General features: G+C 34.3%; 4 protein-coding genes across 4 annotated transcripts; 2 read left to right on the plus strand and 2 right to left on the minus strand.

The window, feature by feature from the left end:
• The first annotated feature begins 34394 nt into the window (after positions 1 to 34394).
• LOC18425916 (protein MAIN-LIKE 1) lies at positions 34395 to 35381 on the plus strand. Its single transcript, XM_088874692.1, has 3 exons — positions 34395 to 34829; positions 34920 to 35084; positions 35187 to 35381. The coding sequence occupies exons 1-3, from the start codon at positions 34395 to 34397 to the stop codon at positions 35379 to 35381; spliced, it is 795 nt and encodes a 264-aa protein (XP_088730818.1).
• Positions 35382 to 37653: 2272 nt separating this feature from the next.
• Positions 37654 to 41043, minus strand: LOC148781028 (uncharacterized). The gene is made up of 2 exons (XM_088874693.1): positions 40946 to 41043; positions 37654 to 38002 (listed from the first exon to the last, which is right to left on the minus strand). The coding sequence occupies exons 1-2, from the start codon at positions 41041 to 41043 to the stop codon at positions 37654 to 37656; spliced, it is 447 nt and encodes a 148-aa protein (XP_088730819.1).
• Positions 41044 to 44548: 3505 nt separating this feature from the next.
• LOC148781029 (protein FAR1-RELATED SEQUENCE 5-like) lies at positions 44549 to 54506 on the minus strand. Its single transcript, XM_088874694.1, has 3 exons — positions 54283 to 54506; positions 46294 to 47326; positions 44549 to 44680 (listed from the first exon to the last, which is right to left on the minus strand). The coding sequence occupies exons 1-3, from the start codon at positions 54504 to 54506 to the stop codon at positions 44549 to 44551; spliced, it is 1389 nt and encodes a 462-aa protein (XP_088730820.1).
• A 1784-nt stretch (positions 54507 to 56290) lies between these two features.
• LOC18423542 (uncharacterized) lies at positions 56291 to 56977 on the plus strand. Its single transcript, XM_020674038.1, has one exon. It carries the CDS (start codon positions 56291 to 56293, stop codon positions 56975 to 56977), a length of 687 nt encoding a protein of 228 aa, XP_020529697.1.
• The last annotated feature ends 15112 nt before the right edge of the window (positions 56978 to 72089 follow it).

Raw genomic sequence — 72089 nt, forward strand, 5'->3', positions numbered from 1 at the left:
GTGCTCAACCTGATTTTATGCTGAGAAAATTGTATTGTGACGTAAATGTCACTTAAACAAAGACTCACTTAATAGTGTGATTTTTGAGTCACACTATTAAGTGAGTCTTTGTTTTATTTTTGAGTCAATTTCAATAGTGAAAAGGATTCGGAGATAAACTCTTTATGAGTTGAGAGATCATATTTTTAGCATGGGATGCTCATGTTCGATTCTGCAGTAAATTAAAAGATGTGACATGTTAAGGTACATCTTTGGATTGCTTATAATGAAGACCTTTTTAAGGCTTCTTTAAAAAATTTTATAGTGTGCTATGAGTATGGTTTAATGTAGCAAAACCGCAGAGAGATGTAAAATAGAGTTGGAGAGATATGACATTCAATATAAAGAGTTTTCGATATGGAAATAACAAAAAAAAAAGAAGAAACATATTACCTATAACAACATATTGGTTTCTTCAAGATGAAGGGATACATATATAGACTTGGTGGTAGCAAAAAAACATTAAGATCAGTGGGAGAATCAATTTATGATATTTGAAATAATGGGATGAAGAATAGAATTTCTTCACAGTGTGAGACAGGGAGAATCCAAGTGCCAAAAAGATGGACAATTCATGACATGTGAAAATGATGACCAATATATTATCAATCAGTTGCGTGGTCTTCCAAGATCACAAAATCTTGTCAAACAAGTAAAAAAATGAATCAAGAAAGCCTCAGGTATCGTACTACATGGTTTTGAGATATGAAATATATCCCATATTACATGGTAACGTCATATAGGAAAAGAGGATTAAATAAATTTTTATTTTATATTTAATATGCTTTAGTCATATTTTGGCTAATTATTTTATGAATATGTATGAAGTGTATGAACATTAAGTGATACGTACTAACAAACTTAAAAGAGCCAATTTTTGAACACCCAGTATTTTAGTCCCTCATTGTGCTAGAGTATGAACTGCTTAAGGTAGTAACACACATAGAGATATGATTTGATCAAAGGCTTTGAGCCCTAAGGATGAAACACGAGAGATGGGTTGTGGCTCATTCAAATATGTAAGCACGAAGGGAGTGTTCTGATGAAACTTGGTATTAGTGACCATCTTCCCAATAATGTCTATAATATGATGTGTTGCATATGATTATGATCTCTTGATAAATTCTCCATATTTGTCAAAAATGGAGCATTTTGTTAAGGCTTTAATAACCATTCTTTAGTAATGCTCTATTTTGGATAAAATTATAATATAATATATATAATTTGTTTTTGTGGCCATTAATTTGACTTGATAGGAAATTAAAGTGAATGCGGTAAAGGAAATTAAAAGTGAATGCGGTAAAACGATTTATGAAGGCTAAGCATGTACTTTAAAATTAAAATTGGATGATTTGAGAAAAACCTAAGTCTATATGAATATGGTTTTGAGAAAACAACATAGTCTAGCCAGGTCCACTAAGTCTTTATGAAAATCATTTTAAACTGTCATACTATTTTATAACTATTGCTTGTGAATGCATATATATATATATATATATATATATATATATATATATACCAAGTCAATTTTTTTTTATTAAATAGAAAGATATTGTGTCTTGATGGTATTTATAAATGTATGAGAAAAACTATAATGCACTATTTTCTTGAATACCCATATACCTTGACCCATATTTCTAGTTATTTAAAATCCTCGATGACCTATGACCTTGAACCATAAGGAATATTGAAGGAAGACCATCATGCTAGGCTTCCTTGATACATGTTATGTTAATTAGATAACTTGGTTTGTATGGATTTACGACCAAGATGACCGGTGTGGTTGAACCTTTGTAGTTTATAAATATTCTGCATATTGTGAAATCAACGGGTATTGAATTACTTATTGCAAAATAATGCGAAAAATGTATATGTTGTGTGCAATAATTGAGTGGGCACTGCTACAGTCTCATATTTCATTTTGCTGCTTGGATATTCAGATATACAGATGCAAGCTATCTCACAGATCCAGATGATGTGAAGTCTACATCTAGATATGTGTTTATGCTTGAACGGGGTACAGTTTCTCGAAAATCAAAGAAACATGATGTGGTGGAATTGTCCACCATGGAGGAAGAGTACGTAGCGTGCTGTTTGACAGCCAAAGAGGCCGTATAGATTAAGAATTTTCTTAATCGACTTGACTTTCACCCCATGTGTTGTGAGGTAGTACAGATTTTTTACGACAGCATGAAAGCGATATGCATGTCAAAAGAGCCACGATTCCATAAGAACTCCAAGCATATAATACTATATTTCTATCATATGAAAAATGACGTGAGATTGAGAAAGTTTTAGATAAACTAAATATTCCAGTAGGAGTACCTACTAATAGTTGACAGGCCAGCTGGAACAATAAACTAGAATGTTGTTCACCCATGAAACTCGGATGTGTGGTGCTGGTTGTATGGCTATAGATGGGAGCTACTTGTTTAAAGAACTCTTTTGAGCCCATGAATATACAACCCCAAGCGATGAGGGTACTTAATTATCTTCTACGACAACAGGTTTGTGATTCTCGATGCGATATAAAAGATAAACTACGACCATTTTTTTGATGAGATCCGAGCAATTAAGAGAAAAAGGCATTACTTCTATAAGTTCTTTTGTAAAAGGATTGATGACAAAAGCCATGATTAATGTATTGAGATAGATTAAGTGAATAATGCTTAAGAGCGAGATTGTAATTTGGAGAGAGAGATGATGATCGAGAAAGTGAGAAAGAGAGAATGTAAGGCCTTCAAATCCCAAGAAGGAGATGTTGGGTGAGTGTAGCCATTAAAAGCTTTATGAATGCTTGTAAAATGAAATGATATAGTGGAACATGAACTCAGTGGGAGTGTGATCCCTCGTGGACCATACTAAGCAAATGATGTTTGCTGATACCGGACTGTGCTTGACGGTCTAGAGCAATCGGTTGAGAGAAACCTATGTTACCTGGGCATAGAGTATAAACCTTTATGAGGTCGGAGTTTGCCTGGATGAGTGAGCCGAGAGACTATGTGATCTTTGTGTGTGATGATGGCCTTCAGAGACTGGGGCTAAAGCCTCATATATGTACCACCACAAGTCATGCCTATTGATAGACCGTTTTAAGAAGGCAAGTCACCTTTTAGGGTGAAGCGCAGGCATGTGCGAAAGATTCCCCTATGCGGCATAAAAGTTGTGGTCGTATCATGTCTAGGTAATCTAGCCAATCTCTAGGGGAAAACCTGAAATCCACACACTAAAATTGTGACCCCTTGGCTCATTAGCTAGACTTTAGTGACCCATTAATGGGCTCCTGAATGGACTGTGGGTCATGGAAAACCCTGGGTTGGTTTGATAAAGCGAGCATGTTATGTAGTCCACATTTGAAGGTGGAGTGCCCCAATGTTTGATTGATTTAATTCTTAGACTATATGGATCATTTTTCCATCTAATAAATTTAATTATGTTTATTTTATAATATATATGATTTTAGAAATAGTATTTGAATTTTTCTAGATATCAGGATATTTTATTTATCACATTTGGATTTATAAAATTGGAGATATTGAATTTACATTGATATAAATTTTCAAATAAATTCTAAAATTATTTTATTGAGTTTTTAAAAAAAATTAAAATTGCATGGGAGCCCATTGTGCACATGGGCACATGAGATCCTCTCATGAGTGGCACGTCGCTCCCATTTAAAAGCTTTATATTTTTGTGATAAGTGATTTTGGCTTGTAGGCCAAGTTGCTATATGTTTTGGAAAGGTATAAACTTAAAGAAGCTTTGAATGAATTTTTGGAAAGCATGAGAAGGCATGTGCATTATTTTAGTATGCATAATATTATATTTAGAATTATTTTATTTGATTTCTATTGATGGGAAAATGATTTAAGAAATGGGGATAAATGTTCTAACACCTTCCATAATGTTGATGGCATATCTATGGAATGGATGGATCAAATCTCTCACCCCAGAAGTCATCAAAGATCAATGGTTTATATTTAATCTCACAAGAATAGGTAAGCAAAGGAAAACCCTAAGAATCCCTAATCTTATTCAAAGCCTATACAAAAAGAGATTGTCTCTACCCAAAATCTCTACACTTTATCTTTTTATCTCTCTCCTAAGAATGTTTCTCTCTCTCATGAAAGCTCAAAGGGGGCACGCCCTACTCTCTTATCTTTGATCTCTCTCTCCCATATTGTGAAAGAGCCTAAGGGTTTAGGCTATACAGTTTTTCTCTCTCCCATCTCTCAACTATGGATTTATGACTAAGGGTTTTAAGGTATAGCAAAAAGAGAATCTATCTCTCTCAAACTAGGTTGCTAAGGGAATTCACCTAGGATTTGAGTTTGTGATCAAAGGGGTTCATATTTGACTTGGCCTAAACTTGCTTTCACGGTTGAGATTGAAGGCTGTTCATTGATCTCGTATTATCGGATGGTGATGACTCGATATGGGGTGTAATAAGCCCGATTGAGGTAATCTTTCGAACTCTCTTTTTGTTTATTGCTATAGTTAATTATATTGGCTTTATATTCCCCAGCATAAGAATTGTGGATATTTTCTTTGTTTAAAAGAAATTGGTTTAATGATATCAAGGTTTAATTATAAGTGATCTTTGTTAGAAAAAAAACAAGAAAAGATATGGGGTGGAAAAAAAATAAAATCTTCGAGAAGATCATATTAGTATTTCTTTCAGTTTTAGCACTAATATGTTTGTTTTTGAGTTCTCAAAAAATTGGTGTAGATTACTTGTCATTAGTTAAAGTGCGTGTTCAGTTGATTACATATATGAGAATGCCAAGATAGCAAGTTTTTATGGAAATCAAGGAAAATTAAAACATTTTTAAGTTATTTGCAAGCACCAAGAGATTCTCTGCAAGAGCACAGAACATACTGACACTACTCAAGGTTGTGGTTAAAATTCAACTAAAATGTGCTAATAAATAGGACCTATGATAATCTGCGCTTGCTATCGACAAAAATAGAGGGACAAAATGCTGGTTTGACCCTATTCATTGGAACTTGATGCTAAAAAAAATGGTGGATGTAATGTTTTACTATTTACTTCCCGATGAATTGTTAATTCCATTTAATTGGGTGGGCCACAATTTTTTAAAACTGAATTGTTGAAGAAGGTCTCAATAAAAGATGGTTACCTTAATATCGTTGTTCCAAGGTTGTCTATATCTGCATATTTGTGAAAGCCGGCAGTGATAAGCCTAGCAAATTACCAAATAAGTAAGCATAGAATTAATTATATTTAAGAGGACAAATATTTGAACATATCCAACTGAAAATTATTCGTAGATGATAAGTAAACACAAAAGGAGCTCTAGAGATTGCAAATTTCATCATAATCTGAATATTGTAAGTAGCTAAGTGAAAACCATGAATTAGACTTACCCAAAAAATAAAAGAATTAGAGAGAGGTAATATCAAATCACTTTAAACCAAAAGAGTTAGTTGCAGTAACATGAATCTAATGAAATGAAAATAAAGAATACAATATTGGTGTACGCGATTGTTGAGGTGCTGCGTCTTGTTGAATAGATGTTTGTGGAGGGAGTTTTTTGATTTTGGTTTCTTTGTAATAGACTATGGTGAGCATGAGCTCTTAGGTACACTTTTATACGCATAACCAGCTTCACAAAATGATATTTACATATATGTTGAAAATCTCTTTGTTGATGCAAAAGGGAATTTTTCCAAAAGGTAACATATGCACATGTATTGACTAAGAAGTCAGTCTTTTTGGGCGCGTGTTAGCCCCACGGCTAAAATATGAGGTCGAAGCTATCATTTTTTGTAACAAAAAACAAAATAGTACATTGAGTTAGCAACGTAGAAGTATTAGACAGCAGATTTTTGTGTAATAACAGTCAACATATTCCAAATTTGTTTCTTCATACATATTTTAGGATTTTTAATACATATTCCCCAAGACAATTTATATAACAAAATCACATATAACTAAGAGGCATTCTAGACGAGTGCGGGTAAAGAAGCTAGTCCAAGAGAATAGGATTCGTTTTGCTATATTAGATTAGGATTGTTGTTATAATTTTTTTTCGTAACAAGACTTTATACAGGTTCGGTTTCAATAAAACATAACGAACATAGTATAGTTCATTTTCTTTATCCAGGGGTACATACCGAAAGATTTTTCTTGCACTCCCTTTTCTTTGTATTATCCGTCATGATGTCTTTAATATATTTAATATATTATTTTGCCATCTGTATTCTTCAAAAGAAAATAATAAAGGATATTGTAGGAGATCGTAACACCCATAGTAATCAGGTATGGTTTCTAGTTAGTTTGATCGTGAATGGATTGACACGCTTCATATGCCAACTTCTTCATCCTCATTTCCAGCAATCCAAATTGCTACTACTTAGGATTCTATAGGTTTATTATATATGCTCCTTGATCTAAGCTATTATGTTATTGTAAAACTACTTTCTATTCTTTCAAGTTCTTTATTTCATTTAGACATTTAAAGACTTCAATAAAACGATTGTACATTCTCAATATTGTTTGAATTTATTCAACATTCTTTGGTTCTAAATTATTAATTTTATGTAATCTATCTAATATTTGTTTCATAATAATACAATTGTATGAATTTTGGTTTATTATTTTCAGTTATTAGTTTTCGAGCATAATGACACACTTGACCTCTAATCTTGAATGTATAAACGTCTTCATTTATAATGGTGTTCAATTGTGCCAGGCGCTAAACCTATTTTAAACTGAAATGAAGAATTGTATTTACGAATATTTGCTTGGAAGGCCTTGCAATAGTCATTTCTTGATGTAAATAATTCCTATATTTCTAAAGGGGGTTTTGTATATGATAATAAAATTTGTCCAGTAGAAGAACAAAACTAGGAGGTTCATATTGTAATCGTAGATCAATACACTAATAGTAATTTGGAAGTAATTCTAAATGGTTATCCACAATAACAACAGGTGCGTCAAATTATTGGTAGGTAAACAACATGTTGTCTTTTACAACTTCTTATCTTTGTTATGGGAAATGTTTCTATGCTTCCTCTACAACATAGAAGTTCTATCATCCCCGTAGCATCCAGCTGTCCAATTTTGATCAAGAGAGCCACTCACCGTTTGATATTGATCCAAAATCTCAAAGTATTTTATTTTTAATTATTTTTATACAAATTGTATGAATGTGAATTTTGGTACAAGCCATCTTCTCATTGGGGCGCACCTATAAAAAAATATTAAAAATAATTTTTCAATAAAATATAATGACCAAAATACCTCATGAATCTTTCAAGGGTATTTTAGTTTTTTTATTTTATTGAAAATATATATTTGCTTTTATATTTTTCGCTTGTGCAAGTTTAATAGAAGAATGGACATCCAAAATTTGGTCTAAAATAGTTTATAAAAAAAATTAAAAATTAAATAGTGTAGAGACATCACATTGTGAATGGGGCAATCATAATCCTCCATTCAGAATGGACAATTGGATAAGTGGGGAGGATAGAACTTCTATGTTGTAGGGGAAGAATAGAAAGCTTGCCCTTTTGTTATTGATTGTTCTATTTCTTGCCCACATTTGCCCTGCGCACGATCTTCTCGAGATTGTTTATGGATTTGGGTATGATATTTCTTATTATAGGTGGCATTATTATGCCTTTAAAAGAAATGGATAAGATATTGTCAATTAAAAGATGACACTGAGAGTTAATTCTACCAAAAAAAGTTATAATGAGAAAATAAGACGGTTTTGTGTATATTTCATATGAGATAACGATAAGTAGCTCTAAGTAAGACGAAAATTTCCAATCATCATAATGTAAAATAGAGATTCTACAAGTACACATTTGTAAGTGTAGCGTTTCAAATAAGTAAGCAGGAACTGTTGTTAGTGTGAATTATAAAATTTAAGCCTTAAAGGCCAAAACTGTAGATATAGAGTTACTTGAAAGTTGTTGGAGTTTGCATGCTTGTACACAAAAATGACCGAATTTCACCTTGATATTTTATTAATTTAAGGTCACTTTCTCTCTTATTGTTACCTTCGTTTGGAGGTATAAATATTAAAATAGAGAAGTTCAAAGATTGTGAGTTAGTGAATAAAGTAATTCACAACAATAAATCAAGCAAAAGGACCATTGAAAGTTTTATGTGCTAAAAACTCAAACAAAATATCCATAGAGGAGTAACATCTTCATTTTTAAGATGATCCTCATAATTGAGTTAAAAAGTAACTCAAGAAACTTATAGAAAATCCAATGAAAGTTTTCTAGAAAATGCCATAAGATAGAGAGAAGCCAATGACTTCAAAAATGGTAGAAGTGAAAAAGAAAAGGAATTTGATCCAACATAATGAGAGGTAGAAAGAGAAATTTATTCTCCCTAAAATCACCTAAAAACCTCAACTATAAAATAAATCAACTCATAAAAATTCTAAGATGCCTTTGTGAAAATTGGGGATAAAGAAAATCAAGCACCTTGTATATGTTCCACAATCATTAACATAACCCATATAGGTGTTAGAAGTCGTGAGAGCATGAGCGGAGAATGAAGAGAGAAGAAGAGAGAATACAACATTTACGTGGTTCAGACTGAAGCTTTATGTCCACAGATCCAAGGCTCAATAGGCTACATCTTCATTATTTTGGATGAATGTTTACATCAATAAGTACCTTTATATATAGAGGACAATCACACAATTACAGAAATGAAATATGGTTTGATTTTTGGAGATAGAACTAAATAATAAGAGCCCTTATCACCAAATTAACTTGACGACCAAGTAATTTTGACTTGGTATCTTCTTATCTTCTAGATACCTACTCTTATTGAGAGATATATACCCATATATCCATAATGATGTATATCAATATGAACCCGAGATATCCATCTCCTAACACTCCCCTTCAAACTCAAGATACTTTGACACAAAGCAGCTGTAGTTTGAACAATACTAAGTTGTAAAAACGAATAGTGATCTTCAGATTACTTGAACAACATGCACAAGAAGCGGCCAACCTCAGCAACAGGCAAAAAAACTCCATCAACAACAAACAAACAGGCCTTCAAAACATTTGGGATCGAATAAAGTAAAACTCAATCAATAATAGACAAACAGGCTTTCAGAATTTCTAGGATCGAGTAATGAAAAACTAGATCGATAGACAGGATCGAATAACAAAAAGAAATTCAATCATCTCACTTGATGGAGCAACAAAAAACTCCATCATCCAACAAGACTGAGTAAGAAAAACGCAATCGCTAAACATAGGCATTAAGAGCAAACATGATCGTGTAAACTCAATCATCATGCAGGATTGAGTAACTCGATTATCACACAGGATGGAGTAACGAAAAATTCCATCATCAAACATGACCAAGTAATAAAAAACTTGATCATCAACCAGGATCGAAAGATTCGATCATCGAATAGGATGCATTTGGAACTCTCTTTATACGACGATCACTGGGACGCTGCAACTCTCTATCTAAAATATCTCTCTCTCAATGCAGTGCCTTGTCCATGCCTATTAAACCCTCACTCTCACATATCCGAAAGGGAAACCCTAATGCTCCAAGTCTACCATCTCTAATTCCATTCTCTCTCATGAGATGGGGGAACTGCTCTTATGCAACGGGGAAGTCCGTGGTTCTTGCTATTTTGCCCGCAAAGAAGCCTTTTTTACCTAGGTTGCGTCTTTTTCTCTCACTAGGCAATGCTTTCTGTTTCTTCCGTTTCTTTAGGGTTTTGCAGTGGCTCCTGGTCAGAGGAAAGGGGTGGGCAAGTCTTTTAAGGTAGATAAGCATCAATGAAATCTTGGAGATCTCGTTCTCGCAAAGGTCAAGGGTTATCTTGCCTGGCTTGCAACGGTTAAAGAACCTGAAAAGTGAGAATATTCAGCTGATTGGAGAAAAGTACTTTTTTACTTCTTCGAAACAAATCAAATTGCCTTCTGCAATCCTTTTGATGTCAAAGCATTCACAGAAGATAAAAAGAATGCTTTGCTGATCAAAAGTCAGGGTAAAGGTGCTGATTTTGTTCATGTCGTAAAATAACCTTCAAAAGCCTGGAGATCTCTCACTTTCTTCTCTTTATCTTGTTCTCCAAGTAATATTTCTTTTCTCTAAAAAAACATAGCATCGATTGATATTTTGAGAGCCAAATAACCTTTCTGACCCATTTGGGGGCGTCTTTGGAACCTTCTAGTTGACTATTAACCAGAAAGAAACTCTCTTTTCTTCTCTATCATCCAACAAGGACTGACTCTTTTTCTCTCTTTATTTCTTGTTATAACAATTGCTTCATAGCAAAGCTCTGATACCCTGTTAGAATTTGTTGGAGCATACATGCATAGACAATGAATGGAGAATGGAGAGTGAATAACAGAGAACACAACGTTTACAAGGAGAATGAAGAGAGAACACAACATTTACTCGGAGAATGGAGAGAGAATAAAAAAGAACACAACATTTACGTGGTTCAGGCCGAAGCCTTAAGTCCACTGATCCAAAGCCTAACAGGCTACATCTTCACTATTTTAAATGAATATTTACATCAATAAGTAGGACAATCACACAATTACAGGAAATAAATATGGTATGATTCTTGGAGATAGAGGTAAATAGTAGGAGGCCTTAACACCAAACTAACTTGATGATCAAGTAACTTTGACTTGGTCTCTTCTTATCTTCTAGATACCTAATCTTATCAACAGATATATATCCATACATCCATAATGATTTATATCAATATGAACCCGAGATATCCATATCCTAACAATAGGGTTATATATATATATATATATATATATATATATATATATATATATATATATATATATATATATATATATGAAAAAAACTGAGAATAGACCACTAGCTCATATGAAAATATGAGCCCAACGGCTCAGATTGAATCTGGGCGGATCTGACAATCATAGATGTCTAGTAGTACTTGAATTTTATTTATTTTTTTACAAATCTAAATCATTTAAAATTTTAGGTGTGTATTCTTCTCATCAAGGCATACCTAATAAAAATATTAAAAATATTATTCACAAAAATAAAACGACCAAAATAGCCCCCAAATCTTTTCAGGGGTATTTTGTTCATTTTATTTCATGTAAATTTTTTTATATATATTTTTTTAAGATTCACCTATTTTTATTGAACACACACATAAAATTTCAAGTAATTTAAATTTTTAAAACAAATAATAAAATTCAAACACTACCAGACATCTATGATTGTCAGATCGGTTCAGATTCGATCTGGGCCGTTGGGCTCATATATTCATATGAGCTAATCCCTGATTTTTTCACATATATATATATATATATATATATATATATATATATATATATATATATATATATATATATATATATATATATATATATATATATATATATATATGAGTGCAGTTGACATACGGATGCATCGGTAGCTTTTAGAGGTAAGGTGCACCTTCAAAGTTTATCATGGTTTCTCAAAATTAGAGATACAATGTAGAACAATTATGTTGTGCAGGATTCCATGCTATTGACGTGATAGCAAGTTTGTCAAGGGCATTTTAGAAAAACATGTGGAAAGCTTAGCTTCAAAACAAATTTTTGTTTAAACACTGGTTCTTAGTATGGGGATAAAATCCCGATATTTTTCCAAACAAGGTGCGAATAGTCCATCAAAAATTTGTAGATTATAACAAACATGTTTCTAAAAGGGACTGCCATATTTATTTTATGTCGTCACATGAGGTTTCTAGGATTATAAAATGGTCTATATGATTAACCCTGATACTGACAGATGGGATTATATTATCGAATTACAAAGACAAATTTATTCAAGTTTTTCTTAAAGGGGTGATTAGAGAATGTTTTCCATTTGGGTGATGTCACACCCTGTGTGGATGATGTCACAACCTTCTTAATGACAAAAAATACCTTTATTAACAAAATATTAAACAAAAGTACATTAATGACCACAATTTGTTTACAATTATAAGATGCTCTATAGTGTGAGGACCCTAACATAACCGCTTGTTATTGTTAGAATCCAAATATTTATCATAAAATATTATTAACATTATTAATATTGGTATTATAATATTATAACATAAATATATTATAATGTAATCATAACATATAATATCATTATATTTATATAATATTATAATTTATTAGAATACTATTTTATTGTAATTATATTAATCTTGTAATATGTGAATATTAAAATACTACATATTTTATTCTAGCAATTTATTAGTAACGTAATATTAAATTAATGTAATAAAATTGAATTAAATAATTATATTATAACTATGGTATTATAATATGGCTAATTTATTTATGCGTACTATTACTATTATGGATGTGGTTTTCATGCAACCAGCCCACATATTGTAGAAATGCAGGCTTGGAAATAAATATATATTTTAAATATAATTTGATTGTAATTTTAGATAGTATATAATCTTTAACATAGAGATCATGAATATGAAAAACAAAAAAAAAAAAATGAAAACTTAAACTAATAATTATATCAAGAAAACATTTGGACCGTTAGTTACAACGGTTTTTAGATGGACCACCTATTTGCATCCATCTTTAAGATGGATGCTTTATATCTCTGGACCGGATATTATAGAAATTCAGTCCAGCCGGGATGAAATAATTTTCCTATTGTTATTATTGTTGTTGTTGTTGTTATTATTGTTTTAAATATATATCATTGAAATAGTTTTTTATTCAAATATACTTTATTATAATGCTATGTTATCATCTTATTATAATAATATCATATTATATTACCATATAATTATCATTAATTATAATATTTATATGTATTATTATTTTTGCACTATTGATTATGAAATATCATCGACGTTATGAATATTAGTATTATTATATTTTTATATTATTATTGAAATATATTAACACTATAATATAATAATACTAATAAAAGGACATTTTACTTTTGCATAATTATTACAATTATGATGATGATGATTGTTGTTGTTGTCGTTGTCATCGTTGGTATTATTATTATTATTATTAATATTAATAATAATAATAATAATAATAATAATAATAATAATAATAATAATATTATTATTATTATTATTATTATTATTATTATTATTATTATTATTATTATTATTATTATTATTATTATTATTATTATTATTATTATTATTATTATTATTATTATTATTATTATTATTATTATTATTACTATTATTATTATTACTATTATTATTATTACTATTATTACTATTATTATTATTACTATTATTATTATTACTATTATTATTATTATTATTATTATTATTGTCAAAACCTAGTTTTACATTTAGATGAGCCAAACAAGAGATTTGTTACAAACGATATTGATCCTTAAACCATGTATTAAAAATACTGAAAACTGTATACCCAGGTTTTGAAGAGAAACCAGGATTCGCAAATACTAGGCTCCAATTAGCCCATGAGTGATCAAGGCAACATGTTAAAAAAGTGCATAAAAACAACCTCTATTAATCTCCAAGGGAACATGGGATGCATGGAGGAGGAATCAGTAACATGCTTTCAGCCAAAGCAATATCAGATGATCAATTCAATAGCTCTAAGGTCACTCCATCTATAATTAGACATTCTAGAACAAGAGATAAAAAATAATCACCACAGATGAAGGACAAGTAAATCACCATCCTATGGAAATGGATAGAAAATTTTTTTTCCACAAATGAAATCAATCAAAGAAGTTCAGTTAAATCACAGGGCAAAAAGAATTTCGAAAAAAAAATCCAAATCTTGATTGTTCACAAATTACTATATTAATTGTTTGTTCCATCCCAAACTTTCTTTATATCCCAAACTTTCTTTATAATCATACATATTATATGGTGCCTTTGAGAGCAACATGTGTAGTTCCTCTTTGTGTCCTTTTGGATATTGTATCGCTCCATTTTATAAGTTGTTATTCAAGATTATTGATTATTTCACTTAGTATATGGTCTCCTTTTTGGCTTTGGGTGACCAAATGAACAGAGCAATTCAAATATGAAGCAGTCAAATCCGTAACTCTCAAATACTTTAAGGGCGGCCCGTTCACATAAGAGGAAATTAGGAGTCCAAGATATTTGAAATCCTAGGAAAACTATGGATTTTCAATATCAAGGATTTTTGTCATATATTCCTAAAATCTCTTGTTTGGATAAACTATATAAAATTCATGGATTTCTTGCTATCACTTCCATGTCTTTGGTAACAAAACTTGATACAATTTTTCTCCCTAAAATTTTTATATACTTTCTCTCTCTAAAACTCAAAATTTGAGATTATGTATCTATAAAAAATTTGTGATAGTTTCTCTTTCTAAAGTTTTATATGGTTTGTCTCCCTACAATTTAATATACTTTTTATTCAAAATTTTAAATTTTAAATGTCTATCTAAAAATTTTGAGATAATTTCTCTCTAAAATTTTTAGGTGCTTTACTCTCTCTAAAATTTAATATAGTTTATATTTCTAAAATTTTAAGATACTCTCTCTCTAAAACTTACAACTTGATATAGTTTCCCTCTTCAATAATTTGGGATAGTTTCTCTCTCTAAACATTTTTAAGTACTTTCTCTCTCTAAAATATGATATAGTTTCTCTTATATTTTAAGATACATTCTCTTTCTAAAAGCTAAATTTTGAGATAATTTCTCTCTAAAAACTTTGCAATAGTTTCTCTTTCTAAAAAATTTTATGTACTTTCTTTCTCTAAAATTTGATATAGTTACTCTATTAAATTTTAAGATGCTTTATCTCTCTAAAACTTCAAGTGTGAGTTAGTTTTTCTATCTAAAATTTTGAAATAGTTTCTCTATTTAAAATTTGATAGAGTATCTCTCTAAACTTTGATATACTCTCTCTAAAATTTAGAATTTGATAAACCCTCTCTTTAAAATTTAAATTTTGAGATAGTTTCTCTCTCTACAATTGTTTGAGATAGTTTCTCATACTAAAAATTTCATGTACTTTCTCTATTTAAAATTTGATATAGTTTATCCCTCTAAAATTTTAATGTACTTGGTTAGGGTTTGATGAATATGGGATTGTACGATTTAGATGGACTATGAAGATAACCCAAATTTCAATAGTATAATGCCCATTTTTAGTTTTTGGTAAAAATTCAGGGGGAAGACTGGTTTTCGGATATGGGAACAGGCTCAGGAAGATGAAGTATTCGGAGTACAGAGCCATGGAGAGAAAGACCGTAAAAATTTCATCACTAATCTCGCAACTAAAAAGCATATGGTGAGAGAAAAAAAAAAAAAAAATCTCGGAATTCTGTTCTTGAGCTTGATTGTTTCTTCTTGTAGGTTTGAAGGTAGATTTTCACTCTTCTCTAAATATTTCGGTGAACTTCTTTCTCGGCGGTCTTTCTTCTCTTTCTCTTCGCTCTCCTCACGTTAAGATTATGTCGGTACCATTTTACTTTAGGGTTTTAGCTAAGACGGAAAAAAAATATGAGATATTTATATGGAAGGACTAAACCCCTTGTACATTTTTTATTTTTCCTATTTTTTTTTCGATCTAATGTTTCAAACATCGGACCACCTATTAATTTTTATTTTTGTTACTTTTTGATATGTATAAGGCCATCTCATGTCAAAAACATAGAACAAGAAAATTTGTAGGGCAGTCCGATGGACCATAATATAATTTTAAAGGTAACACAAGCGATTACGTGTTGTTATAAATAAATTTGAACAAACAACGGTTCGATATTTCAAACATTGGACCGCCCTATAAATTATCCCGTTCCATTTTTTGACATTGGATGGCCTTATGAATATAAAAATAATAATAAAAATGAACATGAACAAGCTGTCTGATGTTTACAATATCGGACTGAAAGTAAACTTGGGAAAAAATAAAGAAACAAGAGGGTTAGTCTTTCCTCGTAAATACTACATATTTTTGGGGTTTTTTTTAAAACGCTAAAATAAAATAGATATTCTCTCTCTTATAGCAACGATTCATTTTCTCCTCAAGCCATTTGTACCACTACTCTCTGAATGTATTCTCTCTCTCTTGTTCCTTAAGGAAAGGCTTGTGCTTCTCTTTCTCTTGTTCCTTGTAGGAACACAATGTCTATATTCCTCCTTCTCTTGTTCTTTATGGCAACGCTTCGCCTTCCACAAAACCCAGGTCAATGTGTTCAAAGCAGCAACAAATGGTGTACTTCATTGTCACTTTAAGAGGTCCTTGACTTCTAAAGTGAGATTCACCCCAAGGATGGATAGGGTACCCATCAAAGTTTTGACGGCTGAATTACAAAATCAATTGGAAGATGACGTTTCATTAGATGAAACTAAGAAGATTGTTTTTGCCTTACTGAGAGACTAGGCACTTGGACTAGATGGATTTTCCTTACATTATTTTTGCAAAAATTTTGGGAAATGATTAAGGGGGAACTGTTGGAGATTATTAAAGGTTTCTTGGCTAGGGGAGAGATCTTTATGGGGGTTAACTCCGTGTATATACCTTTAATTCCCAATAAATCAATCATTACTGAGTTGTCAGATATTAGACTCATTAGCTTGCTCACTAGCCTATACAAAATTGTTGCTAAAATTGTTGCTAAAATTTTGGCATCATAAGTGGATTGGAGATAAACCGCTAAAATTTGTTTTCCTGGCGATCTTTGACAAGAAGACTAATCCCAATGCTACGGTCGCTGATATCTTTAAGGTGAGAGGTAGTCAGGTTACATGAAATGTGAACTTTCACGCAGTAGGATAAATGATAGTTTTTTTCTCAATTAAACGCGCTTTTGGAAGCATTTGATGAAGTATATATCCCACAGAGGTCGGTAGATGAGCGTGTCTAGGAGCTTAAAAGTAATGGGCTATTTTCGGAGAAATCCTGTTATGGGATGCTTTTTCATGATCGATTCAAGTGGCTCAAATTTGGAAGTAGCTGATACCTCATAAATTTGAAGTCGTTCTTTAGCTTGCATCTCAGGATAAGATCCTAACTACTGATAACTTGATTAAAAGGGGTAAATTATGCCAAACATTTGTCTTTTGTGTAAGGAAGATGGTGAATATGGGGGCACATTTATTCTTACACTGCCCATTTGCCACAAGGATTTGGCGTTGGTGTTTTGGGCACTTGGGGATAAGTTTGATTTTTCATCAAAATGCATTGGGGGTTATTATGCACCTTGCTATCCTGTACCTACCAAAGACTAGCAGTGTGATTTGGAAGGTTGATGGAGGTGTAGTTATGTGGGAAGTATGGAAGGAATGGAATCGGAGAACCTTTATTAGGGATTGTCTATCCTTTGATAGAGTTCTAAAAAATATTAAACATTGCATATGGTGTTGATTGTATGTTGTGAAGAAGGTATGGGTCATTTAGAGGTGGATGTGCTGATTAATCTACATAATTTGTTTTCTATGGTTGTTCTTAGGAGTAGACTAAGAAGTATTTGGATACCACTTGTTCAAGGGAGGCTCAAACTTATCTTTGATGGTAGCTCTTTAGGAAATCTAGTTGTGATCGGAATTAGTGGACTTGTTCGGAATTCGAATGGGCATGGCATTTTCACCTATGTTGGGCCAATAGGTGTAATTACTGCCAATCATGTTGAAATGCTTGCTCTTTTATAGGGATTGAAGATCTTTATTAGTAGAAGTTTGGGTAGTTGTTGTGTTGTTGAAGATGACTCGATGAATGTCAATAAATGGTGTAATAAAAAAGTTCATTGGGAGCTCAAAGCAGTTTGGCTGCAAATCCGAGACATGGTGGAATTTATAAATACTTTTTTTTATTCATTGTATAGGGAGGCAAATGCCTTGGCTGATTCTCTAGCCAAGGGTGGAGCTTCTCGGACTTCATTTATAGTTTCTGATGATGTAATCTCATTTCCGTAATTCTTGCATCATTAAAATAGATATTATTCGTAAAAAATGGTATATCTTCATCCCGACCGTATTTACTAGGCCTAAAACCAAACCTTAATATCCTTTCTTCCTAACCAGGTTGTGTATAAATTTTATGTCCACCACATGGCATCCAAACCATGTGGCATTTTATATAAAACAGATTACAGTACAATACAATATATTATGTAATAATATTATTGTTTTCCTTATATAATACGGATTGTTTATAAAGAGACCATTTATCTTTTAGACATGGAGGTCACAATTATTCCTACTCATTAGATGTCAAATTGGATGACTTGAGGCAAGTCACGAAGTCTAAGAATTTTTTTTGGGAACTTTGTGTCTATTCAATGACACTCTTACAACCATCAATTTTGAAATTTATGGGACAAGAATGATTGTGATTTCCATGTACAAAAGATAAATGACTTATTTGTAGACAATCTCTATATAATATTATATTACAATAGCATACTTTATAATATAAAATATAATTAACAATATATTTAGAAGGAAAACGTTTATATAAGGTCGCAGCTTTAAAGTGTAGAACTAAGGTGCACATCAAAAATCCATTGTAAAAGGTTGTCTTGATGGTTCTCTATTGAATAATCTTGACATTGAGATGTATGAATATGTGAAAAGATAAATATTTCGAGTCCTAAAATAGTGTATCTTGTAACACACCGTTCATTTTCAAGATTTTCATGTGTTTATAGATCTACTTGATTCAAACCATTTTTGGAGATTAAAACTCATAATTAGAGATGAAAATGGATTGTAAGGTCATCCTGAAATATTTGATACCAATGACACCAATATTACTATCTTATGATAAAATATGGAGCTTCACCTTATTTGGATTTTTAATGATCGCAACCTTATGCAAACCACACCCTATTTAAAATCAATGTTAAAATAGCCTCATATAAAACATAAAATTAAAAATTAACCATGAAGGAAAAATATTTTTCTATTAAGTTAATATATTATTTCTAATATAAAATTTTGGAAGTATTTGTAAAGAAATTTTTTATAGGAGAGTACACCAACCTGTGAGACTGTTTTAAAACATGTTACTTCCAACCAACCAGATGTAAGGAAAATAATGTCTATCTTTGCATCAAAATATCTCGCGATACAGGTGTCCGCATTTGCTTTCTCTCTCCTCTAAGAAGAATATAGGATGTTTAGGTTTTGAATAGCATACGGCAAAGCCCGCAAATGTACAAATGCAATAAATATATATTTTTAATATTCTTTGATCTGAATTTTTTGAGAATATATAATATTTAACATGAAGAACATGAATATAAAAAAATAAATAAATTTTTAAAATTAAAAATAATAATTATACTAAAAAAACATTTGGAAAGTTAACTACAATTTTTAGATGGAACACCTATTTGCATTTATCTATAAGATGAATGCTTTGTACTTCCAGACGGCATATTGTACAAGTGCACGCATGAAACTATTGTTCTTAGGTTTTTGATATGTTGTACGGGGAACATGGTGATAGAAACAGCGTATTTGGACAGCTGTGAGCGTAGGGATATAGCTCCCGTCTATATCATTGCCATGGGTATTTGCTCCATATATCTCTACAACATATATTGCGTCTTCTTCTCAATAGGGAGAGATTTTCATTGTGCTGCTGCACAGCAGGAAACATAGAGGCAATCACAAAATTAGGAGAAGAAAGAAAACGAGTGTTTTTCTACATGAAACATTCAATATTTAGAATATTTTGTTTGAAAAGAAAATATTGATTTTTCCGATATGTATTCACAATGATTTAGCGTCAGCAAGTAACAAACGTAGTAATTATGAAACCCTTGAATCATTAGTATTCGAACTTATTGAAATAGATCTTAATTACTTTTTATTAGTATATTATAGTATTAACTTAAGGTTATTTCAAGAATTTTCCAGGTATAATCCAGCAATACTTATTTTCTTTGATTGAAAGACATTATGCTACGATGTATTCTTGCATTTTTTAATGTTCAATTAAATTTATCAATGGCTCTTGCTCATCTAATGCTCTATTGGTTGGAACCAAATATATATACAATTAGACCTGTTTTTATCTTGTGATGTAATAATTGTATGAATAAAAAAATAATAATTATGTCTACCGGCATGAAATTGGATTGATTTAAAAAAATAAATAGAAAATATCAAAAGATTTATACTTTTCATTTACTTTTTAATTATTATTTTTTAATATTCGTTAGAATAATTCTACTGTTATTTCTTAAAGGATACCAAAAAAAAAGGTAATTCTTAAAAATGATAAAATCATTGGGGATTTGGGCCCCTACCAATTGGTGAGAATAGAGTCAAAGACCTCATCATAAGGCTCAACAATACTACAGCGAAGACTCCATGCCATTCCTTCTTAAATAATTCCAGTGCAAAGCAATATTGGAAAACCCAGAACAACGACGTGAACTGCCAATCTGGGAGACCAATAGAGGTCAATGGGCTGCCAATTGGTCATTTAAAAAGATAAAAGAAATTACAATCCAAAACTAGGCCAATTATGACATAATTCAATGGATCCCTAGGAATCAGACAAATTGTTGATTCAGATCAGTGATTTGTCCAATGTCGAAGGAAAGTGTGTACTCCCTATATGCACAATAAAACTCTTTTTTATTTGTAAAAGAATAATATCCAACAGAAGTTAACTATTTCAATAAAAACAAAAACAAAAACAAAACAGAGAAAAAATCCTCATAAATAGCATTCTCATACATGCAAAGCATGCGCCCTTGGCTAGTTTTTTAAAAAAAATTGCATTTTTATTTATTAAACAAAGGTTAATTTTTTTATTGGGCTTTATCTTCAAATTAGCCCCAAATTTGGCACTAAGTGTCCTACCTAAGGTATTTTTTCATTTGTGGGAGAAAGGTTTAAAGAATGGGGTCTGTACTATGCCACTCATGTTTAGGTGCTCCCACTTTCAAAATCACATGTGGGTGGGTTTGGACATTGGGTGTCTGAACCCTCCCACTTGTATTACTTTACTTAGGAGATGAGTTCGGAGAACCAAGGTCTGTACAATCCTTTTTAAAGTAAAAAAATATATAATAAGACTATTAACTTTTAATACATGGATGTCACAATCACTTTTATTCATTAGATTTCAAATTGGGTGATCGTAATTGTGTCATTGACTTGTCTCAAAGGAAAACAAAAAGATTCTTGCACTTTGCGACATTATCCCAAGCCATCCAATTTTAGTTCATCTAATAACCAATAGCAATTGTGACCACCCTATAACAAAGAGAAGTGGTATCATGGTATACACTTCTCTCATAAAGTACAATCCCTATTTAAAGTGGGAGACGAGTTCAAACATGCTTAAGCCCATGTTACACTTCGAAAACATAGCTGGGTGGGTTCTAACACTCAATATCCAACCTGCCCCACTTAACAAAATAATGAAAAAGTGCAAATTCAGACATCTAATGTTCAAACCCATTATCTACCTAAAAAAGGTGGCAGGTTCGAAATTACCCCACCAACTTGTGGTTTTTAAGGAAAGAGACATTCGAACATAGATTCTCAAAGTGGGCCACTTAAAAAGGAAAAAAAGAAAGAAGGAAATGATAAATAGAGGGGTTCGGGTGTCCAATATCTGAAACTGTCTCAAGTATCCTCAAAGAAAATACGATAAGAATATGGCGCCCAAGAGTCCACCGAAAAACCTACAATTTGGAACATCCAAATCATTAACATATTTTTTGGGATAAATGAGGATGTGAATTATTGGCACCCAATTTCCAGTAACGCCCAAATTCCGTCCTTGTTTACATTGCAGTTGAGTTTTTTTTGTTTGGAAGTTTTTTTCTTTCAATAATGTCAACATGCCATTACTTTGCACGAACATAAAGATGATAAAATAAAGACAAAAACTAAAATCAAATAACAAATAATATACAAAAAAGGAATAGAAGAATAAGTTTAGAGGGCACACACTTTCTTAAAAATGAAAGAAAAAAAAATAGAAAGCACACTTACATCTGCTTTGCATAACTAGAGAACGTGGTACACGCTTGTTCCTGAAGATCATGTATCCGATTGGTAAGACCATGATTATTATTATGGCCACAAACCTAATTATGGACATAAATAGGATGCCAAGTTATTGCGACAATAATGCCCTTTTTGACTATTGACATAAAAATAATACTTTAAATGAGATTTCTAATTTTATTTTATATTTAATGTTTTTGCGCTAGATTAAGAAATGTACCCAAAAAAAGGACAAATTACTAAAAAATACTCCAAGACCACACTTTTTATGCAACTTACACCTAACATAACTTTCGCTCTCATTTGTTTCCCCAAAATAAAATTTCTATACAAATACCTCCAAACCAAAACAAAAAATAAAAAAATACCTTGTGGTCTTGTAGTTACAAAGGGTGGTCCAGCAGCAGATGTTACAGGATTCCATAGCTCCATCACTATGTAAAGGGCGTTCCGACAGTAGAACACTCTATAAAGGGCGGTCCAACAGTTGCAAAGGGTGGCCTGACAGTAGATGTTTGTGGTCCCGTAGTTAAAAAGGGCGGTCCAGCAGTAGATGTTACTGGTTTCCATGGCTCCATCACTATGTAAAGAGCTGTCTGATAGTATTAAGTTTCGGTGTGCTAGTTGTCTTAGGGTGGTCTGACATTTAAGTTTTCGTAAATGGCGATCCGGCAATGTAATGGTGCTGTCCGACAATGTGCTACTGGGGTCCAAACGTCAACGTCATATCTGACCAAAATGATTTTTGTACACGGGAAGGGTATTTCTGTAAAAAACAAATGAACTTTTTTCCTTGGGGGATATTTGCATAGAGAGTTTGTTTTGCGGAAAAAATTGAGAGAAAAAATTAGGTTGGGATGAATTCTATAGAAAATGTGGACTTGGGTTTATATATAATTTTTCCAAAAGAATTGTATGCTTCAATTGCAGCAAAAACAATCATTATCTTTTTTTTAAAAGAATTTGTTATTTCTTTCGTTTTTCAACAAAGGAGAAGCGTCCGCCCCCAGTTGTCTTTTTTTTTTTTTAATTAGAAATGGGACCCACTAAGACCCCTGAGGTGGGACCCTTCTTACAATTGCCACTCATTCATCAGATGGGATGGTGATTACACTCATGCACACTTTTTCATTACAATTGCGTGTTAGAAAAAATTACCGACCAGTACGCACATAGACACACTTCATACATCAAAGAAAGTAGGGCTCATTACAAGTTCAGATTGTAAATGTATATTTAATCAGTTTTTTTTTAATGCTAAGACTAAGGTTTTATTAATAAATGAGGCAACCTCCAAAGTACAGTTACAAAGTTAAGGAGTAGACAATGTATCCCTACTTTTAAGAAAGAGGGACTGAACGGTAACAAAACATGACCAAACTCTAAACCTCGTTGAACTTGCGCCACTAAAAACTTAGAATTCTCCCTGCCAAATAGAAACACCTTGAAATGCCTATTCCTATTCAATTCCTTGGCTTGAGCCCCGAGTGCGATCATTCATAGGCACCATCCCTTCTACAATTAGCACAGTGCTACATGTGTGATAATAAATCACACATGTGAGAGTTTTATTTAACTTTTTTTTTTTTTAGTTTGGGTAATTGGATTGCATCTAATCTAATGATTGTGGTATTGTAGGAACTTTACTCTTTCAAAAGGATTAAAACCCTTTTGTTTAGAGAAAAATAGAGTGAGAAAAAGATAGAGAGATTGGGTTGCAATTAGGTTTTCTCTTGAGAGCCTAGTATACTCTGTTTTAGAGAGAGAAAGTGAGTAAAAGGCTTGAACTCTATTATGGGTTTGCTGTGTGCCCAGTTTTAATGAGAGAAAGTATTAAAGAGAACCCATTTTTGGGTGTTCTTGGTGCCTTGCTTTTGGGCTATATTTAGAGTGAGAAATGACTCCTGGAAATTGATATTTTGAGCTCGATTTCACTTTGTAATCTTTCCAAATCAGTAAGTTAAGTGTCGCACCATTCTCCCGTGGATGTAGGTCACGATTTGTGACCAAACCATGTTAAATCTTTGTGCTCTATGGATTGAATGGTGTTGGATTTTTCATTCTATGTCCTTGCTTTAATATTGTATAATTTCCATTGCTTGTTTATGTTGATATGAATGCACAATAGCAATGAATATTATAAATCCTTTCTGATTTTTCACCAATCAATCTCAACAACTGGTATCAGAGCATAGGGTTTATTCTTCATTGTGTCAGTGAAGAAGGGTTTTTTTTTTTTTTTGCTATTGTTCTTATTTGCTATATTTTTTCTTGAAAATTGAAAAGGGCAATGGAGTTTGAAAAATTAAATCAATGTAATTGGCCAATATGGAAAATGATGATAGAAGATTATCTTATTGAAAAAGAATTGGATCGGCCGCTTCGAGGTAAAGAGGCCATGCTTGTTGGAATGGAAGATTGGGATTGAGATGTTCTTGATAAAAAATGTATGGCAGCTATTAGACCTTGTATTTCACCATCAGTTTTATTTGATGTTTGTCAATATAAAACATCTGCAGATATTTGTCAATCTTTAGAATAATATTTTTGAGCAACCCTTTCGTGCAAATAAAATGCATGCGATGAATAAATTATTTCTTTTGAAAATGAAAGAAGGTGCTACAATTAGATCGCATGTGAATGAATTTAATTCAATTTCTATACAATGATGGTCTTTGAAAGTGAATTTGGATGAAGAAGTATTATGTTGTTTTTGTTGAGTTTTTTGCCTGCTAGTTGGGATACCTTGGTTACCAATGTGACTAATACAAGTTTAATTTAAAAGATGTTATAACTTCATTGTTAAATGAAGAGACTAGATAGGCATCCACACAAAGCCTTGCCGAATCAAATCAAGTATCGACATCAAGAGATAGAGGGAAAATACAATATAGAGACCAACCTTATAGATTTAATAGGGGCAAATCTCATAGCAGAGGTAGGTCCAAGTTACAGGGCAAGAAGGTTACCTGCTGGTATTGCAAGAAACCTGGTCATACAAGGAAATATTGTTATTCTTTGAAGAATAGACAAAATGTCGAGGGCAAGGATAGCCGTACCGAAGCAATTATAGTTTCAGATAGTGAAGACGGGGTCACTTTTAGTATTGCATGAACATCATTGTCTATTGCAGATACTTGGGTTTTAGACTCTGATGTTTCATTTCATGTTTGCCCAGAAAGGTCATATTTTTCATCCTACACAGATGTGGATGGTGGCTTAGTTTATTTTGGGTGATGATAGAGCTTGCAAAATATTGGGCATTGGAAATGTTGTTATCATGCAATCAGATGGAAAGTAGCACACATTGCGAATTGTTAGGCATGTTCCTGAGTTGAAAAAAATCTCATTTCAGCCGGGTAGTTAGATGACTCTAGTTTCATAGTTACTTTTGGAAATGAGTCAGGGAAGAGTTCAAGAGGTTGTATGACAATGTTGAAAGGGAAAACAGATGGGAGTCTCTACAATCTTCATGGCACAACTTAAATGAATGATGCTATAGAGAAGATCGTTAAGGATATGTACATTTGGCATAGCCGTTTGGGTCATCTCAGTATGTATAGTATGAAGGTATTACAAACTCAAAATCTTATTCCAATTTCTAAACATTTATTTCTTAATTTTTGTAATCATTGTGCCATGGGTACAACATAGAGTTACTTTTAAAAGAAATGAATCTCGTAGAAAAGTAAAGCATTAGAATTGATTGATTGTGATGTTTGTGGCCTTGTTAATGTTAAATCTCTTGGTGGAGCTTATTATTTTGTCACTTTTTAGATGATTATTCTAATTGTTGGTTATATCCATTGGCATCTAAGGATCATGTTTTTGAAGTTTTCAAGGTTTTCAAAGCCACGGTTGAAAAAGAAACAGAGAGATTTATAAAATGCTTGCAAACTAATAATGGTGTGAATATTGCTCTAATGCTTTTGATACTTTTCGTAAAGAGAATAACATTCACAGAGTAAATATTATTCTTGGGACACCACAACAAAATGGTGTCATTGAGAGGATGAATATGACCATCATTGAAAGAGTAAGAAGTATGCTTTCACTATCTGGTATTGGTAAACAATTTTGGGCTGAAGTTACTAGTACAATTGTATATTTGATCAATAGATCTCCTAGTACACCCTTGAATGATGAGATACCTAAAATTCTATGGAGAGGTAATAGTATGTGATATGAATACTTGAGAACATTTGTGTGTGAAGCTTAGGTTCAAGTGCCCAGTGAAAGTAGAGCCAAACTGGATGCCAAGTGAAGAAAATGTGCTTTTTTTGGGTATGGTGGTTATGATAGAGATTATAAGATTTGAGATCCTATTGCAAAGAAGACTACCAGAAGTCGGGATATTCTCTTTAGTGAGAATGTAATGTTTGTTGAAAAGAAGCAGGAAGAGTCAAAACAAGAAAGACTTATTGTGGATATACAAGAACCAAATTCCATTATTTTACCTCGACTAGTGCAAAAGAGTCAAGCTCAAGCTCAAGACAATTTTGATGTAGGTGATGCTAGTTATGTGGATGACATTGAATTAATTCAAGATGAAGAAGGATTACCAGTTGTACTTGACCCAGAATTGAGAAGATCCACATGCCCTCACAAGCCCACATAAAGGTATTCTCTTTCCTTATATTATGCTTTGTATGCTGATAACAGTCAACCTGAGTATTTGAGGATGCTATTTATTGCCCTAATGCTGAAAGATGGCATAAGGAAATGGGGGAGGAGATTGATGCTTTGCATAAGAATGATACGTGGGAGTTGGTGGAACTTCCACATGGGAAGAAAGCATTAAAGAATAGGTGGGTATATGCTATTAAGTGGGAGGAAAATAGTCTTATGTGATACAAGACCAGACTTGTGAAAAGTTATGGGCAAATTCCTGATGTTGATTTTAATGAAAATTTTACTCATGTTGTTAAGCATAGCTCTATTAGAGTTGTTTTATCTTTAATTGCTAACTTGAATTTGGAGCTAGAACAACTTGATATTAAAACTGCCTTCTTGCATGGTGATATTGATGAAAAAAATTTGTATGTATCAACCTGAAGGTTTTCAGAACAAAACCGATCCGAACTTACTTTGTAGGTTGAAAAAGGGATTGTGTGGTTTGAAACAAGCATCTAAGTAATGGTATCAGAAATTTGACGTCTTATGCAGGGTGACGGTTATTCTAGTTGCGATTTTGATCATTGTGTGTAATTCAAGAGTTCAACATATGATTCTTTTATTGTTTTGTTGCTTTATGTTAATGATATGCTTGTTGCTAGCAATGATTCAGTGAAATCATGCGTTTAAAGTTTGATACGTCCAAGCTGTTTGCCACCAAGGATCTTGGACTAGCCAAGAAGATTTTGGCCATGCATATCCATAGAGACAAAAACCAATGTAAGCTTTAGTTAAGTCAATCTGAATATATTTCTAAAGTTCTTGAGCGCTTCAATTTGATTGATTGTAAACTTCTTTTTAAGCCATTAGCTGCACATTTCAAGTAGTCAAAAAGGGACTCTCTAATTAATGAGATACATAAAAGTAAGATGAAGAATGTTTCATATAATTCTATAGTGGGTAGTTTGATGTGTGCAATGGTTTGTACTAGACCTGACATTGCTCATGCAGTGGGAGTTGTTTCCAGATTTATGTATAATCCAGGTTAGGAACATTGACAAGCAGTTAAGTAGATTATTCGATATTTGAAGGGGACACAAAATGTATGCTTGTGTTTTGGAAATTTGTCATTGAAAGTCGTTGGTTATGTAGATGCAGATTATACAGGATGCTGTGATACTATAATAAAGCATTTGACAAAGGATATAAAAAATGGGGTTTTTATCGATGAGAGTGGCAATCAAATTCAAGAAACATCTCAACTAGCACGCTCCAAAAAAAGTTATACTGTGATGGTGATTTACACCAAGAATTGGTGCAAATGGCATACCATAGGTGTTTGTTTTGTATGTGGTATCAAAAGTTACCACATCAGAGAGGTACTAGTACGAAACTCTAGAAAAAGGCATCTACCCACAAGACGCTCAGGATGTAATTGGCTTCATCTAATTTCACTCTATAAAAAAAAGATGGGTTCAATTCTTTCATTTTATAAAGCCATTGCATAACAAGACTGCCATCTTCTCCTCTTAGTTTTCTTCTAGAGTTAGCGATTACATTTTGGATGTCTTTTTGTGTACAATAAACATTATCAATCCCTTCAGATTGCTCTATAAAATGTCATGAATATTTCTGGCCTTCACCAATGCCGAGCTCATTGGACCTATCATCAACTTTGCAACGCCTAATATTGTTTGATGTGAGTGAAATAAACAAGATTTTCTTGGAGACAAAAGACAGTGATTGTGTTTCTTAACTATCCTAGTGACAACCCACTCATTATTTACATTTCTACTTAAGCCCATCTTAGCCATACAACCACACCTTGATTCGGGGTGTACCTTTCCACCTACCCTATCTTTCTCTCAACGAAACCCTTGTTTAGAACAATTGATCTCTCTATCAATCCTTTGACCATCTTTATTGTTACGGACACCAAAACCTTTGGCTAATGCATATTCTTTATAATACTCATATGCGGCTTGATTCTCATAACCAAACTTCATCCCTATATATGGTTCATCTATCTGCAGGCCCTTGACTGATGCGCCATGTTCCCCATCTCACATTTGTGTAAGATAAAGAACCTGCTCCATGGTCTCAATGGTGTCATTCGTGCTGTCTAAAATTGGGCATGGGGAAGATGTCACACTGATTGATATGGTGGGTTCCATAAAAATCTTTCAACTGACCATACGTAAAAGACCAAACTACATAAGTAGAAGTCTGCAAATATAGTCTGCAAAACTCAATTGAGTTGTTCTATCAAAACACTATATAAACAAACATCACAAAAGAAAAACCATAATAGATTATCTATGGAAGTTTTGAAAATGTTTTTATCCAAACAAACAATAAAGCAAGATGAATCAATACTCTATTTCAATAAATGTCATGAAGCACCATTTCAATTTATTATGTTTGGATGCAGTAGGACACTAGTGCATGTCTTCATATTGATGAGGGAGATGCATAGTTGGAGGAAGGACTGATTGGGGAAGGGCTTTTCAAGGAACACACAATCGAAATTTATGTGCATAAGTTCAGGCTTGTCTAAATTCGTAAATGAAAGAATCAGGGTGAAGGATCAATGAACATCCTATGGTATGCTTGCACTACCTTTTTAATGCATTGCTTGTTATACAAGAACAATGCTTACTATGATGGTTACCAATTAAGAGGGATTCGTCTATGTAATGAGAAAGGTTTCTTTAATACTGGCTACTGATCATTGATAGTTTTTGTTACTTTAGTTGTTTAGCCTCTTGATAATATTTTGTTGTTTTCATATCTTCAAATTTGCAATTTTCGTTAGATCTTACATCTAGTGGATGTTCTCATTCGAATAGTCACAAATTCAGGTCATCAAGTTTCTTGAGTAAAACTTAGATTACTTTTCTGCTTTTGAGCTGATAAACATAAACTATAGGCCAAATTTTAGGACCATATTATAAAGTAAAACAAAATGAAATTATATGGCGAATATAGTTACCATTGCTTCCACATCCAAACAACCCAAAAAAAAAAATGACAGCGAAGATGCATACCAGAACCTTGCCCACAGTTTCAATCAAACAAAATGAAATTATGGGCCAGGATGGTTTGGGTGGGGGAGAGAGAGAGTTAGAGAGAGAGAGAGAGAGGGTGCATCAATGGACTGTTTTGAGCGATTGGTTTGGGTAGGGGAGAGAGAGTTAGAGAGAGAGAGGGTGCGTCAATGGCTTGTTTTGGGCGACTGGTTTGGGTGGGGGAAAGAGAGAGTGCACCAATGGCCTATTTTTGGGGACTGGTTTGGGCGGGGGAGAGAGAGTAAGAGAGAGATAGAGGGTGCGTCAATGGCCAGTTTTGGGCGATTGGTTTGGGTGGGGGGAGAGAGAGAGTAAGAGAGAGATAGAGGGTGCGTCAATGGCCAGTTTTGGGCGATTGGTTTGGGTGGGGGGAGAGAGTGTTAGAGAGAGATAAAGGGTGCACCAATGGAGGAGGGAGATGTTTTGGTTGAAGAGAGTGCAAAGAGGCCAGATGTGGAAAGGTGATTGGTTTGGGTGGGGAAAAGAGAGATAGAGGGTGTGTCAATAAAGACGGTAAATGTTTTGGTTGGAGAGAGATTGCAAAGAGGCCAGGTAGAAAGTCGTGGTTTGGGTGGGGAAGAGAGAGTGTTAGAGAGAAATATAAGGTGCTTGAAGAGAGAGTGCCGAGAGGCCAGGTGGAAAGGCAATTATTTTGGGTGGGAGAGAGAGAGTTAGAGAGAGATAGAGGATGCTTGGAGAGAGAATGATGGGAGGCCAGGTGCTTGGAGAGAGAATGCTGGGAGGCCAGGTGGAAAGGCAATTATTTTGGGTGGGGGAGAGAGAGAGTTAAAGAGAGATAGAGGATGGAAACATTTTAGAGTGAGAGGGGAACATTGAGATGGCATTAATTTCCAATCTCACGTACTTTGCTAAATATTCCCTCACGGCGGTGAACGAGCCTGACATGGCATTAATTGCCCTGGGGCGCATACGTGTTTTTATGCTAACCCAAGCGATTGCGCATCCTGTCGTTGAAAAAACGCCTAGATAATCTAGGCTATTGACGCATTCATTCCTTGTATGCGAGATGGTGTAGCAAATCTTTTTCTATATATATATATATATATATATATATATATATATGTTAGTATTCTTGGTTTGAAATTTTCTTAAGTGTATTTCAAAACAACTTTGGTTTCATTGTTTTTTTCGTAAATTGCTTATGTAGAGAGAGAGAAATGTGAGTTTGAGTCCTACATTGAAGAGGAGAGAGTTTTGTTGAGCTGTATTTAATAGTACCCATTCCTATGCAATATACTTTAAGTACCAAGGAGAGATAAGGTGCATGTGCGAAGCAAGTGAAGCGTTCAACAAGCACACACATGGCGCAAGTGCACTTAGCTATTGATGAAATGTAGGTGAAAGGAGGCTGTAACAGTAGCCATCACGTGATTTAAGGAGCTGCATGTAACTTGTTTTTGCTGGTGGTGCATGTAACCACTGCTACAGTCCACCTTGTGGCTCTATATAAATAGGTCAATTAGCCATACAAGATACACTTTTTCAGTCGTTGCATTTTTCTCGATAGACCATTAACTGTAATTCTAGCAAGCAAACTAGCGAGGTAAACACTCTCTCTCTCTACTTGATTTTATCTCTTTTTCCGATAATGAATTGCCCTTCTTATCCACAATAAATACTCTATCGAAAGGAAGAAAATATCGCCTTGAAATAATGTTCCTGCATGCATGAAAACAATATGAAAACACCATTTTCTGCCCCCATTTCACCAAACCAAACTCCAACAAAGTAATGGTCCTATTGGACCCTCCCCCACCTATGTGTATAGGACCCCAAAGTACTACCATTAAAGTTGGCACGGATCTCTAGAAAAGTTCTCACATAGGTGTAGGACTTGACTTTTTTATAGCTTCGTGCATGTTTTGGTGTCCTACACACCCATGGGTAGAGGAGGGTCCTATAGGATCATTTATCATATATATATATATATATATATATATATATATATATATATATATATATATATATATATATATATATATATATATATATATATATATAAAATTCTTTCCAATGCCTATAGGTGAAAATGAATAGTGATTCCACCTACCCTCATCACCATCCAAATTTCATCGTGCGGACATAATTGTCCTGTAATATTTTATTTTTTATTTATTTTAAACAAATCAAAATAACCTAAAATTTGGAGGGTATATACATCTTACTGAGACACATTTAATAAAAATATAAAAAAAAGTATCTGTGAAACAAAATTTACCAAAATACCCCTGAAACTTTGTTGGGGTATTTTAGTCAATATTTTTCATATAAAATGTTTTTTTTATATTTTTTGAAGACTCCTCTATTTTTGATGAATACACACTCAAAATTTTAGGTCATTTTTATTTGTAAAAAAAAAAAAATGAAATACTACCGGACAATCGTGACTGCGCAATGAACTTTGGATGGTGATGGGGGTAGGCAAAATCACTCCATTTGCGCCTATAGGCGTTGCATAGTATATATATATATATATATATATATATATATATATATATATATATATATATATATATATATATATATATATATATATATATATATATATATATATATATGCGATGACGTTTGAATGGTAATGAGAGTATGTGAAATCACTATTCATTTTCGCCTATATGCGTTTTGTAGTATCTTCCATAAATAAATAAATAAATAAATATATATATATATATATATATATATATATATATATATATATATATATATATATATATATATATATATATAGAAAATTACGCTAATATCTGTTATAATATGCCACCTTTTAGTTTCCATTATTACGAGGATATCTGTTTTGTCCCTTTCATAACGAAATTCATTTAAAAAGATGATTTTACCCTTTTATCAGATGTTTAATAACTGAGTTAAAACACATTTCGATTGTTCAACGACCAAAATTAGAGTTTTCGGGTGTAAAAAACCAAAATTAAAGTTTTCGGTTGTGGAACAACTAAAAATCCAGTTTTGATTGTTGAACAACTGAAATTAAACGGGGTTTGTTTTAAAAATCCGAAACTGTTTCTTGCGTTGCACAGGTCGAAGAAATTCTCAGTCCTTGCAATTTTCACTCTCTCTTACCTTTCTCACAATCACAATAGCTATTTAGATCTGGATAGAAGTATTTTGACAGATCATTACTGCAGTTGACGCATTTTGAGGGCATTTTGCGGATTTCAAATTTGTAGTGAAGGTATGTATAATCTGATTTCTTGATCGATTTTTAGAACTTAGCATTGTATAAGATTGTGATTTAGGATTTCACACTTGAGTAGAAGCAGTTGATATAGGGTCTAATTGATGGAATTTACATATCTATAAATATCCATAAATGACAACTTCAAATTTATAAATTTTGGGTTATTGAGAACTTCAAATTTTGGGGTTTTATTAGAACTTGAAATCAATAACTTAGTATAGTTAAATGTGTTGTTGTGCCAATGCCTTTGTATTTGAAAGTGTATAACTTATTGAAATGCGTAATATAATAAAATTGCTTTCTATTTATTTTGAATGTCTTTGAATCTTTGACCGATTAGTGCCTTATTTTGATTTTTAGGGGTTATTTCTATTATTTTTTAAGCTTTTGGATGTTGTTTGTTTCATTTTATGTGGGTTTGTGTTTTGTTACTATATGTAAATGAGTCCATCTGTAAATTGAAATCTATAGCTTAATACAGCACCCTCTGTTATCATTGAAAATGTATGACTTGTGCTATATTGGATTTGTAATTTCAAATTTAGTAGCTTAATACAGATTTTTGGATGTTACTCTGTGTTGTTGGATGTTGTTGTTTGTATTTTGTTATAAATAACATTTGAGTTATAATAAAAGCAAAAAATAGGTGTCTTTATTTCTTGCCCTTTTAACCAATCTTTTAGTTGTATGAAATGGAGTTATAATGAATGGGTGTGGGTTTTGTAACTCAAAATTTCTTATAGCAGATATTTTGAATACGTACAGAGATGGTATAGAACACTCTTTTGGTTATCATATAAGAACAAAAGTTTTGCCTTCTATACTTCATGCCCATTCCATTGTTAGTGATATATGATTTACTGATATATGGACTACATACTAGTTGCAGATGTGTTAGTAACTCCATTTATAGTTCGATATGTAAATTTATTATCGCATTCTTGTCTTAGAGTAGCATTGTACATGCAAATGCATGATGTAATTTTAATATGCATAATGAGTTATTGGTGTCTCGATTTCAGTGAATATGAGTCATGTCCATCCAGAGGGGGGATACCCTAGAGGTCCTCAGGAACCTAGCTAGTTACAGCTTCATCTAGAACATTCATCATATTTCATATGGGAAGGACATGTATATGAATATATTCATCTGCTCTTTCCATTAGTTTGTTGTTTTTCAATAAATTGTAGTTTGTTTCAATTGCTTATGGGAAGTACATGTGTATATATATTGTGACTTGTATGCATTTTATTTATTATATTTCAGGAGAAACAATAAATTAGAATCGATGAGAAGATATTTCAATTGAACAATTGACATCTAACCGATGAGCAAGTTCAATTAGTGAACGCGTTTGAGTTGGGTGCTCTGTCTATCATTCGACCAGGTCGAAATAATCATCCTTTGGTTGCTGCCAATGCAAAGAGGTAATGCTCAGAGACCAATTCCTTCTATTACAACGTTCAAATTAGTGAGATGACACCAACTTTATTTGATGTGTACGAGATTTTAGGATTGGCTATGGATGGTGAGCCTGTTACATGCCGTGCTATTAGTGACCTCCACGAGTTCATAGAAAACAATTTGGGTATATTTCCCACTGAAGGCAACTTGACAATCATAAAACATTCACGGTTGAAGGCTAATTTTAGAGAATTGCCACTTGATGCAACCCCTGTGGAAGTAGTTATATATACTCGCGTTTATCTACTCTTCCTCATCAGCATTACCATTTTCGTTGATGCATCAGTTGCAACAGTCCCAACAAGGTACTTGCAGTTCTTTGAAGATATTGAGCAAGCTAGCAGATTTGTAGGGGGTATTGTAATCCTCGCATATTTATATCGTTCCCTTAGAAAAGCTTTTACTTTCAAGCGAAGGTATTTTAGTGGTTCTGCCACTCTTATGCAAGTAAATTTAATTTTTGTATAGATATAAGCATAATATTTTAGACTACTTAGAATTTTTTTTTTTAACTTATCATATTTTGATATAGTACAGTGCTGGTCTTATGAGCATATTATGCATATGAGACCCATACCGTATAATATATCTCCAAATATGCTAAGGGCAAAACGATTGGAGCCACCCAACAATTATTATTGCAATCCACATAATTTGATGCCTCCCATTAGCCATGAATTAGATAACCTCCAACCGAATGAGGTCAGTTTGTATTTTGATATTCATTACTTTCAATTATATTATAGTATTTGTAATTTTTTTATTGACTGATTGTCACATGTGCAATTATACTTCATATAACAGGTAATATGGAATTTGTACTTCAAGCCTACTGAAGCCATTTCTGATGACAAGCATATGACATTCCAAACTGCAATGTGCATAACGACTCTTATCTTTGATGATATTGTCGAGCCATACATGCCAGATCATGTTTGCCACCAATTTGGAGCTAAACAGGGCATTCCAAGAAGATCACAGACAAGATATAGTGGGTAAGAGTAGTTGGACTACTGTTGAAGACTTGGCTCCATCCACACAAGCTGCAGTTGAAGAGCGTAGAAGACATAGCACGAGAAAGAAGCAGTATCAACCCAAGAGAAGGCATCATCCATAATTGTATTTTTTTGCAATGTAATGGTCATAAAGGACAATGTAATGGTCATTGAATACATTTGTATTGTTTCGAAGGGAAGCTGTAAATGACTCTATTTTTTTGGAAATTCTTTCAAGTTTGATGTGCTCTCTCTCTCTCTCTCTCGATATATATATATATATATATATATATATATATATATATATATATATATATATATATATATATATATATATAATGTAAAGGTGTATATTGGAAATGGTTACACCAATGTCCCCACTTATTTAAACATTTTAAAATTAAAAAAACAATTTGTTGAACAATAGAAATTGTGAGTGCGAATTCCAGAAGGTCCCTGGATTTTCGCAGTCAACATTTCAGTTGTTGAACAATGAAAATCACAATTGCGAATTCCAGAAGCTCCTTGGATTTTCGCATTCAACAATAGAAAAACCGAAATTGGAAGAATTTCGATTGTTGAACAACCGAAATTGTGACTGTGAATTTCAGAAGGTCCCTAGATTTTCGCAATCAATAATTCGGTTGTTGAACAACCAAAATTGGAAGAAGTTTGGTTGTTGAACGACTGAAATCACTATTGTAATTTCCTTCAATGTACCAAAATTGTACATTGAGGGAATTGCATTATGGTTACTATTAAATCTTGATTTCTTCGTCCATTGCTTGCTGTAAATCTTATATTGTGGTAGTTTTCATTGAATCAGCCTTTTGTTTCAATGCTCTTTTATGTTCTATTGGAACTATATACACCACACCTTGAGTATGTGTAGTTTTTCTTGAAACTACATTACCTTGTAATCGATTTCCAGAGTTTTCGATTGCCTGAATTTCCAAAGCATTCTAAGGAGTTTTAAACATCATATTAGTAGGATTTCCTTCATATTAAAGGTCAAATAATACCTTGTGTTTCCATGCTCTACAATATGTAGTGCAGATTGAATCTCCTACGTCTACATCTCGATTTCTATGGACCTTCTTTGGCCGAATTTTTTGAGCATATTACTAAGTTTTATACATCAGATTCAGATCAACACCTAAATCACTCAATTCACACTAACTCCAAGTACAACACAAGATTGACGTTACCTAAATCACTCATTTCATTAATTCATCAAATTGTTAATTCCGTACAAAAACACAAGATTGATAACAAATAATTCACTCTATAGGTTCGCTTCATATCCTCCTATTATGACCCACTGCGCTGCATCGTTTGCACTTCATAGGCTTAGTGATGGGCTGTTCAGTCTCAGATCTTTTTCAATGCTTTTTCGGTCTACCGGGAAGGTGTGTCGTCCTTGGTGGCAACACTGTCCGGTTGAACATACCTATCAACTCAATATCATCTGGGATAGGCTCAAAGGGAGTTTGAAATGTCATTTTAAATGTTTCCACTTTGAAATATTGAAGGCAATATGTAACGGGATCCTAATGTATATGGTTAATAGCTGCAATCGTATGAGTATACGGTATGCCACTGAGTTGCCATTTTCTACAATTGCATGTCCAATGAGTTAAATCGACAGCGTACTTCTTCCCAAGATAGTGGATCTCAAGCTGTGTATCCATGATGGATATAACTGTGTGAAAAAATCTAGCCTTCATCTTTCGTAAGTCCAGTAATTCTTGGGCTTTTGTTACTTGCAAGCCATTATAACTATTACCTAACTCCCTCTTTTCTTCAAACCTGATCATCAACTGTTCCCTTATTTCTTCATACATTGTAATAATTGGCTTCTCTCAAGCCAACATTATCCAAGCATTGAATGACTCAGCTATATTAGAGGTAAGATGTATGTATCTTGTCCCTGAAAAATAGGCATTTGCCCAATATTTGGGAGGGATACTCTTAATCCACTCATATGCTTCTAGCACACTATATGTCAAACATAATATTTTCAAATCCATTAACGGTCGTTTTATACGCAGCCTTCCAAAACAACATCAGCAATACTTCGGTGTTTGATGACTTATTCAAAAAGTCCTTGAAGTTCTCTCCCATATGTCGCATGTAGAATGCTGGAAAACACGTGGGAAAATATTTTTCTATTGCTTCTGACAGGCTTTTCGATCGATCTGATATAATGGTTAAGGAAAGCAGATTATAAAACTCATTTATAGCTCACTCATTATACTTAAGAACCAATACCAACTCTAGTAGTTCTCCTTCTCAGCCACTGCAAATGGCAATGGAAAGAGCCCATTATTTGTATCTATAGAAATGACGCACAATAATATGCCTTGACACTGTCCTTTTAAGAATGTCCCATCAATACCAATCAGTGGCCTGCATCCATTAACAAAATCCATGATGCATGGATGATAAGCAATGAATAGTCGTTTGAACCTGCGTTTATCTTTGTCAATGTGAACTTCAATTCGGAGGTTGGTTCTTTGAAGCTTCTTCGCATACAAGGGGAGGTCATAGTATTGTTGTTCAAGTGATCCATTTATCATCTCTCTAGTAACCTCTTTTCCCCTTCTAGCTTGCATGTAGGAAAGCCTGACACCGTAGTCACGTAGGACATCCTTTACTATGTCTTTAGCTTTAATTTTTGGCTGGTCAATAAAGCGGGCTTTAATTTTTTTACCACCCAATCACTACGAGCTAGTGGCTGATGGACCCTCCCCATTGGACCACTACAGGTGTGCTCCTTAACCATAGATTTCACTTCGAAGTATGTCGTACTGCCAACTCGTAAGCACTGCACTTGCCATGTACATCCCTCTACCTTACAACTTGCCAACATCTGTCCCAATTCACTTTTGTCAAACTTCTTAACAAAATTATTGTGGATAGCAAAATCAACAAGATGATGCCGATATTAATTGACACTTTCAAAATATTGCCCTTTATTCAATTGAACCTTGTTACCAACTCCTCTACATGCACTCTCTAATGGTTCAATATCCTCCATATAATGCTATGGTACAAGCTTAGGGTTAGGCGCCACTTGAATGTTTTGATCTTGATTACGTAAAGTGTTACGCCGACTGTTGACAAAAGATAGTGTAAGATGAAGCAACAATTTCTATACATAAAAGAATAAAACAAAGCAAATTACAGATGAAAAAGTAAATTGTATATATACCTATTTCTTGAAGATGGACCATCACCAATAGATTTCCATTCTGGCTCCATTGTAGAGTCAATATATACAATAATTTTCGAAGATTTTCCTCTCAAGATAAAAGATACATCTACATCTTCACTTACATCAATCAAATCAAGCCCACTAGAAAGACTTGTGTTGTGTACATAATCGCTAATTTGTTTGGATCACACATTATGAAATTACCAAAATGACTTTTAGTTCCTCCGAAGAACTATTTCCATTATAATTCGTATCCATCAGTTTTCCCCCTTTGTAAAAGATATGACCGTCATCCGCATTCATCTCAAATGATCCCCCATATCAGAATACCAGTTGCACTCTTTCAGTAACCATCGTCAATGCTACTGTAATAAATGAATAACAAAATTTGTGTTGCAATAAATTGATACAATAACGAATACAAAAGTTTTGGATATTTCTAACTACTTTAGGGTTCATAAAATGTGAGTATTACATAACAAATTAAAATAGTATACTACTATAAAAAGACCAATAATCAACAAACATCAAAAACAACAAATACTCAAACAAACATCAAATAAACAACAAATATTAACACAAACTAACAAGTTGAACAAAAGAATACAAAAGTTTTGGATATTTCTAACTACTTTAGGGTTCATAAAATGTGAGTATTACATAACAAATTAAAATAGTATACTACTATAAAAAGACGAATAATCAACAAACATCAAAAACAACAAATACTCAAACAAACATCAAATAAACAACAAATATTAACACAAACTAACAAGTTGAACAATATTTAGCCAAAACAATAAATACAATGTATCAACATAATACAAACAAGAAATATTTAAACAAACAAGAAATAACCATACAAAGAAACAACCTCAACAATATTTTAACAAATATTATTTATTAATCAACAATATATAAAAATTACAAATATAAAAATATAATATTGTATTAAATGTGACAAAATTAACAAAAAATAATCAACAACAACAACATAAGGCAAGAGTAAGAACGACAACAATCACGACCGTGAGCCAATCTCGTGGGATACTGTTTTGGGGGAAAGTTAAAAGCACATGATCCACATATGATTCTGTATTTAGCTTGTTTTCTGCCAACATTATATATATAAAAAAAATTTCTTACGCTAAAACACTGGAAATATTGTAGCGAATATTTTCAGTTAAAAAAAAACCGAACTCAACAAAATTTCGGTTGTTGAAAAACCGAAAATTTGTAAATATATATATATATATATATATATATATATATATATATATATATATATATATATATGTATATATTGTTGGAGTTTGGTTCGGTGAAATGGAGGCAGAAAATGGTACGATTTCAAAAAATTAGATATCGAATTCTTGTTGTCTTCATGCACACATGAGCGCTATCTCAAGATAATATTTGCTCCCATTCGATAGAGTATCTATTGTGCATAAGAAAGACAATTCATCATCGGTAAAAGAGATAAAATCAAGTAGAGAGAGAAAGAGTTTACCCCACTGGTTTGGTTACTGGAATTACAGATAATGGTCTATTGAGCAAAATGCAACGACTAAAAAAGTGTATCTCGTATGGGAAACTGGCCACTTTATATAGAGCCACAAGGTGGACTGTAGCGGTGCTTACATGCAACACCAACAAATACAAGTTATATGCAGCTCCTTAAATCATGTCATGGCAGCTATTACAACCTCATTTTTGCTTCCATTTCATCAAGGGCTAACTGCACCATAAATTGCCCTTGTGCCATGCGCGTGCATGTCGCACGCTTCACGTGCTTCGCACATGCACCTTTTTTCTCCTTTGTACTTAAAGTATATACATAGGAATGCGTACTCTTAAATACAGCTCAACAAACTCTCTCCTCGTCAATGTGGGACTCAAATTCACATTTTTTTCTCTACAAAAGAAATTTAGGAAAAAACAATAAAACCAAAGTTGTTTTGAATACACTTAATAATTTTTCAAACCAAAATATATATGTATATATCTATAAGAAAAAGCTTCGGTGAGCCGGCTTGCCTACCCACTTCGCATGAGCCCAACGGTGATTATGGATGGTGAGAAAATATACAGCAACGATTAAAACCTAGTGGGTTTTGAAAAAAATTAGGCACCTTCTCTCTCTCTCTCTCTAAGTAACTGTGAAAGCCTACTCTCTCTCTTTCCTGTCATTCTCCCTACAACTCCCCTATGACCCGACAAAGAACTCAAAAACCTAAGCCCCGTGAAGCCAACCTCACTGCAAGCAGCCGCCTCGCCTTCCTCCGAATTCTTCTGGTGTGAAGAATAAGAAGAAGAACCCATTTGGGCCAATAGAGAGACAAAGCTATTACCAGACATTGTCAAGGAAAACCTCCAAGAAAGAGAAGTCATTTTCGTTGGCATCAGCCGATGGTTCGGAGACACATAGGAGATCTTTTTCTGGCGCCATTAAAACCCATTTGAGCTCTGAAACTCATAGGCATGCTCCTCCTCCTCATTCTCTCTCACAGGCATGCCATTAAAATTGGGGGTTTCAGCTTTTGGGCGATTCTTGTTGCTTATTTGCTTTCTTCCTCATGTATAAGGATTGTATGCTCTGAATTCGATTTGTGTTCAGCAAAAAATTGGATGTTTCGGTTTTTGGGTGATTCTTATTACTTATTTTTTTTCTTCCTCACATATAAGGATTGTATGCTCTGAATTCGATTTGTGTTCAGCAAAATATTAGGGGTTTCGGTTTTTGGGTGATTCTTATTGCTTATTTGGATGTAGATATATTGTAAGCTCTGAATTCAATTTTCTCAGCAAGTATTTGGGGGGTTTGGGTTTGGGTTTTGGGTGATTCTTATTGCTTTGATTTCGATATAGATATATTGTTAGCTTTGAATTCGATTTTTTTAGCAAAACTTTGGGGTTTTCTGTTTTTGGGTGATTCTTATTGTTCTGATTTCCATTAATTTGATTGTGTTATTGTTGGTCCAAGATTTTTCTTGCTGAGCTTATTTTGATGTAGATATATTGTGAAAGATTTAAGTGCTTAGAACTTGGTGTTTGTTAGGGTACGTGAAAATACTGATTGGGTTATCTCCAAACCAGCATTCAGTTTTGTGTGATTTTCTTACTTTTCGTAAAAAGGAACTTTTTTTTCCCTTGTATTTTGAGAGGTGGAATCTACGATGAAATAAACTCTGTTGTGTGTCCTTTTGCAATGGTAAGCCACCACTTTTTCCCTCATTTGGTATTATACTTATGTAGTTTGGCAGATCAGAGTAATGGAAATGCATTTCTTTGTTGGATGGTTCTTATGAGGATTTTTAATTTTTTTTTTTTTGAAATATGTTAATTTGATTTCTAATATTTGAGATAAGCCTGGGTTTTTAAGACCTGAAAATTTTTTTTTAATGCTTATCTACTTCTTGAAGGTCATTTCCTGCATTTGGTATTGTACTTATGTAGTATGGCATATCAGAGCATTGGAAATGCATTTGTTTGTTGCATGGTGCATTTTAGGATTTCAATTTTTTTTTTTTTTTTGAAATGTGTGAACTTGATTTCTAATATTTCAGAACTACTACTTGTGTCAATTGGTGAATGTTGTTCTCATGTTCTGGGGGCAATTTTGTGAATTTTCCTCTATTATAAATGTTGTTATATACTAATTGGGAAAGTGTGTAATGCGGTACACATGCTTATTTAATTTCCATCCATGTGTTTTTGGAATTTGTTGGAAGGGTTGTAGAGTTGAAGTTTCTTAGTCACTTGCAGTGTTTCAATTTGTTTAATATATAATTGGGAAGGAGCTCATCTTTTTCAACCTTTAATATTTCAGAGTTCATTGCTTAATAGGATTTTCTGAAGATGTGCTCCTCTTGTTGTCAGGGGAGGATGTTGCCTTTGCTTTGTTGTATCGATCGTTAATACCAACCATGGTATGGTATTTTCCTCTGAAATGTTTTAATTATTTGAAGATGGATTACACCGTTGGGCTTGTGATGTTAGAGTTTATACTATGCAGTTCTATGTCCATCGAGGTTCCATAGTTTTTGTGAATTCATTTTGTGTCATAGGAGATGGAAACCTTTGATAGGAGTGGTTTGGCCATCAAATTATTGCATGTGGTGGTACGCATATTGCCTCATAGTAGTATTGAAGTTAATTATTTCATGTTGAAGTCTATTTTGTAAATGCATAATGTTCTATGAGGAAATTATTGTTACGGCTACATAAAACTCGTATATTCAGATTGTGGCTATTTCGAGTCAGAGGTATTTAAATGTTGTAAAGTGTGTCTATAAGTACTTTAACAGTATTTAATTTGTCCTTTTTTGTAATATTCCAGGCAGTTGCATTGTGAGTGTTTAGACACACTTTAACAGTATTTAATTCCAGGCAGTTGCATTGTGGGTGTTTTTTCTAGGCAAGATTTAGTGTGTCCAATTAATTGTTTTCGATATAATATGATGATCAATGTATTATACGGTTATAATATGTTCAAGTAGTTTGTGGCTGATTTTTGTGACTTTTCTCTTGGAAAATGTTATTTTAGATTGCTCATAACTTTTTTGAGTTAGTAATGTCGGTATCAAAATTACTTGAAGAAAGTCAGGTTTTACTTTGACGATGGTATTTGCATTTTTATTGTAGGCCCTATCAATGTCATCTGATTCTACAAGTAATAGAGGATATACACCTTGACAATGCCCTAAATGCAGTATAGATTGTGCTTTGAAAGCATCGGCAAACCCAAATAACCCAAACAGGATATACTAAAAGTGTGTACTATGTGGGTTCTTCCAATGGCATGATGAATATGTTACAGTTATGCAAAATGTTAATTTAAGGCATTATCCAATGCATCAATCATAAGAATATGTTATGGTCAATCAAGAAACAAGTATTGGCTATGATGCGATACTCGGTGCCATAGGACATTTGCAACAATTTTTGCTCGTTTGCAACAATTGTTGTACTTCTTATGTATAATAAATGTGTGCTTGCTTGCGCTCTTGTTTTTCATATTTGTAGTCCTTATTCGAAACTTGTAATAGTATCTTGGTTTTCCTTATTCGAAACATGTACTAATGTAATTATTCGCATTATGGAATTGAACTCGCTCTCCTGTTATTTTTAATCTTGTAGTTGGAAGTTGCAATATGGTGCATGTTGTACTTGTAAAACATTTGTAGGTGAAAGAAAATTACAATGTGTGTATTGGCCTTTTATTTTTTCAATTCCAGTGCTTCCAATTGTTGGGATTGTAGTATATATCAAACAACTCTATGAAAGAAACAGGTGATTTACATTAGGTGCTCATAAGATGCACTATTTTTAAAGTTAACATGATATATTGGTGAGTGTTACAAAGTTGAACAACTTTTTCGGATGAGAATATACTTGGAAACATCCCACACTCTACACATAATGTAATCATTCACTAAAGTCCTGCTCCGATTTTGCAATTGCACCACTCATAGGGTTCTATTCCTATCAGATATGATACAAAAACCCGTCATAAATTCCAAACGCAATAAGGCATTGTTGTCATATTTTTTTATTTTTCAAGCCATATACCATACAAAACCTGCCATAAATTCCAAAAGCAATAAAGCATTGCTCGCATATTTTTTTATTTTCAAACCATATGTCATACAAAACCTGTCATAAATTCCAAACTCAATAAGGCATTGCTGCCATTTTTTTTGTTTTTCAAGCCCTATATCATACAAAAACCTATCATAAATTCAAAACACAATAAAGCACTTCCCCCATATTTTTTTGTTTTTCAAGCCATATACCATACAAAACTTGTCATAAATTCCGAACTCAATAAGACAATGCTGCCATATTGATTTTTTTCAAGCCATATATCATACAAAACCTGTCAAATTCCAAATGGAACAACGTGTAATAATACAAATAATTAAAATATTTACCTCCCTACCTTCTAACCTATTCTACCACCACCACATCATATGGACAAGCATGTAATAACCATGGAACAAGGTAAATTCATCAGACGTAGTGCAGGCATCGTATTCTGACTTGGAAACATCTAGTGAAATGTGAAGTCCTCCATCAATCGGTGTCTGCAAATATAAGACCATCAGTAAGTAATACAAGCACGTATAGAAGTACCACAATGCTTAAGAAAGATAAAGTTATGAATAAATGGACACAATGGGAAATTTTTTTTGCCTACATTGTGAACAACCAAATAAGCATAATAATTTCAATGTAAACAAATTTTTTACCATTACTCATCATTTTCCACATTCTCACATGACCCATCCGTGCATCCCATATTAACATTTCACCTAAATGAAAAAAAGCATTTAAAATGTTTAAGCAATTCTTATTAAAATCACATTGAGTAAGAGAAATGGAGCAATAGGTCATTCATACTTTGAACATGCGAGAGATGGACAATTCCTTTTGTCATGTCCACTCTTTTTACAAACTGCGCACTTTCGGGTAACTTCCTTCTCTCTCGCTTTCGCTTTCTTTACCTCTATCTCAACCGAGATACATATCTAACATTGGTTGGTCTCCTCCTTGTTAATGCCCGAGGGGGCCCAAGGAAATTACATCGTGCATGTCCCTCAACCTCAGTATGATTGCTACTGCCGGCAATCATATTCTCATTCTGACTGCTGCAAGGGGTCTTAAAGGCACCATCTGGTAATAGCACACCCCAGATCGTGGCCTTAAACTTTGAAAGTGTACTTGATATTTCAATCATTATAATGCATGGAGTTCTGCACTTTCTCTAGCATGCTCTGCTAGTTCTCTAGTGGATTGACACATCTCATTAAAACAAATTAAATGGGGTAGATCAGAAGTACCTTGAATTTGTTTTCCATGGGCATCAAGTACAACACCTTTCATCACATCTTTCGTCCACCTCTTCTTTATGTAATGCGACGGGATTTCAAAAATATTTTTCACTATCAAGACCCTAATCCCATGTCTACAAATAATGTCTAGCCTCTCGTACATGTGGCACGTACAAACAAAAGTTTGGTCATGACCATTAAACTCTACATTGCAGGACCTTGTTCCACTCCCACGTTTGGATACCTTGAATAATGCAATTGTACCATTGTCTTCAATCATTTCATAAGTGTAATTAACACCTTCTACAACTTCTTCTCCAAACATATTTATAACTTTGTGTGTATATAATTCGAAGCGTGAGCCTTGATGTCACACGTGGTCCTCAAACAAGGCGTAGATATCATGTTCTTTAAGTCATTTTCTCTCATCTTAAGAATTTTTTTATCCTGTACTTTTATAGTAGTTTCCATCAATGTGCGTAAGTTTGTATTGGAAGTCACTTACTTTTTCAAGTGCTTATTAATTTCTTCGCTTCTCTTAGTCGATGACATACCTGTTGTGAATACATCTGTCCGTATGCATCAATCCATTGCTTTCGACATCTATACAATCTATTAAGTCATTCATTCTGTTGAAGATCATATTTCTCAATAAGAGATTGCCATTCTGACTCAAAGTCTTCCTTAGTTTTACTCATTGTACAGTTTCTGAATATTTCTGAAAAAGATGTACTCCTTCGCAAGCCATGGCACAATTTTTCTCGGACCTTTGAAAGTATGTGCCACTTACAAAATTGATGTCTGCTTTTATTCATAACTTGTCTTACTGCAGCGGTCATTGCATGATCTTGATCGGTGATAATTACTCTGAGTTGACGTCCACCCATTGCCTCTAGCCTGTCTTCAAATACCCATACAAGAGACTCCACTTTCTCTATAAGAGCAAACCTAAAAAAATTTGTGCTAAAGTGGTGATTCACTCCAAGTATGGGAGCAAAGGGCATGTCAAATGAATTTGTCCTATATGTACTATCAAAGGTGACCACATTCGAGAAGTAATGGTAGAACACCCTAGATATGGCATCTACCCATAGTAGGCTGACAATGTGATCTTCTTCATCTAATTTTACTTTATAGAAAAAAGATGGATTGGATTTCGGCATATCAATTAACCAGTCCATCGCAAGATTTCCATCTTCCCCTTTGAGTTTTCTTCTCTTGTTTCTTAATTGGTTTTCAATGTCTTTTTGGGAGCAAGGGAGATTATCAATCCCTCCAGACTGCTCTAAAAAGATATCATAGATATTCCCAGATTTTACCAAAGCAGAGCTCATTGAGTTTGTCTTTGTCACATCCGATATTATTCGGTGTGATCGGATGAGTCGAGCTTTTCTTGGATTTACAAGAAGGTGATTGTGATCCTTAACGAAGCTTGTGGTAACCCACTCATTGTTGGCATATATGCTTATGCACATCTTCTCTCCACAACCACACCTTATTTGAGGCAAATTTTTTCTAGATTGCACTTCTCTCACCCTACGGAATCCCTCCTTAGAACATTTAAATTCCCTATCAATTCTCTTTTCGTCTTTATTCGTGTGAGTACTGCCCTTTCTGATACCAAACCCTTTCACCAATGCAAAACCCTTGTAAAACTCATAAGCATCATTTTCATCACCGAATCTCATTCCTACATGAGGTTCCTCTATTTCAGACCCCTTGAAGGATGTCGCATGCTCCACGTTTTTAGCATTTTCTAACTTATTGGGGGCTGGCGTTACAAGCAAGAGATATTTCTCCGTGGACTCTAGAGTAAGCCCCATGTTCTCATCCTCTGACCATGTGGGAGATGCCATAGTTTCTGAAATGGTGAGGTCCATCTCAGGTACTAAAATTTCTCTACACAAAACACAATTTATTAATCAATTAATGACTTCAATATTTCACACATTTTTTCAAAATTAATTTGATAATCTCTATATCTTATCTCTTGGTCCTGAAGTAGTAGTTCTCAAATATTAGAAATCAAGTTCACAATTTCAAAAAAAAAAAAAAAAAAAAAATTGGAAATCCTGAAGAGCACCATGCAACAAACAAATGCATTTCCAATACTTTGATCTGCCATACTACATAAGTACAATACCAAATGCAGGAAATGCCCTTCAAGAAGTAGATAATAAGCATAAAAAAAAATTGTCATGCCATGAAAGCCCAAGCTTATCTCAAATATTAGAAATCAAGTTAACATATTTCAAAAAAACAAAAAAATTGATATCCTAATAAGCATCATCCAACAAAAAAATGCATTTCCACTACTCTGATCTGCCATACTACATAAGTACATTACCAAATGCAGGAAAACATGGCAGCCTAGCATTGCAAATGGACACACACTGGAGTTTATTTCATCATAGATTTCGCCTTTGAAAATACAAGGGAAAACAAAAGTTCCTCTTTACGCAAAGTAGGAAAAGCACACAAAACTAAATGCTGGTTTGGAGACTATCAGCATTTTCGAGTACCTTAACAAACACCAAGTTCTAAGTACTTAAAACTCTCGCAATATATCTACATCCAAATAAGCTTAGCAAAAAAAATCTTGGACCAACAATCATACAATTGGATTAATCAGAGCAATAGGAATCACCGAAAAATTGAAAACCCCAATTTTTTCCTGAAAAAATCGAATTCAGAGCTAACAATATCTATATCAAAATCAGAGCAATAAGAATCACCCAAAACCCGAAACCCCCAAATACTTTATGAGAAAATCGAATTCAGAGCTTACAATATATCTATATCCAAATAAGCAATAATAATCACCCAAAAATCGAAACCCCCAATTTTTTGTTAAACACAAATCGAATTCAGAGTATACAATCCTTATACATGAGGAAGAAAGCAAATAAGCAATTAGAATCGCCCAAATACCGAAACCCCCAATTTTTTGCTGATCACAAATCGAATTAAGAATACAATCCTTATACATGAGGAAGAAAGCAAATAAGCAATAACAATCAACCAAAAACTGAAACCCCCAATTTTTTTCTGAACACAAATCGAATTTAGAGCATACAATCTTTATACATGAGGAAGAAAGCAAATAAGCAATAAGAATCACCCAAAAACTGAAACCCCCAATTTTTTGTGAAAACAAATCGAATTCAGAGCATACAATCCTTATACATGAGGAAGAAAGCAAATAAGCAATAAAAATCACCCAAAAACTGAAACCCCCAATTTTTTGCTGAACACAAATCGAATTCAGAGCATACAATCCTTATACATGAGGAAGAAAGCAAATAAGCAATAAGAATCACCCAACAACCGAAACCCCCAATTTTAATGGCATGCATGTGAGAGAGAAGGAGGGGGAGGAGGAGGAGGAAGAGGAAGAGCATGCCTGTGAATTGCACAGCTCAAATGGGTTTTAATGGTGCCATAAAAAAATCTCTTGTGTGTCTCCAAAGCATCAGCCGATGCCAACGAAGATGACTCCTCTTCCTTGGAGGTTTTCCTCAACAATGACTGGTAATAGCTTTCTCTCTCTATCTACCCAAATGGGTTCTTCTTCTTCTTCACACCGGAAGAATTCGAAGGAGGGGGCGGTAGCAGCTTGTAGTGAGGTTTGCTTCACGAGGTCTTAGGTTTTTGGGTTCTTCACGGGGTCACAGGGGAGATGCAGGGAGAACAACAGGAGAGAGAGTAGGCTTCATGGTTGTCAAGAGAGAGAGAGAGAATGCGCCTAATTTTTTTCGAAACCAACTGGGTTTAATCGTTGCCGACGATTTTCCCACCTTCCATAATCACCGTTGGGCTCACGCGAACTGGGTAGATGAGCCGGCTCACCCAAGCTATATATATATATATATGGAAAAAGATTTGGTATGCCATCTCGCATACAAGGAATGGATGCGCCAATGTCCTAGATTATCCAGGCGTGTTTTCAACGATAGGATGGCCATACGCTTGGGTTAGCGTAAAAAAACGTATGGGCCCCAAGGCAATTAATGCCATGTCAAGCCTGTTCGCCACCGTGAGTGAATGTTTAGCAAAGTACGTGAGATGGGCAATTAACGCCTTCTGAATGTTCCCCTTTCTCTCTAAAATGATTCCATCCTCTATCTCTCTCTAACTGTCTCTCTCCCTCACCCAAACCAATTGCCTTTCCACCTAGCCTCCCTGCACGCTCTCTCCAAGCACCCTCTATGTCATTCTAACTCTCTCTCTCCCCCACCCAAACCAATCAACTTTCCACCTAGCCTCTCTACACTTTCTCTCCAACCAAAACATCTCCCATCTCTATTGGCGCAACCTCTAACTCTATCTAACTCTTTCTCTACACCCAAACCAATGGCCTTTCCACCTGGCCTCTCTACACTCCGCTCTCTTTTTTTTCAAACTTGTTTGTATTATTTTAGAAGTATTTGTGGCATAGAAAATCAGTTGGCACTCCGAGCAATCGAAAGAGGAAATCGATCTATCTAGATTGACTTTCGTTTTTGTAATTTGACCGGCACAACAATCTCTATTGATTTTAAATATTTAAATTAGTTTGGAGCTCCATTTGACAGGCTCTCGCCATTGGAAACTCTCTCGGATTTGGCTGTAAACAGTTTGGCACCCACATGGGGCAATCGAGCAGATTTTCAATGCCAAAAACACATTTTGGTGTCTCAAATAAAAAAAAATAAAAACACATTCAGTTATTTTCCTTTTAAAAGAAATGCATTTCAACATAATCTAGTCCTCCTTATTATAAAAAAAAAAAAATCCCAAAAATTGCATTTTAGGGCCACATTTTTTGTTTTGAAACATGTAAATATGTAATAAAAGATTGTTGCTAGGTATTTACCTTTTATTTTTTTTCTTTGCACATAAAAAAAAAAAAAGTATAAGCTAAATCTCTATTTTAAGAGCACCTTTACTCGAAAATCAAGAAAAATAAAAAAAAAAAAGAGGAAAAAACGCAGGTCAAGGCATCTAGGCGCCTAAAATGGTGTGCGATTGTAAGAACTTGGATGAAGGGGATATCTTTGTTCTATAGAATACAAATAATGTAGAGGGATCAATTTTCCAGGTGGATTTTGACTTGTTTCCCTCTCACGATCAATCAATAAGGAAAACCTGAAAGAAAGGGAAGAAAAGGTCAGCCTTACCATTCCCTCGAGAAGAGGTTGAAGAACTCGCAATATGTATCTCTTGATCCACCTTCGCATGGTTTCTTGGATGATCCATATATATGGGAAGAAGTGCTAGATATTAAAAAATTAACCCATGTTACCTCCACAAGAGGGAGGCTGTCTAGAAGTCGTTAACCACAGAGGCATGGTCCCAATTAATGGGGCACCCCCAGATCAAGAGACTTCATTTAGCAAAGAATAAGCCATTGTTGATGTAGAAGACCCTGTAAGGGCAGTCCCACCAAATCACTCAAAGGAGGTACAGTCATCTGATATAGCACGGGCAGTTGATGAAATTGAACCCCTATTTATTAACTCTCAACCGTCCTAAGGCCATCAAAATGTTAATTTAGTCACTCTTCTTGTACGAGAGTCCCACTTGGACTCAAGCACTAAGAAGGAGCCTACTCCAAAATTAACTTCTCAAGTGCAACCCAAAATTTTAAATAGAAAAGACAATAAAAAAGGAGTGGGATGATCACTTACACCTTGCATTGGAAAATGGGGGATTCACACCCCATTCTCCAAAAGCAATAAATCCTAATGAATAACATAACTATCCCTTTAATGGAAAAAACCTAATGAGCTTAGTTGTCCAAACAAAAGATTGAGGGACTAAGAAACTATAAGTGATTTTGAGTCTGAAAATCACGGTTCAAAGTAGGGTAGTTCAAAAGAAAAGTTCAATGGAAATTCAACGAGCATTGTAAAAGAGATATTGATACCAACCCTAGGGCGATGGAAATCCACGAATAACTGAAATTAGAGTCTCCCTGCCACCTAAAGAACAGAAGAATGAAAGAGCCCCAATTTGGTTTTGGGGGCAAGGTGCTAAATAAAAAGAAAAGAAAAAGAAAAAGAATTAGAGTACTATTGACTCTTTTTCTTCTCCTTCTCCTTCTCTTTCTTTATCATCTTCTTCAAACAAAATAGAAATGAGAGGAAAACAAAATTTGCTAGGCAAAAAATCCGAAAGGAACCTCGAGCATTGGAAAAAATGCCATTGGGCTGAACACCCGAAAGCGACCCCAAGCTGATGGAATTAGAGAAATTCTCTCTCATTTCCATCTATTCTCTAAACGGTTTCATCTCTAAACATCTTCTCTTCCTTCTTCCTGAGTGAGAATAGTGTCAAAAACAAATTTAATGAAAATTAGCTTGATTGTTAAGGACCTTGATCATTTGGACTTTAAAAGGTAAGTGAGGTAGGAACGAAATGGACAGTCGAAGGAAATTTCGAGCACTCAGGGGTACTATCTTTTACTTGCCAAGATGTCGATTTGCCCGAAAACTTCAAAGAACTGCCTTTGGAATTACAACACAAGGGCCAAGGTTGGAAGATGAACATGTAGTTCATGATTCCTCGGCTTGAAATCCTAGTAAGGACCCGACAAGCTCATATAGGGTTCACCAATGGGGTCACAAGTGGTAAAACTGTCAAACCTCCACAATTTTAAAAAAATTTCTAAAATCTCTTTCGAAATTTATTGTCAAACATTTTTAAATATTTTCAGTAAATAAAAAAAATTAAAAACAAAATCCTTTGTCATGTGATTTGAAAAACTTTAATTTCTTTTTTAAAATCGTACAATCCACTGCAACTCCTGGTTATATTTCTAAAACTTCTGAAATATTTTCTAAAACGAAGGAATTGGAAGCCCGTAAATGATGTTACCGCGTTACCTTCCTCTATTCTCTTGGAAATAAACTGACAATCCTTTTAAGGAATACGGCGAAATTTAAGATAACCTTTCTTTAGGAAAGCTTTCCTAGCCTTAAGGTATTCCAAGCAATAAGCCAAACACGTAGTTCTAAATAAACCTAGTAGAGAGAAGAAACGCTGGAGTTGCCAAATTCAAAACTTATAATTTAGAGCTTCAACAATCGAAAGAATGTCAAGACTAAGATCATGTGGCATGGGTAGAAAATCCAGCTCAGAAGTCCGAATTAGCATGAGAAAATGTCCAATAAAAAGCTCATGTCATAAACCCTAGGATGAAACTGCAAGGATGAGTGGGATGACCCGACGTCTTGTGTTACAGCTCCACTAAATGAACCTGTATACCCTCTGACCATTTGATATTAGGTGAAGAGGATGAGAGACATTGTCTGCAGGTATCTACTTCTTTGTCATCCACTTGTTCCTCGAATGATAGGGTGCACCAAAGAGAGACAACTGTAGATACCAATTTTGAAATTGGCAGCTTTTCTTAAGTTCTTGAACCCTAGGTACCAAAACAGCCTAATGAACCCTAGAGACGAAAACAACCTAGTAAACCCTAGGGACCACAACAACCAAGTATATGCTAATCACATTTTTGGAGTAAAAACCAATACTTTAAGCTTACCCAGTAGTCCAAATAGTCATCCTAGATAATCTTGAGACTAATAAATATAGAAAACTACCCCAGACCCGATCTGACACCCTTAGCCCCATAACAGACACCTAAAAGTCGTAGCCCTCTAGACCCCTCAAATTTTATCCAAATTGGGCCATTTTTCATTCAAAATTGAAGAGGAGATCAAGATCTTTCAAAGGTTGGATAATCACCTGAATCCGATCTACAGTTTATAAGATATGGCCTGGGCAAATTTGTTTAACTGAAATTCCATCTGGACACGACACAGTTTGTGTGGTTCAAAAAATTTGTAGACGACACATCGTATCGTCCAGACAAAAATGACACAACACGATACAAATCATGTGCTCTATTTGTTTTGACCATTTTTTATGAGGTTTTTATTCACAAGGTTTGGTTTTTAGGTGCGATTTTTGTTTCGATGGGAGACATCACACAAGCATAATTTACCTGAAGTCATGAATGGAAAAGAGGGGAAATTTATGCTTTTAAGGGAGAAAGCAGGAAAAGATGGGACGTAAAAGAAAGAATGAACCCTGTGAAATTGATACCATAAAAGACCGTAAAGGAGAAAAGATAGGGGAAGGAATAGAGAGAGGCGGGAGGTAAGAATAGTGAGAAAGAAGAGAGAAGGGGAGATAAAATAGACCTCCTCTTGTCTTGTGTCGCGTTGTCGGATTGGGACAATTTTGAAAAAAAAAAAATACCTCAGGGTGAGGGGGTAGTACTCGTGATTTTTAGAAAACACGATCCTATTTGATAATTGACCCCTCCCAATAATATCCGTATATAATTTGCTCAAAATAAATATGGGTAAAATATTAACTATTTCATTTCAATAAAACTTTCCAAGAAAAAGAGAACATATCTCTCTTCTCTCTCTCTTACACTCAGCTGTCCAAGAAAAGCGTCGAGAGTATCTCTAAGGTCTCATGGCATCCGGTTTGAGGCTTGTTTTGTAGTCAAAAGTTTTCCTTGTTTCCTGTCATTGAAACTTCTAAAGCATTTACGCTAAAACCATAGCAGACTTCTACAAGAAACTGCTCACCCCAACCCTCCTCATCTTATCTAAATAATCCACAACCTCATCTTTGTTCTAAACCTCATGCGTCATCAGAGAGACCTATATATCGATTAGTGGAGCCTTTCGACCTCAAAAAAGTCCGTCCAATGTGAGATTACAAATATGCAACGCAGGCAGCAATCGGACAGGCAATGGGTCATTCATATAGTGAATGGGAATGTCAGACTGAACCTAGAGGAGGAGCTGGGGGAATGAAAGCATCGTTGCATTTACAAAATCCTGTCCTACCTCCAAAAGCTCCATAAAGGGGCCTCATAACTCCCCGGATTGTTTCGTTGGGCCCGTTGTACAATGGCATCCCTCACCTGCAACCCATGGAGCACCACAACCATCGTGCGCTCCTCCACTTCCTTGATCGCTTGCAACACTCGGCTGATGTCTGCCTGGAGGTGATCCAAGCCATAGAGTAGACGCTCAGGGCCTGCAATGGAGAGCCCCGAGTTCCTTAACATGATGCTGCTCGACGGCTGCTTCTTGCTTGACCTCCACCACACCACGGAAGCTGACGACACAAGAGGCTATGCAAACGATGACCCAGTGTTCGGCCCCAATAGTACTTGGGCATAAAGAATAAACTGAGAAGGGTTTTGGGTTAGCCTTTTATGAGGTCGAAGCTTATGCCTGGATGAGTGAGCCGAGGGACTGTGTGACCATTGTGTGTGATGGTAGGCCTACAGAGAGGGGGGCCAAAACCTCATCTATGTTCTATCACATGGCATGCATATCGATAGATCATTCGGAAAAGCTAATTATTCACCTTTTGGGTGAAGCGTATGCATGTGCTAGAGGTACCCCCATACACTATAGAGTTGTGGTCGCATCAGGTCATGGTGACATTGACTCGTCTCTAAGAAACGACCTATAATCCACAGATAGGGATTGTGACGCTTTGACTCATCGGGCAGACTTTGATGACCCGCTAATGAGCCCCTGCTTGGACTGTGGGTCATGGGAAACACTGAGTCGGTTCGATAAAACAAGTGCGGTATGTAGTCCGCAATTGAAGGTGGAGTATCCCATAATTACAGATTGAATTTCCCATCATATGAATTTAATTGTGTTCATTTTATTATTGAAATGATTTTAGTTTTATTATTTGAATTTTTATGAATCTCTCAATATTTTATTTATGATTTTTGGACTTATAAAATCACAGTTATTGATTTTACAAAGTTATAAAAATTCAAATATAAATTAAAGTTTTGATTTAATTTTAAAAAATATTTATAAAATTACATAGGGGCCCATAGTGCACATGGGCCCACCATGTAGCATGTGGGTGGGGGGCCCACATGTGCCACATAGGGGTGGCACACCCCACCCCTTTGGATTATTTCTTGATTGCTTTGTGTTCAAGTCATTTAAGTTTTGGTAAGTTTGATTTGTAGCATGTGGTCAAATCTTTAAGAGATATGATCAATTTAAGTATATAGTAAATATTGATCCTTTCTTGTTTAAATATGGAAGTATATATTAACTTGATAATATTTGACATGTCCTTATGGAATATGTGAGATGGGATCATGCAATTTTATGGAATGTATTATATTTATTTTATTTAAATATATTGACGGGAAAGTGGTTTAAGGAAAGGGGGATAATGGTTCATGCACCTTCCATAATGTTGATGGCCCATCTATGGAAATGATGGTTCAGATCTCTCACCCCACAAATCACCTTGATTAATGGTCCATATTCAATATTAAAAAAGAGACAAACTATGGGAAACTCTAAAAAAACCTTAAATCTAAATTTTATGATAAATAGGGATTTTCTCCCCCATCTCCATACACCTTTCTCCCTCCCATAAACTCTCTCTCTTTCCTCCCTAGGGTCGACGCCCCTCTCATGTCATTGGATATTCTTAAGAAATTAAGCTAAAGCTACGACATACTTCCTATAAGAGTATTCCGATTCTTCTCATCATTGTTAAATGCTTAATGCGTGATCTGAGAGACCACTTGTCTATTGATTAAGTGGAGCCTCTCCAGCTCTAAAAAGTCCTTAACACTGTCCGATTACAAATATGCAAGGCAGGGAGCAATCGGACAGGCAATGGGTTATTGATGTAGTGAATGGGAATGTCAAATTAAACCGAGAGTAAGAGGCGGTGGAATGGTCACATCGTTGTATTTACAAAATCCCGTCCTACCTCCATGACTTCCATAAAGGGTCCTTCACTCCCAGGCTTGTTTCGCTCGGCCCACTGCACCACGGCAGCCCTCACCTCCAACCCATGGAGCACCACATGCGTCGTGCATTCCTCCACTTCCTTGATCGCTCGAAACACTCGGCCGACGTCTACCTAGTGATCCTCGAAACTGTGGAGCGGAAGCTCAGGGCCTGCTATGAGTGGCCTGATGAGCTGCCCAGAATGGAGATCCCGGAGTTCCTTAACATGATGCTGCTCGACGGTTGCTTCTTGCTTGAACTCCACCGCACCACCATAGATAAGGACACAACAGGCTACACAGACGACGACCCGGTGTTCGGCCCCAATAGGGCGGAGTTCTTCTCCGACAACAAGACTGAGGACCTGTTGCTGTCTGAAAACCAAATCCCGTTGCTGGTCTTGCAGACTTTGTTGGACCCCTTGAGGGAACGCTCCCATGCCGCCGAGGCGCATAAGGTGGCGTATGAGCTCTATTGGAGTGATAAGTGCACTTCGACGAACATTAAGGGGATGCATCCGCTTCATGTTTACCAAATGACGACGCCGGGGTGCCACTTTCCTGTAGTTGAAGAGGGGCTAAGAAACCCGGAGCCGTATCACAAGAAGGTACCATCAGCCACGGCGCTACATGATGCCCGGGTGAAGTTCCAAGTGAGCCCGTGCGATGCCAACTTAAAAATCAGTTTCGACGACGGGGTGCTTAAGCTACCCTATGCAGTCATTACCCCATCTGAGGTTTGTATTCGTTAACACAATCATAAGGAGGGCTATTTAACATTTTATAGGTTTTTTGGTTCAATTTCAAAGGCTAGAGAAGGGCTAGAACATTAAATATCTAAATTATGGATTCTTTTGATAATGTTTTCAATAAAAGATAAATTTTTCAATAAAATATAAATTTTCTAACAATTTTACATTAAAGTTTGTACCCTCTTGAAAAAGGGGTAGATTTTTTTTGGTTATTGCGAGGAATTATATAGGATATCAGTCCTTTAATCCGTACAGCTGCGAGGAGCAAATTTATTAAAAGAGTTTTGGTAACTCTTAATGCTAAATGGTTATTGCAAGTGTTTGAAAAAGCGGATCCGTAACCCGAGTCATTCACATCCGTACCCGTATCGAATCGGTAGATCGGTTTGGAGAATCAGCTGAATTGGCAATTTTCGTTTCAATTTTGTTTCAAAAAATCACTGTAATTCTCTAAAAGTAATGTTTTTTTTATTTCTAAAAGAAATTAGGAGTGGTGCATTATGTACTTTCATTATGTTGTAAAAATAGGTAAATTTTTAGAAGCTTTTCCTTTCTGGATATTTATACAATTATTAATTATAATATAGCATTATAATATTGTATCAAAATAATTTAAAAATATTAAAAAACACTTCTATATAATTTAAAAATATTTTAATGTATATAAAAATAATTATACTGACATAAGTTTAACATAATTATATTAATAAATAACAATTTGACATAATTATGTTAAGTTTTGTAATTATTATATGCAATTTTGTTATTGTAATTATATGTAATTAAAACTTAATTATATGTACTTTATTTTTGTATATTATAAAAAAGAAATAAGTTATTTGTTATTATTTATTAAATTTATAGGTATATTAATTTAAAATTACAATCTAAAGTATATAAAATTTCAATATCGCAATAACAATTTTAACATAATTATATAAATAAGATTATTTTTTATATATTTATATTCATTCAAAATAATATTATTAATGTAATTTTAATGTGATCATATTTACAAAATTAAAATTACATGGTGGAGAGCCAACTATGAAATTATTTATATGAAGTTTCTTAGTAGAGGGCCAAATCTTTTCATGTATAATCTAATTTTTGTAAATTTATATGGAATATTGTTTTGTAATTATATGTAATTGAAACTTACCATGATTGCGTGAAACAAACAGACATGGGTAATCGCAAACTCTGAGTTGAACATGATTGCGTGAAACAAACAGACATGGGTAATCGCAAACTCTGAGTTGAACACGTGCAAGGGCAAGTACTTAAAACCCCTTGCATAGGGCACCAATGTGGCACTTCGTGCCCACAGGAAAATGAGGAGCAAATCGTCAAAAGCGTTCTTTTCACGACAACAACTTTTTTAAACCTCGGTTGAAACTCAAGTTTTTGATGGACTAGCGATCCTTCGAAACTAACACAGACTCGAAATTTTCATAATTTAAGAAATTTTTAGAATTTAATAATATAAAGGGGGACTGCTTCCTTTCACTTTAGGAACAAGTTATGCGTCAATTGCATGGTTCATCGATTAAATAGACCAGGTTCTAAAAAGATATCATATACTCTCTCTCTCTCCATATCATAAACACTCGCAAAGTATTTACGATTAAACATTTCATTGTGTTTGTGACAATTTGTACCGTTCGAGAGAACGTCGAAGACGATTTTTCCGATCGGGTTCTGGCTAATAAAATGTGGGATGAATTATATTAGTTCATTATGATATTTAAAAAAGAAAAATAATTTAACTTATGGGATATTTAAAAGTAAAAAATTATATTACTTTATAGGATATTTTTTTTAAAAAAATATAATACTTGTTCATGAGATATTTTAAAAGAAAATCATAAAACTACATCCTTGGGCATGGGCACGTTTAGTCCATAAATCCACTTTGAAATTTATTTTCAAGTTGCTCTATCCATTATTCCACATTATATGGATGAAATTATCTATCTATTTTTCTATTAAAGCATGATTACAAGTTCATGTTTATAAACGCTATATTTTTACACAAACTAATTATTACATATTAGGTCTATATATTTGTAGGGTCTATATATTAGATCCAAAACTATTATATATGTCCTCTTTTTTCACAATAGATTTGAGTTAAAGATTCCTTTTTTTGAAATGAGCTGCATTTTAAAATTCATTTGACAATAAAATGACTGTTATGGATAACAAACATTCAGACATGAGATAGCTTCTCAGTACATGTGTATTTTCAATAAAAATAATTAAAAATTGTAATGCAATAAAAATTTTGTTTTTGAAAAAATCTAATAGACTGTTTTTTAAGATTTTCGGTTATTTTTTTGAATTTTTGAATGTCAGATCTTGTCGATCTGGCCGATCCTGCAATCCAAATTGTTGATCTACCGATCCGGCCCAGTTTTCGAGATGGGCGATCTATATCACAGATCAATTATTTTCAAACCATGATTACAGGTATTGCAGCTGGTGTAAAGACTGAAGTATTAGTATTCAAATTTGGGAAAAAATATATTTTTGTCAAAATCAATTCATATAAACAGGAGTGAATTACGTACAGACACAACAAAAATGATTAAATTATGAAATGAGTCCAATTTTGGGGTAAAATTATGTAGAAGGTTGACAAACCTAAGTTTTTTCTTTGTTTCAAAATTGCCCTTTTGTCGAAGAATAGTATCCTCAGACTGCAAATTTTTTTTTTTTTTTTTTTTTTTGAGTTTTTTGATAGTAGGGTTGTGCCCTAATGTTTAGGGCAGTGCACCATTGGTCTAATGATAGCATCATTGGACCGCCTTCTTTGGTGCTTTTCAAAGTGGTCCAAGGTTGGCTTCCTCGGACCGAAAATACTTACTTTTTTAAGTATTCAAAGGCGGAATGTGCTGCCCATTCTCCGACCGCCTTCTCTAGTGCCCTTCAGGGTGATCTGCGGTTAGCATCCTCAGACCGCCTTAGACTGGCACTGCCATTCACACTGAAGCATTGCCCTACTAAAGAAAAAAACTAAAAAATAATAATAATTAAAAAATTGTTTGAGGATGCCATCCTAGGACTGAGGGCCAATTTTTTTAAAAAATAAAAAATACAGGTTGACTGACTTTCTGTTTAATTTTCGTCCAAAATTGACCCATTTTGTATTTTTCTATTTTTGTCCATACAAAAATTACTTTACAAACAATATTCATTGACTTTAAATTCATCTAATATTCGATTTTCTCTATCCATTTTATGATTCATATTTTATTCGATTTTTCAGAATGCATTTTTTTCCAAGTTTTAGTGCCAGTTTGGAGGTACTCAAAATTACAATATTTTCAAATAACAAGAAAAAAAGATTAACATAGAAGGTAACAAAATTTTGGATAACCTCATAATATTTCTAATTCATCTAAAAAGATATCACTTTCCCCCAAAACCATGAGTTAAAAATATTTAAGTCGGACTCAAATCTTTTTGGCTTGCGTCGCGTCTCTCTTGAAACTTTACCCTCTCATGTCCCTTTCTCTTTCTCTAACCCTCACGCTCTTCCCTATCCTCCCTGCTTGTATAGAGCAAAGGACGTCCCTCGCATTCTTCTCACCCACTCTATCTCTCTCCCTTCAGCATCTCAAAACCCTCTCTCTCCATATCTCTCCCTTCACCATTGCCTTTTATATTGTCGCCCTCTTTCGCCTGCTCATTTTCTTGTCCCTCTCAAGCTTGTTACGCACCTCAATGAATTTCTAGGGTTTTGGATGTGGGGCATTTTATTTTGATGAGCGGAATGGAGAATCGATGCTTCCTAAGAAAGAGGGGAGGAGTTTCTATGTGTTGGGATTCTTTGGTGTTGTCTCCGATGACTTCTGCCATTGCTGGGGAAGGAGAATTTGCCGGCTCTTTGTTGTTGTTGGTTTGGAGGAGAGACCTTGTTTCGCTTCTGCAATAACTTCCTGAAATCACGAAGGAGAAGGAGTGTTAGGGCATCAGCCATTTCCTTGGAACACCAGGAACTCTGCGGAGCTTTCGTCTGTATAGTGATATCACAACCGTTCTACTTCCTCTCTCTCTACAATATATCTTAATAAGAAAGGACAAACCCAAAAGTGCACCATGTATGACCTACTTTTTCCACACATACTTTCTCTCTCTAGAAAAGCATCTTTATATATAGAGAATAAAGCCCCAAGGACAAGTATGTCAAACCAATATCAACTTTCCCAACATTATGAAAAAGGAACTTTATCCGTATCGATGTGGACCTACGGCTCTATCCTAATCTAAGTAGGACTTATCAATAAACTTAGATACTAAATCCTAGGCTCTACCCAAATAAGTAGGAAACCTAATTAAAAGAAAAAGAATCCTTAAAAATTAGGGATTCAAGAAAACCAATTCTTTGCAGGTTATACCAAGTTCTTCACCAAATGTATTGCACTCTTACTGTTACAATAAGTAATAGTCTCATCCTGTCGTAAGCCCAAATCGATTACAAGCCCTCTTAGCCAAATTGTTTCTTTTACTGCCTCAGTAACAACCATGTATTCTGCTTTTGTCGTAGACAAGGCAACAACAGTTTGTAGCATCGACCTCCAACTAATCGGAGTTCCTGCAAGTGTAAACACATAACCTGTAGTAGATCTTAGAGAGTCCAAATCACCTGCAAAGTCGGCATCAACATAACCAACAACCTTGTCACCAAACTTGTTATCTCTATCAAACATCAGACCCATATCTGATGTACCCCTTAGATAATGTAGAATCCATTTTACCGCATGCTAATGGTCCTTTCCTAGATTAGCTATAAACTTGCTAACAATACAAAATGGCATATGAAATATCTTGACAAGTGCAAACCATTACATACATAAGGCTTCCAACTGCACTCGCATAGGGAACATGTGACATGTATTCCTTTTCAGCATCTGAACTTGGAGATAATGTTGTCGCCAATCTAAATGTGCAGCACGAGGAGTATCCATTGGCTTTGAATTTTTCATCCCGAATCTAAAGAGGACCTTCTCAATGTACTCCTTCTAAAAGAGCTACAATTTACCCAAATTTCGATCTCTGCGAATATCCATACCCAAAATTTTCTTTGCTAAACCTAAATCTTTCATTTCAAATTCTTCCACAAGCTGAGTCTTCAATTTACTGATTTCTAAAGGATTCTTAGCAGTAATAAGCATATCATCCACATAAAGTAATAAATAGATGAACGAACTATCAGTAAATTTCTTAAAATAGACACAATTGTTATATTTAGTTCTGACATACCCCGTGTCCAATCATGAATGTATCAAAACGTTTGTTCCACTGCCTAAGAGACTGCTTTAGGCCATACAATGACTTCTTCAACTTGCGGACAAGGTCCTCCTTTCCTTTAACAACAAACCCTTATGGTTCAGTCATATATATCTGTTTTTCTAACTCTCCATAAAGGAATGTAGTCATGACATCAAGCTGCTCTAACTCCAAATCAAACAATGAATCCCTGGCTAGTAAAACCCGAATAAAAATGTGTTTCACAACTGGAGGGAAAATATAATTATAATCAATACTTTCTTTCTGCGCATAGCATTTTGCATCCAAATGTGCTTTAAATCACTCACCACAGGTATCAGGTGACACATCTTTCTTCTTATAAACCCATTTACAATCAATGGCTCTTTTGCCTTTAGAAAACATCAAGAGATTCCAAGTACGATTCTTCTAAAGAGATTCCATTTCTTCATCCATGGCTTCACTCCACTTGCTATTATCACTATCCCATGTAGTTTCCTCAAAATTGGATGGCTCTTGGCTTGTGGCAGCCAATGCATAAGCCACCATGTCCTCAAAACTATGTTGCACGACTATCTTTTTTTATTCTCCTTACCTTTCCAAACTGAAGCTCTTCCTCAAGTGGAAGAGATCCAACGACATCCTCGTGGTCAACATATTCCTCCACTCTCTCATAGGGAATTTTTGGCACATAATTTTGAGTATTTTCTGGAGTTATCACACCTCAATTGCATCACTACTGCTGTAATTTTTCTTTTCTGCACCATTCTAAATGTGGTTTACCATGGCAGATTCATCAAACTTAACATTACAACTGACAATAAACTAAGGTGACTTAGGATCTAGGCACCACATTCTATAACCTTTAACCCCATTTGCATAACTAAGGAAAATACACTTCTTTGACCTTTGACTCAACTTATCATCCTTCACATCCACATAAGCACGACAGCAAAAATTTCTTAAATGAGAATAAGTGACAGGTTTACCGGAGCATACCTCTTCTGGGGTGATGTAATCTATTGTTGTGGATGGTGACCTCTTGACGAGGTAACACGCCGTATTGATCGCCTCTGCCCAAAAGTCATTTGACAGACCACCATTACTAAACAAGCTGCGTGCCTTCTCTATAATTGTCCTATCCATGCGCTCAACAACTCTATTCTGTTGCGGCATCTTTGGAGTGGCAAAGTGAAGAACAATTCCTTCGCTCTTGCAAAAAATCACAAACTCCGCTGAACTGTACTCTCCACCATTATCAGTCCTCAAATACTAGACATTCTTTCCAGTCTATCTTTCAACCATTGCTTTCCACTGCTTCAATGTGTTAAATACATGTCTTTTTCTTCAATGTGTAAATCCATACCTTCTTAGAGAAATCATCTATGAAGGAAACAACGTATAGAGATCCGCCTTTTGAGACAATTGATGTGGGGCCCCAAACATCTAAATGAATATAGTCAAGAATACCTTTTGTTGTATGTTTTGACCTGCGAAACTGCACCCTACACTGCTTACCATAAACATAGTGCTCACAAAAGTCCAACGTGCATTTCTTCATGCCATTGATCAATATGCCTCTGCTAAGTTCTGCCAAACCTTTGTCACCCATGTGGCCCAATCTCATATGCCACAACTGAGTCAAGTCAAAATCACCATCATCAGATACAAAAATTACTGTTGTATCTGTGATAGTATTCCCAAGCAGCACATATAAATTCAGTCTGATCTTCTTGCCTTTCATCATAACTAGAGCACAATTAAGAATCTTTAGAACTCCACCTTCTCCAACAAATTCACAACCATTGGAGTCTAAGGTACCCAGAGAAATAAGATTTTTCTTCAAAACTGAAACGTGTCTCACATCATTCCAGGTTTTGACAACTCCATCATACATCTTGATAGTAATTGTCTAAACACCAATGGTCTTGCAAGCTGCATCATTCCCCATCAAAATTGATTCACCATTAATGCTCTTATATGTGGTAAACCAATCCCGATGATGACACATATGATTGAAACATCTTGAATCAAGAACCCACGAGTTTTAAAGTTGTCATAATTTGTCGAGACCGATAATATATTATCTGTTCCACTTACTGAGCTTCTATCAACTATATTGACTGCTTCATAAGCTCATATTGCTTTCTCGTTGAGTGTCCAACAATCATTCTTAACATGCTCTTTTTTTCTTGCAATAGTTGCAATAAATGTTTATTTTTCTTGATTTGGATTTGGATCTAGACTAGCCCTGTTTTTCATGTCTCTTTCCACTTCTCTCAATAGATCTCTCTTTAGCCATTAAACCATCTACATATGGCAGAGCATTATCCTGTCTCTTCCTAAAGAGAAGAGTTGAAGTCACATCCTCCATCTCTATGATATCTTTTCCATAGATCAATGTTGTGAGTAGATGCTTATACGAATGAGGGAGTGAGGATAACAAAATTATGGCCTTATCCTAATCATCCATCTTAACACCAATATTCAATAATTTACAAATAATTTTATTAAAATAATTCAAGTGGTCATGGATATCTGTACCTTCATTCATCCATAGGGTGTACAACTTTTGCTTAAAAAACAATCGATTTGTGGGAGACGTCGTGATATACAAACTCTCAAGCTTCGACCAAAGACTTGATATCAAATCATCATTGATGATATTAAATAGCACTTCATTATATAAACAAAATTGAATAGTGCTCATAGCCCTCAGATCTAAGTCTTCTCAGCCCTCATCAAACATGGATTCTGATTTCTTCAACTTTCATGTTGGAGCTGTATATAAACCTTTTTGCACTAGCAAATCCCAAACATTGATTTGCCAAATTCAAAAATTATTTTTGTCATTCTTCACTTCGAATTTTGCATTCAAAACTTTTACCACCATACCGATAATCCCAAATCAGGCTCAAATACCACTTGTTGTGTGCAGAAGCTCTAAACCCGATGGGTTGATTTTTGGGAAATAAAGTATGAGAAAATAATAAAAAAAAATAAACAACAAAAATAAAGTAGAAAATAACTAAAAAAAAAATAAAGAACACCAAGATTTACATGGTTCGTCACAGATGCGACTACATCCATGGGTGAAGGCGATCGATATTTTTCACTAAATCAAATAAAGAAAATTATAAGGTGATTTAATTGAGAGAATCAGAGACTCAATCTCTTACAAAGCCTTCTTCTTGACAATTTTCTCTCTGCAAAAAACCCCCAAAAGTTTCCCTCTTTTTGTTCTCTATGCACTTTCTCTCTCTACAATTTATCTCAATAAGAGATGATAAACTCAAAAGTGCACCATGTATGGCCTACTTTTTCCACACATGTTTTCTCTCTCTAAAAAGCATATTTATATAGAGAGAATAAAGCTCCAAAGACAAGTACATCAAACCAATCTCAACTTTCCTAACTTTATCAAAAAGGAACTTTATCCCTATCGATGTGGACCTAAGGCTCTATCGTAATCTAAGTAGGACTTATTCATAAACTTAAATCTTAAATAATAGGCTCTACACAAATAAATAGAAAACTTAAATTAAAATAAATCAATCCCTTACAATTAGGGATTCAAGAATTCAAGATAAATATCAACAAATCTCCACCTTAGCTTGAATTCCAAAAGAAATTCTCATCGACCGTCTTCTCTCTATTCCTTCTTTTTACTTCAGACAATATTGACAATACTTTTCTCCCTTAGTAATAAGGAAACAACCCAAAATCTCCATGAGAAACACTTCTTTACAAGAAATCAACCTCATTCTGTAGAAGTCTTCAGGAGTCTTCATCAATGTTTCTATATATAGGAAGCTCTCTTGTTCCTTAGAGGAAATTACATCTCATGCACAACAGGTTCTATTTCACTCTCTCTCTAGAGGAACAACCAGTCCCATATAGTGACCCAAATAGGGCACACAAATTTTTTTATACTTTCATTTCATATATATAAGTTTATGAGTCCTTATTAAATAGGAAACTTCTTATAGATCTTGCTTATACCTCAAAACCAAGAGATATATTTAAGAGTCCTAATCTTTTTGGATTTCTATTTCATTGAAGAAACTTATCAAATATCAATCTCAATCCGACATAATATGAAAATATCTCAATCCCACAAAATATGAGATTTCCTTATGATGGTTATTTTGGATAGCATCAAATCCAACAATCACCACCTTGATATCAAAATCACTTGTTCACCATGCCAATATCTATTTGATAGCTTCATAAATTCTCTATTTTTTGCCAAATAAATTTCTTTATTATTCTTGTTGAAAAATTGTGTTTTCCATCAAATTTCTTCTTTTCAAACTTTACATTCAAAACTATTACTGGCATATCGAAAACAACAAACCGGGCTCTGATAGCACTTGCGCGCGAAAGGTGACATGTTGATTTTTTGGCAAATAAAGCATGATAAATAAAGCATGAAACACATATCGCAAGAATACTAGTTCACCCCGAAGGGGCTACATCTACGGGCACAGCAAATAGAAATCCACTATATCAATGAAAGTTATATAAAAAATTTTGGAACAAATCTCGACAAACCCTTTTAAATAACTCTCCATTCCTTTTCTTCAGTTGTGGAAATATCGACAAAACTTTTCATTCTTACTAAAAGGGAAATAATTGAAAATTTCAATAGGAACAAGTTCTCTACAAGAAACTAATCTCTCACTCTGCAGTCATCAGGAAGCATCATCAAAGTTTTTCTTCATAGAAAGCTCTATTCTTTCAAAGAGGAAATTGTATCTTATGCATAGGAGGTTCTATCCCACTCTCTATCTAGAGGAACCACTTTTTTTATATGGTGACCAAAATAAGGAACACAAATTCTCTGTACTTTTATCCCATATATATAAGATTAGGAGTACATATTCCATTGGAAACTTCCTATGGATCTTACGTAGATTTCAAAACCAAGAGATATATCCAATAGTCCTAATCTTTTTGGATTTCTATTTCCTTTAGGAAACTTATCAAATAGAAATCTCAATCCCATATAATATAAGAAGATCTCAATCCCAAAGAATATGAGATTTCCTTAAGTTGGTGATTTTGGATAGGAACCACATTGATGTCAAAATCACCAGCTCACCATGCCAATATCTAACATTTGTGTTTTTTTTATTGTTTATTATTTATTACTTGATTTTTTTTTTTTTTTTTCTTTTATCATCTTTATGTTCTTGCAACTTAATTCCATGTTGACATTATCAAAATAAAAAACATCAAAAAAAGGAAACTCAACGGCAATCTAAACGAGGATTGAATTTCGTTTGTCATCTTTATGTTCCTGGGAAGTAATGGCATGTTGACATTATCAAAAGAAAAAACTTCAAAAAAAGAAATCTTAATTGCAATCTAAACAAGGACTGAACTTCGGGGCTGCTGAAAACTAGGTGCCAATAATTCACATCCTTATTTGTCTAAAAAAATTGTTATAATTTGGATTTTCCAAATTGCATTTTGTTCAGTGAACTTTTGGGCACCATAGTATTGTCTTATTTTCTTTAAGGATACTTGAGACAGTTTCAGACATTGGGCACCCGAAGCCTAATAATTTCTTCTTCTTCTTCTTCCTTACATTATTTTTTTTTTTTTTTTTTTTTTAAAGTGGGCCAGTTTGAGCATCAATGTCCCAACAACATCTCTTTCCTTAAAAACTATAGGTTATAGGGGTAATGTTCACTGAAAAACCACAAGTTAGAGGGGTAATGACGAACCCAACACCTTTTTTAGGTAGATGACGGGTTTGGACAATCGGTATCAAAACGTAGAATTTATAATAAAAAAAATAGAGACGAATTAGAGATAGAGGAAGAATCAAGAAGATCAACGAGGTATACATGGTTCATCAATGGTGCCTACATCCGTGGAGGGTAAACCAAATTCTCATTCATAGGAATTATTCTGGTTTACCAGAGATTTAAAGAGTTACAACTCTTGCCTTTTAAGAAACAAATTCCATTATAGGAGAGAGAGAGAGAGAGAGAGAGAGAGAGAGAGAGAGAGAGAGAGAGAGAGAGCCCAAAGAAAAAGCTTAGAGTTACAGAGAGAGAGAGCCCGAAGAAAACGCTTAGAGATCATGCTAACCCTAGTTTTTAAATTAAGTGATCCATCCAAACAAGCCAAGGCATGGTCAAAACTTGAAGAGATGCAGAGAGGATACACGACATAAACTCAGCAGGTCCTGAAACGTGCAAGGCCTCGAAGCCTCAGGAGTCCCAGGCCAACAGGCGTTGTTTGGTATTATTCTTTTACTTTTCTGCATTTCTTTTATGTATTTATTTATTTTTAATTTTGTGCTTTTGGATCGTTGTTGGCTCTGCCACTTATCTGAATAGATTTGGCCTCATATTTATTGCATTTTATATTATATGAGATTGTATACAAAGAGACTATTTATTTTTATTACAAGGAGGTCACAACTATACCCATTTATTTGATATCAGATTGGACGGTTTAGGGTGCATGAAGTTCGAGAATTTTTTTTCTTTGAAATCTTGTGTGATACTCTTACGACCACGTATTTTGAAATTTAAGGAATAAGAGTGGTTGTGACGTCCTTGTACAAAAGATGAATGGTCTCTTTGCAGACAATCTCATATTAAATTGCACTCAAATAATACAAGAATGGACATAAAATATGATATTTTTAGAGAAAATTGTAGATATCTCTACAAAATGAACTTTGTAGACACCCCCTCCAAACCCCCCTCCCAAAAAAAAAAAAAAAAAAAAGTATTATATTCTAGACCCAAGCAATGTTTTTCTTGTATTTACCCTCAGACAAGAAGTAAAAAAAAAATTGAGCCCAAAATGCACTTCTCCTCTCTCACTCTCTTTATGCACCCTTTCTCTTTCTATCTTTATCTACCTGCCCTCACTCTTTCTTTCTCCCTTTTATATATCCTCTCTCTTTCTCTTTCTACCCACCCTCTCTCTCACTTTTCCTATCCACTCTCTCTACTCCCTCTCTTTCTCTCTCTATCTGGCGTCTCTCTGTCTCTTTTTACCTGCCCGCTCTCTTTCTTTCTTTCTCTCTAGAGAGAGATTTTGAGAGAGCAAAAAAATGGCAGAGAGAGATTGGGAGAGATAGATTTCGTGAGAAAGAGGGGGAAAAATGGTATGAGAGAGATTAGGAGAGAGATTTTGGGAGAGAGAGTGAAAACATGAGTTAAGAGAGATTGTGTTCTTTTCACTCAGCCTATTTTTTTTGTTCTCTCCTGAAATCTCACTCTCCGAATCTCTTTTAGCCAACTCTCCCTAAAGAGAGAAAGAGAAAGGAAGGGTAGCGAGAAAGCAATAGATAGGGGACGGGTAGAGAGAGTTAGAGAGAGGGCAGGTGGAGAGAGAGTGAAAGAGGGTAGGTAGAGAGAGAGAGTGGGTAGAGAGAGTTAGAGAGAGGGCAGGTGGAGAGACAGTGAAAGAGGGTAGGTAGAGAGAGAGAGAGAGGGTAGAGAGAGTAAGAGATGAAAAGGGCATTTTAGTCACAATTTTTTGAATTTTTAAGTGGAAGGAAATACAAAAAAAGAATTATTTGGTGTGATACTAAGGTGTGATACTAAAAGTATTAGGTAGAGGATGTCTACAAAATTCATTTTCGGGGATATCTAAGGGTATATCTCCTATATATAAAATATGAGCAAGTTCATGACTCGGTGTCAATCAAGAAACTCATCTTAGGTTTGGAGTTGGTTAGGATAGAGAATAAAGAGAAGTAAGTTGGGTTCGGACAAGAAAAAATAGCTATAGGAGGGGAGGTGTGTCCAAGTGTCCATCAATCAAATAGCAATACAGATTTATAATGTAGGTCCATTCATTATTGCATATAAATGAAAATAATGCTAACAAAATAACATAGCAGTTGATCTTATATGCCCAATGAGGTATGATCTTTCACCACAAAAATTTATTAAGAACTCAATATTTCAATTTTTTATTTTTAAAATACACTTTTAAAAATAGATCCTCGTATTTAGTATTCATAGAATATTATTAATAAATATTTTCTTGATGGATCAACTGTACATTGTATCCTTATGTGTGTTTATAAAATACACTTTTACATCTTCCTTCTGTATTGGGAGAGTGGTGTACAAGCAATAAATGATATTAAATGTCAATTTTCATTCTTTCAAAATAACCAATACCTTTATTGTAAAAGACAATACTCTCTTTATCTATAAATATAATAATATACAAGCATACAATATTTTCTTTAATTTTTCGTTTTGTTGTTATTATCAACTATACAAGTATATAGTATTTTCTTTAATTTTTACTACTGTTATTATCATATTGATCAATTATTAAACGTTTTACATAATAATTAGAATCATAAATATTAGTTGCAATTACAAATTTTATGCAATAAAATTAGAACATGTTGTTACATCTACTGTACCTTTGAAATTCAAAATTTTACTTAAACGCTAAAATAAATTATAATTTATAATTATACTTTCACTTTGATAAAGTATTTAACAAATTTAAAATGAAGCAACATATTTGATTAAAAATTTATGCGCTCATACTGTAAATTTTACAATCATGTTGTTTCATACTATTTGGTTCCAATCAATAAATACTTCACACTTGTGTGGTTAGGTTTATTATTGCATAAAATATACAAAGTTCAAAAGTGAGAAAATTCTTACAACATAACATAAAAGCTGAACTTATGCGCCCAATGGTGTATGGTCTCTTACCAAAACTTTAAGTACCAACTCAAAATTTTCTTTTCCAATATTTTTAAAAGTAGAACCCCATATTTTGCATGCATAAAATACTGTATTCATGGTATTTTTCTAAAATTCAATAGAATTTTATTGGATATTCCACTGCAGAGCAGAGTTAAAAACAAAAAATTCAAAAAACTTTTAAAAAAAGAGAAAAATAAGGGGTTAGCCCCAAAAAGGAGAGAAATGGTACCAGGGTCATCTCGAAGACACATTGGAAAATATAAAAAAACATCATTTCCTGGAGGAGGATTCGAGCTGGTGCCAACCGTGGTTGTCAACGGAAGCACTGAAACATGATGAGGGACTCTAGTCCAAGGGAAACCGATGAACAGGGGGCCTAAACGAAAGACAGAAGAAGGACTAAGATTTTTACTCAGGGTAAAAAAAAAAAAAAAAAGAAAATCCCATGTGAAAATGAGAACTACTCTCGTACAGCCCTTTTATAAAGTTAGAGGGAAGAAAGGAGAATCAACGGAGTGACACGTGACCTAATCATAAGGAAGAGATGATGGCAAGCAGAACGTCACGTAGTGTAAAAATAGGGAATGTAAATAAAACCAGCATATGAACTGAAGCGCCGCACAAGCGAAACATCGTATGCTTAGAGGTACGGAAGCACGAGCGACACGTGAAGTGATGTGCCACACGTGCGAAAAATCATGGTCCGTCTCAAGGAGATATCGAGCACACACAATCAATATGTTGTGCAATGCCAACGCAACCCTCTCATTCAGCATTTGTTGCTCCGCATCCACAACTCGGTTCATTGAGAATGGCATGTCTACTGAGGGTAAAACGCCACTCAGGTACGCAACCTTCCCCCTCAGCCCACATGAGCTCCGCGTGAACTCATGCACCACTACATTGGGCAGGCAGGAGAAACACATTCCTCGCCCGTCCGCACACACGAGACCCTCTGCAGTTCAACGCATATATCTCTCTCTCTATATAAGTATATATATATATATATATGCGGGGTCCTTGTGAAAATCAGAAATGATGCATACACCAAGAGCTGAGATGAAAACTCGCAAGGGCGTCCCAACAGCCCAAGTCAAAGCACGAGGCAGTAGCACATTGCCAAA

Source organism: Amborella trichopoda, chromosome 8 (genome assembly GCF_054954075.1).
Source record: "Amborella trichopoda isolate Santa Cruz 75 chromosome 8, AtrichopodaSantaCruz75HAP2 v2.0, whole genome shotgun sequence".
NCBI lineage: Eukaryota > Viridiplantae > Streptophyta > Magnoliopsida > Amborellales > Amborellaceae > Amborella > Amborella trichopoda.

Excerpts from the sequence above, each read along its gene's own strand:
- LOC148781028 (XM_088874693.1), bottom strand. The coding sequence starts at position 41,043 with ATGGCGCCAGAAAAAGATCTCCTATGTGTCTCCGAACCATCGGCTGAT. Across the intron at positions 38,003-40,945 it reads GTTTTCCTTGACAATGTCTG|GCTTTCCTACATGCAAGCTA; the intron begins GTAATAGCTTTG and ends CTACGGTGTCAG.
- LOC148781029 (XM_088874694.1), bottom strand. The coding sequence starts at position 54,506 with ATGTTAAGGAACTCGGGGCTCTCCATTGCAGGCCCTGAGCGTCTACTC. Across the intron at positions 47,327-54,282 it reads CCTTTATGGAGCTTTTGGAG|AGAAATTTTAGTACCTGAGA; the intron begins GTAGGACAGGAT and ends TGTTTTGTGTAG. Across the intron at positions 44,681-46,293 it reads TGGGTGGACGTCAACTCAGA|ACACCGATTGATGGAGGACT; the intron begins GTAATTATCACC and ends TTATATTTGCAG.
- LOC18425916 (XM_088874692.1), top strand. The coding sequence starts at position 34,395 with ATGACACCAACTTTATTTGATGTGTACGAGATTTTAGGATTGGCTATG. Across the intron at positions 34,830-34,919 it reads GTTCTGCCACTCTTATGCAA|TGCTGGTCTTATGAGCATAT; the intron begins GTAAATTTAATT and ends GATATAGTACAG. Across the intron at positions 35,085-35,186 it reads ATAACCTCCAACCGAATGAG|GTAATATGGAATTTGTACTT; the intron begins GTCAGTTTGTAT and ends TTCATATAACAG.
- LOC18423542 (XM_020674038.1), top strand. The coding sequence starts at position 56,291 with ATGGAGCACCACATGCGTCGTGCATTCCTCCACTTCCTTGATCGCTCG.